Here is a 63,591-nt window from a genome sequence, read left to right on the forward strand (position 1 = left end):
GAAACAAAAAATATCAATGAGAATTTGGTCCTAGCCCAAACTAAGAACCCCTTTTTAAACAAAAGTCATATTTTTTAGGCTTTTAAAAAACCCAACTCTAAAATCAATTTTATGTATAAGTGCCTATGAACCGGTAATAATAAAATAAATCATTTTTTATAAGTTAAGCTTTGTTCAAAAAGTAAAAAACATTCGTAAATACAAAGTTTTAGGACGAGATGTTCTAATGTATTATGGGGATTGACCTGAATTCAAAGTGTATGATTATAACAAGAGTATATATATATAAACACATATAAATTTTGTCAAAAATCGAAAGATTTTTGTACTTTTTAAAAATACATTATCTTTATATAAAAAGGAAACTACTCTTACTTGGATATTGTCCGAACCTAAAGTACCCATATATAAGGGGAATATATTCAATTTTCTTTCAAAACCAAATGATATGCAATAATGACATTTTTTTATAAATGCGGGAAGTTGAACACAAAATAAATAGTTTATGCAAATAATCATACAGTGAATTCGAAGGTCAACCACATAGTACAGATCACTAGAATCCTTACCTAGAACTTTGGATTATGAAGGTTTTTTCACGGTGTTTGAATAAACCCTTCATCACTGGTTTTCCTAATTTCCTAAAAATTAGGTGGCGACTCTTTTTCAAAATAAAGTCCGAAAGAGCACCAATAAGTTCGAAGTAGTTTTCCGAGCGCTAACCTCGCCGGTGAAATGCGAACCATAACAGTCATCATACCTTAACTTAAACAACAAACGCTCGAATATTAGCATAGTTCCGGTAGACGGGCATAGTGGTTACGCCTTGACGGCTAAGTGCAAAATGAAAAGCAACAGGTCATTTTATGACCACAATTGTTGCCAAAACAAAGCGCACGTCAAAGCGTAAAAACAAACACAAAGCCGAAAGCAAACAGGCAGATGCCATTCATCTTAAAACAGAAAAATGAAAGAGCTCAGGGACTTAGACAGAAACATATGAAGGGCGCGCGAGGCCTTACAGAGCTTTCGGAAAACTTCGTCACCGCTACCATCCCTCTGCCTGAAACTGTTTAAGTTCAAACTTCTCGATGTTTATGGTCATACTTCCTAGATTTCGATACACGTTTTCTCATGGTTTTCAACATTATGTGTATCGGTGTGGTTTATTTGTAGTCAATTTTTGCTATGTCAGCAGGGTGAGAGGTCTTTTGATAACTAAAGTACATCCCACCTAGAGGGAAGGCTTCTCATTGCTTTTAATTTCTGATTTTCGTATGTGCTCTTTGCGTGTGATTCTTCTGTGAGTGCAATTTGTTATTCAAAATTTGATTCTGCCTATCCTTGCCATTTGTTGCTTGAGTAGTCAAATATGCTTACTGAATGGCTACATTGTTGACTCAGTCTTCTTATTCTCGACCCTAGATTTTAGTTTCTTTATCGATATATGAGCAATTTTATGCTTAACTTGAGATGGTTTTCTCGCTTGGGTAATGAAAAGCATCTGTCTGTACTATTTCACTGCAAATGTGTTTAGTGGTTTTGTTTTGTGGAATATCAAATTACAAGGACGTGTTGAGAGTTCTGCAGCAATCTAGATGACTTTTCTCAAGTTATTGTCGGTTGATATGACGGAAACATATACTTTCTAAATTTTTCAAGTGGCATCCTTTGTTGGAATTTTCAAGCACATGAAGTCAAATCGCAGCCAGTCATTGACAAAAAGAGGCAATATGGCATTAAATTTTCAGCAGTGGTGGAATTTGCTAACACATCAAAATTACAGTTTGCTCTGTTGCTAGCGCACCATGAGTGACTAATTTAGTAATCCTATATGCGAGTTTATCAAAATGAATCATCATAGTTGCTCGCGCAGAAGTAGCTACAAAAGATAAATATGTACGGGGCACCAAGGGACAAACTAGTGTGCATTCTTAATTGTTGCTAGGTTATCAATAACCTCTTGACTTCTGTTAGAAAACCCTCCAGGAGCAGATGATTTTCTTCCGGTTCCCATACATGTCACCATAAAGGCAAGCCGGTTCATTTGCATTAATCTGATATATTAGTCGTCAGAGCTCACTACAAGAAAAACCCGAATTGCCAACAGATTTTACCAACAACCCAAATTCGTTAGCAAATTAGCAACAAATTACTAACAAATTAGTAACCAAATTGGTTTTTAGAATTTAGCAAGGGATTTCTAATGGATTACCAACCAAAATTTTACTAACTAAATACTTTAGTTGGTAAATATGGTGGGAAAAAATGACGCCTAATTTAGCAACTTCCTACAAACGGTTTACCAACCGAAATATTACCAACAAACATCTTTCATTGGTAATATTACCAACAGAGTATATATCGGTTGGTAAATATGATAGTAAAAAATAGAGTATAGTTTATTAACAGATTACCAACAAATTACCAACCAACCATTTACCAACGACGGAATTTTGTTGCTAATTTTACCAACCAATTAAAAATACGTTGGTAAATTACCAATGGATTGTTATTTGTTGGCAAAGTTGCTAACTAATACTCAATTGGTTAGAAATTCTTACCAACAGATTAAGATTGTGGTTTGTAAATTACTAACATATTAGAATTAGTTGGTAATATACCAACCGATAACAAATCCATTGGCAAAATTTACTAACCGATACATCTTTAGTTGGTCGTATTACATACAAATGCTAAATTTGTTAGTAATTGCTACCAACTGAGATCAAATTCATTAGTAAATTACCAACTGATATTGAAACAGTTCGTAAATTTACCAAATGGGAAGTTAAATTGGTTGGTAAATCACCAATTGGTGGTGAAACGGTTGGTAAATATAAGGATGGTGTTAAATCAATTGATATTTTTCGACGAATTTAACATTAAATAATAAATTTAGTGATGGATTCTACATCAATTGATATTGTTTTATGAATCTAGCATTTAGTCGTAAATTTATCTTTCTTGATATATTTAACGGCAAAGGGTCAAAAATACCCCTGAACTATTCGAAATAGGTCACCTATACCATCCGTTAGTTTTTCATGTCAAAAGGGCCCTTGCCGTCAATGGAAGGGACCTCAAATACCTCTCCACTTAACGGCGGGCCATTTAAGCTGACGTGGCAATGCCGCGTGGAAAAAATTATCCGCGTGGCCACGTCAGCCTCTCTCCCTCTTATTTTATTTTTTTCACCAGCCCCCTCCTCCTCACCCCCCCCCCCCCCCCGCCGAAAAAAAAAAACAAAAACTTCTTTTCAAGATTTGTTTTTTGGGTGGTGGTGCAAAAAATAAAAAACAAAAGTAATTTTTTTTTTTTTGGGTGGTTGGTGGAGTAAGAAACAAAAAAAAAAAATCAAAACTTCTTTTCATTTTTTTTTTTTTGGAAAAACCAAAAATAAAAACTTTTCAAAACTTTTTTTTAAAACCAATTTTTTTTGTTTTTTTTTTGGGGGGGCGGGGGGGGGGGGGGGGGTGAGGGGTGGGAGGAGGGGGGGGGGCTGGTGCAAAAACAAAAATTTCAAAACTTTTGTTAAATTTGTTTTTTGGGCTGGGAGAGGGAGGGGGGGTGGGGGTGAGGGGTGGGAGGAGGAGGGGGGCTGGTCAAAAAATAGAATAAGAGGGAGAGAGGCTGATGTGGCCGTCCACGTGGATAATTTTTTCCACGTGGTACTGCCACGTCAGCTTAAATGGCCAACCGTTAAGTGGAGAGGTATTTGAGGTCTCTTCCATTGACGACAAGGGCTCTTTTGACATGAAAATTAACGGGGGGTATAGGTGACCTATTTCAAATAGTTCAGAGGTATTTTGACCCTTTACTGTATATTTAATTATTTAATATTACGTTCACGGAAAATATTACTAGTTTTGTCAGCTCGAATGGTTACCATGATTCTTTCTTAATTGTTTTTTGACATAAAAAAAAAATACTTACAGTAGAAAGACTAGTAGAATTATTTGTTTTATTGCTCTAATTATGCCAATATTGGCACTAATAGTACGTAAAAATCGAAACTCGTTGTTCAAACAACTATTCAGATCCAGAGTTCCTATAGTTTCTATTAAGGCTTGTTTGGAAGCTCGTTCTCGGACTTGATTAAATGTCCTGTGTTGTTCAAACTGAATCATTTCATTTTTGTGGTTTTCTAATTGTTTCAAAGTCTTACAAACTGAATTAATCAAATTCGTTCTTTTCCAATCTATCTCATAATAACCATTCACTAGCTCAAGACTGCTAAACTTTTGTATCTCCTTTTTGTAAGCGAGAACGAGTTTCTTATAACTTAACATCTTTGGCTAGATGCGTCTCATCCGCAATTGCATAGTTGTAGAGAAGAATAAATTGGTGCCTCCACTTCCATTCCACGAGTACAGAGAGACTGTTTGGAGCATCCCCTTCTTAAGCTGGCAGATTTGGCAAAAGATTCCCCCTTGTAGTTTGTGGCTTCTGTGAATGATCACTTTAATTATTTACCCTGAAGATTTTGCATATGTATTTTTCACAAACTTCCTTCCCCCGTAAAAATAATAGGGGTCGTCGTAAGGCCAAAAGAGGGACATCATAAGAAGAGGATAGAAAAATTACATATTATATCAAGAAGCCTTCATTGTTGGCGGTGATCTGAAAGTCTTTCGCATATCAAGAGATCTTTTTCCTGGGTGACGATCCATAAGTCTTCCCTATATCAAGAAGCCTTCCCCTCAGGTGGTGATCAAGAAGTCTTCCATATATTAATAGAAGTCTTCATCTCTGTCAGTGATCCAAAAGTTTTCCGTATATCAAGAAATCTTCCTCTCCGGTGGTGATTCATTAGTCTTCTATATATCAAGAAGCCTTCCTCTCAAGTGGTGATAAAAAGTCTTCATAAATCAAGAAGCTTTTCTCTCAAGTGGTGAGTCACAAGTGTTCCTTACTCCACGTTCGTGATCAAAGCCTAACTCCACATTCATGGTCAAATTCAAGAAACAATTGTTTAGTCCATCAATTCAAGAATTGAGTTGACGGTCATGAGGAGAAGAATTAGAGGACTACTTCTTTTGATTTAAGGAAGTCTAAATATTGTTATCCGCATAATTTATTGAAATACAAATATTATTGTTTGCTATAACCCCTGCATCTCAATTTATGTGATATAGTTTGACTCGATACAGAGTTTAAGAAAAAAGACTTCTCAAACTTGTGGTCTAACAAGCCATAGATATCAAAAGGGGAAGTTTTAAGTTAAATTATTTCTAAATATAGAAATGTATCATCATTTTTAGGAAAAACTAAATAGAAAAGTGTATCATGCATACTTTTATAGGATTTTGACAAAAAATCTATACATTTTTACTTTTTAAAAGGTGATGAATCAAGAAAACATGAAAGACGACAAGAACAAATTGATCCCACTATTTTACGATAGTGTAAAACATTGTTAAGTAAAGACAAAAAGTACATTATTGCACGAGGGGCAAAAATCAATCAAGGTGGGACTTAAGAATTGAGACTACTAATATCCAATAAGAGAAATTTAAAATCATATAAGAGGAAAAATATCTAATACTTTGTAGCTTTCTATTCAGGATCATTGGAATACCTTGTAGCTTACACGCTAGTTACTACTCGAGACAATAGAACTACTTTAATTCAATTGGAGTAGTATAATAGGTTTCAGAGTTGGAAATTTAGGTGTTAATTATTTCATCATCCCGAACCCAAGATGAAAATTTTAATATTTTATTATATTTAAATATAATATATTGAATATATTTTACCCATATAAATTTATTCAGTACGGTTCAGTATTTTTTTGATTTATTTCTATAAAATTAAGAACCAACGCAATTATTCGGTATGGTTATAAATTTTTATAAAAACCGTCGGTTTTCTTAAAGGAAACCTAAAAAATTGGTTCGGTACGATACGGTTCGGTCGGTTAAGTCGATTTTTTGAAAACCATTGACACCCTTAATGTGGATGCTTCCCTTTCGGTTGATCTTTGTTTGGTGGTTGCACTGTGAATTCAAAAACTTCATAATGATTTTGTTTTGAGTATATGCAAATGCTCTTAAAATGACATTTTTCAACTTGCGTATCAAACATCTCAGATATCCCCAAAAAAAAAAAAAGCCTTTTCTTAAAAAGAAAAGCTCTGTTGGGTTAACCGATCGAACCGATTTTTTAGGTTTCTTTTAACAAAACCGACGGTTTTTATAATAATTTATAACCGTACCGAATAATTGGGTTGGTTTTTAATTTTAAAGAAATATACCAAACAGTACCGAGTAAATTTATATGGGTAAAATATATTCTATATATTATATTTAAATATAGTAAAATATTAAAATTTTCGTCTTGGGTTCGGGATGATAAAATAATTAACACCTAAAGTTTCAACTCTGAAACCTATTATACCACTCCTATTGAATTAAATTAGTTGTATTGTCTCGAGTAGTAATTAGCGTGTAAGCTACAAGGTATTCCAACGATCCTGGATAGAAAGCTACAAAGATATTTTTCCTCTTATATGATTTTAAATTTCTCTTATTGGATACTTAATCTTAGTAGTTCCAGTTTTTGAGTCCCATCTTGATTGATTTTGCCCCCTTGTGCGATATAAATTATACTTTTTGTCTTTACATAACATTGTTTTACACACTACCGTAAAATAGTGGGATCAATCTTTAATCTTGTCGTTTCTCATATTTTCTTGATTCATCACCTTTTAAAAAGTAAAAATGTATAGAATTTTTGTCAAAGTCCTATAAAAGCATGCATTATATCGTGTCTTTAACTTTTACTGTGACTATGATATGATGTTGTTTTGTTAAAAAAATCGAAAATTCACCGAACCGTACCGATACTAAAGAGAAACCTAGATGATGGGACAGTTTCAGAAAGTCTAATTTTGGTTCTACAAAATGAAATAATCGAGAAAAACTGGTACGGTATTTTTTGTTGGTAATTGGGGTTTCTTTTGTAGTGAGAACTGACGAATCCTTTAGGTGATGAATTATGGTGTTCTGCTATTCTCCCACGTAACTCATGTAGATGAACTTAAGTAAACCATGAAATAAATTTCAAATGATAGTCTGCCTTTTCATCACCAATCGTCTATAGAAAACATAATTATAGTGCAGTATTTCTTCTGCCTTTGTGAAACAAAACAAGTGGTCTTAATCTTTATCTTGCAACGAGGGGACATCCCGGAGGAGCATTATCTTCCGTCCTACTCAGAACTGTTAAAGACTTCAACGCAGGACATGCTTAATGTTTTAGCTTGGGAATATTAAATATCTTTTGATATTTAATTCCTTAACTCTTTGCTCACCTTCTGTGGTTTCTATGAGTTAGTCTACTGTATTGATTTCCATGCAAGACAGTTAATTTCAGCATTAGAGATCTAATGACATTGAACAAAGTTTGCCCGGATAGTAGTCCAACTCCGGTACAGGAATTAGGCGAGGGATTGCTGGTATGACTGGTGAGTCTTGTATTATTTTGCCCAAACTGACTAACAGGAGAGATTATAATTCTCTTCTAAGGAATGGAAGAAGAAGAAACATTCTTATTTCTTTAGGTTGGAATTCATGAACTCTGAATGCATCCGAAAGGGCGACATCGAGGCTAACCTCCTCAGCTGCAATTAGATCACGTGTATGTACAAAGGTTTAAGGTGGCTTGTCTAATTTCAATGCCATTTTCAGACTGTTATTAAAATTCACTGGGTATGTTAATTTATATACATGTAAAAATTTGAATACTCTGCTGATGACATAATGAACAGACTGCTGCATCATCTTTACTATTGGCAAGTCGCCGAGACTAATAGTGCTTCGTTGGTCATTTAATAGTGGTGTCGTGGCATCTTAAGAGTCTTTTTGCCGACATATAGAATGTGTATATTGCTCTTTGCTTTGGTATTGCCCACTTCAAATAGGGTGAGGATGGGCATCTGCCAGGAGTTTGTACCTCCCAACCGAATCACAGGAATCAAGGTACGATAGAAGGATATCAACAATAAGGTTATCAGGCCCGACCTCCTACAAGCTGGGCTCCTTCTGGTGCCCCAATGTAACAACCTGGTTGTGGATATGTTCAGCCTGGCTCATACGGTCATACCCGGGCTCAGCAACCTTACCTATGCCTACCTTTTCCTGCTTTTCTCGTTAACACTTTGGTTGCAGGATTGGGACTGGGACTAGCTGGAGGAGGGACCGGCTCCAATGGAAGCAAACAAGAATAGGAAAGTACGTGTTGCACTCTTTTCCTTGGCCGAGTTTTTTTTTTTCTTTCCAAATAGTTTTTACCGCAAGGTTTTTAATGAGGCAATAACCATAAACGTATTACACTTGCAAACACGGACAAGACACCGCGCGAAGACTCCGGATAATTGAAGAGATGAATTAAATGTCGCCCTGGCAAGATGACCAAATCATGGGAAGAATGGCGACGTTTCACTCGTTTCCCGCATGGAATTTGAGGAAGTTGGATTCTTCCACTTCCCAGGCTCATGCTATGGAGGCCTCGGAAAGTGAGGGACTATCTGCATTGGTGAAAAGTTCACCTGGAATTAGCTTGCCTGGCCGAATGCTCGAAGAGACCGGAGGGTTCGTATAGCTAGCTTCCGCTCCTGCCAGCTTGAGTCATATTTTCAACCTCGATCAGAGCGCCACGACACAGACCACGTGGGTACGATAGAGAGGTCACGTCACCCGTACTTTGGGGGTTGAAAAGTCTAACCTTGACTTTTTCAAAGAAAGCTTAGGGTAGAAGGAAGGCATCATCTTAACCTATATAAGGGAAGCTTAGGGTAGAAGGAAGATCATCTTCTTCTTCCTCATGCTCTTGTAGACATTATTTTCCCTCTCTGAATGAGCAATGTACTTGAGATTACTACTTTCTCATTTTTACATTCTTGAATCATTTTCTTGCTTTTTTTTAATTTTATCTTACATTGTGTTTCACACGTACTCACCGTTACTCCGAACCGGACTCATAAATGAGTTTTCGGGATTGGATACGACCTACTTGTCTTTAAGCCCTTAAAATACAAATTTCTAATTGATTATCCGTTTTCACCGAAAAACAAAGGAGGATGAGAGGGGCATTGATGACAGCGGTGATCCTAACATGATGTCTAAGCTTGACAATACTTTAGTTTCACTCTTAAGTTAGTCCTAGTATCCTAGAAATTATACACAACAAAGGAAACTATAAGAATAAATAATACATACAACTGCAATGTATAATCACAATTAATAATACAAACATAAAGTAACGAAATTAAAAGTAAAAAGCAGTTGCAGTTCCAGTCTACATGGACTGGTATAAAGTTCGAAAGAAATTCTCGAGGGGTTCAAATTGTTACCTGCCACAAAGAGGGAAAAGGGAGAAAGAGGTTAGAGTGATCTTGAACTTATCCAACATTAAAAAACAAAATAAATATGACATCTAATAGAGCTCATACGCAGAGGCGGAGTCATGATTCAAAGTTTGTGGGTTCGTAATTCTAATTCATTTAAGTTAATGGGTTATAAATGAACAATTTATACATATTCAATGAATTTTTCAAGACAAAGACAGAGTTTAGACCAAAGTTACTAGGTTCGGCTAAACCCCCGAATACCATGTTAGCTCCGCCCCTGCTCATACGATTCATCAAACATGTATAAAAGAAAAGGCCAAATGCATAGACCGCCCCTTAAACTTGTCCTTATTTTTCATTTAAACACCTTATCTAAGAACACTACAAAAAATGGGTAATTGCAGAGGTTGAAAGTTGCAATTCGCGGAGGTTTTAGCCTCCGCTAGTTGCTAGAAGAAGCTAAAATTTCCGAGAATTACAACTTTCAATTTCTACGAATTAGAACACTCGTGGTTAATTAAAAGTGTACCATTTAAACACTAGTTGATGAAATAGTCAACAACATAAACTGCGTGCAGCTCACACGCGTGATGTGGCAAACAAGCCAATGAAAAGAGAACACGTGGTCCTTAATTACAAATAATCAATTTAAAAAACGGTTTATTTGATAAGGAAAAACAGAAATATATTTTATAATCCGCACCCGTCACCCCATTCTGCTTCTTCCTAAAAAATAGATTTGTAAGTCTCTTTCCATCGAAGTGGAGGCATATCTGAATTGTGAGCTCGAGGTTTGTCACTATTAGTTTCTGGCGTATGTGATGCTGGAGTAGACATTTTTTTTTCTCCATTAAGGCAAAGTTCATACCTTGAATTAATTAACCAATCAGTAAAGAGAAATGAAGATTACGAATAAAATGTAAAAGATGGATATAATTATAGTGGGTATGAAGATGTGCTCGGTTGTGGTGGAGGCCCGGGAGATATTGGCTATGGTGGTCAAAGCGGGGAGGGGGAAGCAGAGGTAGTGGAGCATACGCCAAGGAGAAAGTAATAAATTTACTAGGTCGTGTGATACACGCACTGACCATGTCACCAATTTGTGTTTAAATGGTACACTTCTAATTAACTTCAAGTGTTCAATAGGATATATGCTTAAGATATGGTGGAAAATAAGGATAAATTTAAGGGGCTATCTATGCATTTGGCCTAAAGAAATCGAAAAAAGAGAAGTATCAAACATGGGTGTGTTCAGATGTTTTTCAATTTTCTCATTTCGTTTGGTTAAAAATTTTGAAATATATTTTCTTTAGGAAAACAAGTTTCTTAAAAATGTGGAAAATAACTTCCCTAATAAAAGTCGGTAAAACAAGTCTACAAGTTACATTTCACCAACCACCCCGACCCCCACCCCCCACCCCTTCTTTTTTTTTTTTTTTTTTTTTAAAAAAAAGTTTTTAATTTGTTTTATTTTTTATTTTTTACACCACCCACCGCCACGATACCCCCCCCCCCCCCCCTAAAAAATATAAAGTTCTTTAAAGTTTTTTCTTTTTTTTTTTTGGTCCACCCTACACCCTCTCGAATTTTCTACTTCATATATTTAATTTTACCGTTATAAAAATTTATAAAAATGAAATATTGTTTGCGTGGTTAAATTTGGTGTGGGGTGGGTGGTGGGGGTGGCTTATAGTTGGGGGTGGGGTGGTTGTGGGGGTGGGTGGTATGAAATAGAAAATTTAGGAGGGGTTGGGTGGAGCGGTGGTATGGGGTAGGGTGGGGTTGGGGTGGGTGGTGGTGTGGGGTAGAGGTGGGTGAAGATGAAGTATGTTCAAGGGTGGTGGTTGGGTGGGGGTGAGATTTGTTAGGGGGTGGGTGGTGGTGGTGGGGGTGGGGGGTGGGTGTGGGGATGGGTGTGGTGTGGGGTGAGGTGGGCTTAAGTAGATATTTTCTGAAAAATGTTTTCAGCAAACCAACAGAACATGAGAAAATAAGTAAGAAATTCACTTATTTTCCACTACCCAACCAAACATGAGAAATTAGGTAAATATTCACTTATTTTCTAAGAACATATTTTCCAGGAAAACATTTTCCTCTTATGAGAATTATTACAAACTAGTGAGGGATTGTTAGATATTTTGTAATATTTGTGTCACGCCCCGAACCATGGCCTGGACGTAACACGGCACTCGGTGCCTGACTGCGTGTGACCGAGCGAACCACATGGCTTGCTGAATCATCATGATACATACATGAGCGGAAATATAACGTGAATGCATGATGAGCCTTTATAAAACGTAATAAGTCATAATACTGAATAAAAACACTTGTTTAAACATGAGTGCGGAAATAACATGAATGAGCCAAAAATGGCTATACGACTCCGAATGTCTGACATAACATAACTGACTTGTCTAGTCTATGAAACCTCTATCATGATCTGACTGGAAAACATACTTACTGGGACAAGGCCCCCAGCATACCTTAGATCCATAATTAATCATAAAACAAAAGTTGACTAAACCCCGAATGAGATGGGGCTCACCAATAAGCTGATACGAATGTTGTCCTACTGAGCAGATATGTCGTCCTGTGTATCAGTACCTGCATCGTGAAATGCAGGCCCCCGGGCAATAAAAAGGGGACGTCAGCACATTGAATGTACTGGTATGTAAAACAACTGAAAGAAATAACATGGGACATGGAATAACATGATAAGAACTGAAACTGAAAACCTGGACATGAACATGAGTGCATACATATACATATAAAACATGGTAAAAATATCATAAGTAGGGAGAGCAATAACTTATAACCGATCCATGGTCTGGTGCTTGCGTCCCGCCAGCAGAACACTCAGTCCTTGCCAGGGAACATGAGATTTAATAAAGTATGAAAGGATCCAGTCATTATGAGAGATCGTCCGGGACATGGGTGGAGCGATCCTCATCCTACGGTGGCTACGTAGTTTCAGGCTATCTGAAGCCCTCCTCGGTAATTAATGCAACTCCCAAAACATGAACATGAAAATAGTGGCACTTGCTGCCCATGGTATATCATGAATCGTAACTTGCTTGTACATGGTATTCATGATCATAACTTGCTTGTACATGGTTTTCATGAATCATAACTTACTTGTACATGGTTTTCATAAATCATAACTTGTAAATATAGTTTCATAAGATAACTTGTCATAGTCTTGAAAAACATGTTTTTGATGCATGAGTAATAACAATAGTTCATAATCATATATATATATACTTGACTTGAAAACATGCTTGTAACTTGCTGGATGAAATCATAAAGTTTCATATAAACATAATGAGAACACATGAGGAAGAATTCATGATTCATGGATTTAGCTAGGATTCCTAATATCCGTAATGGAAGATTAGGAATACAATAACGAACATAGATACAAAATTCATGTACATACATACATAATTACGGGCTACCAATATGTTAGGTTTAATGCCCTAGGATTTGAACTTCATATATTTTACGAAACGAATCATGGGGAAGAACGTAGAGATTCCCACATGTGGATGGAAGTTCTACATACCTTGACTTCCTGCTTTTGAGTGTATCACAATGTCCTTCAATCCCTTCAACTTTAATCTATAGCAATACAGGTCATAGGGACTCTATATTAGCGACAATATCCATGTTTTGTTCATTTAAGCATTTTATCAAACACTTGGTGGGCATGAAGCTCCACAACCTTCATTAATGGTGTTTTCTTCACCCAATTCCCATTCTATTACTTCTAGGTGATTCTACAATCTTAATTAGATGTAACTAACATCATCCTTCATCACCCATATGAATACAACAATCCCAAGTCAACAATCCAAAACTCTAGCATTGTTCATATAATCCTCTTTATCAAACCCATTTACTATTCTCCCAAGAACTCATCAATTCACAACTATAAATGTTCAGAGAGTAGAAACATTACCTTTTCGAAGTCCAATCCTCTTGAGTTCGGGTTCTAGGGTTTTCACCTCCAACTATAATGTTCCAATCATAACTCCATAGATTAGAAGGGTTTACTCAAGTTAGAACGGGATTAGGGACTTGGATTCAATCTAGAATCATGATAGAAACTTACCTTGGAAGATCTTGAGATTTGGGACTTGTTCTCTATGAGTTTAGAGAGTATTTTCGTGAATGGGGAGGCTGGGGAAATAACCCCAAGTCCTAAATATAGCTTAAAACGCGTAAACCCGACTTTTGACCCGAAAACGTACTTAACGGACCAAACGACGGTTCAAACGACGAACCGTCGATCAGATCGACGGAGCGTCGATCAGATCGACGGAGCGTCGATCTGCTCCGTCGAATTGGTCAAATTTCCAGTGAACAATGCACAATCGACGGTTCAAAGGACGAACCGTCGATCAGATCGACGAACCGTCGATCAGATCGACGAAACGTCGATCTTCCCGTCGAAGTCACCCATTTTCCAGCGAAGACAGGCTTCAGTAAAATGGGCATAACTCTTTGCAAAGATGTCCGTTTGACCTCCATAATATACCGTTGGAAATCTATTTCAAAGGGCTACAACTTTAATCAAGGATGTTTTCCCAAATTCCAAATTAATAATGGGGTTATAATCGTTGGAAGTATGACCTTCTATAAACTCTCTTGCAAACATGCTCCGTAGAGTGGTTTTCAACTTTGCTTTGCCCAAAGACATTTCTTATGACTTAATTGGTTTTCAAAACATTTCCTATAATCCTCATATTGGTTCCATTATATTATCATCTTATGAGTCAAACTTTCGTCCGAAGTTACGAGGTGTTACAATATCTCCCCCTTGGGATCATTCGTCCTCGAATGATAACCATTCGGGATTCTACAAAAATTTCGCTAGAGTTTCCCCTGTAATAAGGCACTACCAACCTGTCACAAAAACCCATAATATCATTGCCTCACAGGGCTACATCACAATAGCATTATAAATTGGCCACACACGACCAAAAACATGAAAAGAAAGCTTCCATACCTCAAAATCTTGATGCTTCATCATAAATCTCTTCTGCAGGCTGAAACAAGTGCGGGTACCTAGATTTCATATCCTCCTCGGCTTCCCATGTAGCTTCCTCAACTTTCTGACTCCTCCACAGGACTTTCACTGAGGCTACTTCCTTAGTTCTCAACTTGCGAACTTGACGATCAAGAATGGCTACAGGGATCTCCTCATAGGTGAGGCCATCCTTAACTATTATAGCATCAGCAGGAACAACCAACGAAGGGTCTCCCACACACTTCTTCAACATGGATACATGAAACACTGGATGAACAACAGCTAACTCTTGTGGCAACTCAAGTTCATAAGCTACTAGACCAACCTTTCGTAGAATTCTGTAAGGTCCAATATATCTGGGACTGAGTTTGCCTTTCTTGCCAAATCTCATGACACCCTTCATGGGTGAGACTTTAAGGAACACCCAATCATCTACTGAAAATTTTAAGTCCCTTTTGTCTCACATCTGTGTAAGACTTCTGGTGACTTTGAGCCGTTTTCAAACGCTCCTGTATTAACTTAACTTTCTCCATAGCCTGGTAAACCAAATCTGATCTTAACAACTCTGCTTCACCAACTTCGAACCAACCAATTGGTGATCTACACCTTTGCTCAAAAAGGGTTTCAAACAGTGTCATCCCAATACTAGCATGGTAGTTATTTTTGTAAGTAAACTCAATAAGAGGCAGGTGGTCATCGCAATTACCATTGAAATCAAGGACACATGGTTACTGAACTGAATGAATACATGACTACTAAACTACTGAGATACTAAACTGAATGTCTATTGTCCTGACTGAAGACTGGGCTAACTGAATACTGAGCTAATTAAATACTGGATTAGTTGAATACTGAGCTGACTGAATACTGGATTAGCTGAATACTGAGCTGACTGAATACTGGATTAGCTGAATACTGGAATGGCATGAATACGTGAGTACTGGACTGATATCTGAGTACTAAGTTGACATAAATATCTGAGTATTGAACTAACATGAATATCATAACATGAGATCTGAATAGCGTATCTGTCTGACCATTTATCTGAGGATGAAAAGTTGTGCTATGGTTCACCTCTGTACCCAATCCTTTCTGAAAGGATTTTTAGAAGTTCGGTGTGAACTGAGCACCATAATCTAAAATAATGGACTCTAGGGTCCCATGCAATCCAACAATTTCATTAACACATGACTTGGCATAATCTTATGTTCAATCTGTGGTCTTAACTGGCAAGAAGTGCGCTGACTTCGTAAGTCTGTCCACAATCACCCAAATTAAATCATGCCTCCTAGCTAAACGAGGTAGACCTGATACAAAGCCCATATTGATCATTTCCCGTTTCCAGACAGAAATATCATTATCCTGAGCCAAGCCACCAGGCTTCTGGTGTTCGGCTTACACTTGCTGACAATTCTGACACTCAGCTACGAACTCTGCTACATTCTTCTTCGTATCATTCCACCAATAAATATCCTTAAGATCATGGTACATCTTAGTGGAACCTGGGTGGATGGAATACCTAGAGTTGTGAGCTTCTGACATGATTCGCTCTTTAAGCCCATCTACATCTAGAACGCGTAATCTGCCTCGATATCTCAAGGTACCATTATCTCCCCCTTGTTCAAAAGCTAAGGCTTTCTGTTCGTGAATCTCCTCTTTCATCTGCAGTAAGTAGGAATCACCAAACTGCTTCTCTCTAACTTCGATGACTAAGCAGGAATGCCATGTTCTGGGCAATAACTCCACCTACTTAAGAGTCTGAAAGTCAGATTTCTATCTTGGATAAGCAGTGAACTTCTTTCACCTTAGTTATCTTGTCTGCCTAAATCATGAACCATACTTCCCATACTTGATTTTTGATACTTCCTAAAATACTCATAGTACTGTTGTGCGCTAAGTCTATGACTAGCACCTTAAGGGTTAGAGTCTTGTGCAATGGCACTACCCTTTTGACACATAACTGGGCATGATCTTATAGATTTTCTGTGATCGCCTAATCGATAGTAATTGAACTTGATAATATTCGTTCGATGATCATTCTACTCAATTCAGGTTTCCTCTAAGATGAGGCATATTCCTTATGGAGACTGTCTCATTACACCAACTTAACTTAACTGAGGTTCTTCATATCTCATACTAACCATTCAGGTCTTCCATTATCTCGCTGGACTTACTAGCGATTTATGCATCTCCCCCTTAGACCAAGGCTAACATCTTATACTTATAAATTCTTCTCTTCTGATGGGATTGCAATTAACATTCCTTATCTTCTGTAATTTCTTTGTATTCTACAACACTGACGATTTTTTTTTTGACTCACATCTGAGCAATTTCTCATGGGGAAAAACTAAATTTACTTACATGAACGGGTTGCTACTGTATTCATAACTGGCATACTTCATCTTAACGACTTAACTCTGCTCACACTGTAAATATTAGGGCAACCCCTTTTTGACAACTCTTAAAGGCTATTCTTCTGTAGTTTGCTCTTTTACGGCTTAGCTGATTTCTTCTTCCACTAATCACTCAACTCTGAAATTAACTTAAGCCCTTGGTTTCTAACACACATTCGGATGTATCCGGACTGTCACCCACTCAAGGTGTTCATCTGAATAGGAAATCAAATTATATTTATCAAGGTCAGCCGTACTCGTAACTTAGTCAAATCTTATCGTTACTGTTGACATGGCTTTTCCAGACATATTACGAACTTATATCTTATTCTCCTTCTATTTCTAGGAAAAATTTGGCAGAGTTTCCTCTGTATTTCTTACTATCCCAAAAACCTGCACGCAGGAAATACCAACAATGCCTTACAAGGCCAACATGTAAACATATATATCATATCATATCATAGCATAGCCACACATGGCTCCCAATTTCAACAACAGTATAAAAATGATGAACTTACCTCATATGTCCAACTCAAACTGTACTTGTTACACTTTCCTATTTATTTTCCCTTTCAATCTTTAACTGCAGATAGAGTGGGTCCTGATGCCCTCCGGTAGAAAACTGTGTGCCACTACTTCCTTGATATCCTCCATGACTTACCTTTTTCCTGTTGACTTAGCTCCTTTTCTAATTTCTCTGATATTCTCTCCCTGTTGTATTTCATTCTTCTTTCTCAAGAATATCATTATCATTCAACATACCATTCATTCCACTACACCCCTTCTTGGGCAACTTACATTGTATTCCACTTTCAATAGCACTTGAAGTCTCATTCGTTACCAGTAAGTACTGCACAATTGTACCCTCTATGGGTAAACATCCTTACTTGGACCTTGAATTACTTGTTCATCTCTTGCGCATTCGAAACGTACGTAATTCGAGAAGAAGAGAAGTTACTTATCGCTCTAAGCTTCATGGCACGATCTAGAGTAGAAAGAAATGAGACAATCCTGAATGTCTTGGTGGTCAACTGTTTATATGTATGGGGCCCTCACACATATAAAAGAGACCCCGCTAGACACGGTTTCATAGACTCCCTAAAGACACTTGAACCTAGGCTCTGATACCAAGCTTTGTCACGCCCCGAACCATGGACTGGACGTAACACGGCACTCGGTGCCTGACTGCGTGTGACCGAGCGAACCACATGGCTTGCTGAATCATCATGATACATACATGAGCGGAAATATAACGTGAATGCATGATGAGCCTTTATAAAACGTAATAAGTCATAATACTGAATAAAAACACTTGTTTAAACATGAGTGCAGAAATAACATGAATGAGCCAAAAATGGCTATACGACTCCGAATGTCTGACATAACATAACTGACTTGTCTAGTCTATGAAACCTCTATCATGATCTGACTGGAAAACATACTTACTGGGACAAGGCCCCCAGCATACCTTAGATCCATAATTAATCATAAAACAAAAGTTGACTAAACCCCGAATGAGATGGGGCTCACCAATAAGCTGATACGAATGTTGTCCTACTGAGCAGATATGTCGTCCTGTGTATCAGTACCTGCATCGTGAAATGCAGGCCCCCGGGCAATAAAAAGGGGACGTCAGCACATTGAATGTACTGGTATGTAAAACAACTGAAAGAAATAACATGGGACATGGAATAACATGATAAGAACTGAAACTGAAAACCTGGACATGAACATGAGTGCATACATATACATATAAAACATGGTAAAAATATCATAAGTAGGGAGAGCAATAACTTATAACCGATCCATGGTCTGGTGCTTGCGTCCCGCCAGCAGAACACTCAGTCCTTGCCAGGGAACATGAGATTTAATAAAGTATGAAAGGATCCAGTCATTATGAGAGATCGTCCGGGACATGGGTGGAGCGATCCTCATCCTACGGTGGCTACGTAGTTTCAGGCTATCTGAAGCCCTCCTCGGTAATTAATGCAACTCCCAAAACATGAACATGAAAATAGTGGCACTTGCTGCCCATGGTATATCATGAATCGTAACTTGCTTGTACATGGTATTCATGATCATAACTTGCTTGTACATGGTTTTCATGAATCATAACTTACTTGTACATGGTTTTCATAAATCATAACTTGTAAATATAGTTTCATAAGATAACTTGTCATAGTCTTGAAAAACATGTTTTTGATGCATGAGTAATAACAATAGTTCATAATCATATATATATATACTTGACTTGAAAACATGCTTGTAACTTGCTGGATGAAATCATAAAGTTTCATATAAACATAATGAGAACACATGAGGAAGAATTCATGATTCATGGATTTAGCTAGGATTCCTAATATCCGTAATGGAAGATTAGGAATACAATAACGAACATAGATACAAAATTCATGTACATACATACATAATTACGGGCTACCAATATGTTGGGTTTAATGCCCTAGGATTTGAACTTCATATATTTTACGAAACGAATCATGGGGAAGAACGTAGAGATTCCCACATGTGGATGGAAGTTCTACATACCTTGACTTCCTGCTTTTGAGTGTATCACAATGTCCTTCAATCCCTTCAACTTTAATCTATAGCAATACAGGTCATAGGGACTCTATATTAGCGACAATATCCATGTTTTGTTCATTTAAGCATTTTATCAAACACTTGGTGGGCATGAAGCTCCACAACCTTCATTAATGGTGTTTTCTTCACCCAATTCCCATTCTATTACTTCTAGGTGATTCTACAATCTTAATTAGATGTAACTAACATCATCCTTCATCACCCATATGAATACAACAATCCCAAGTCAACAATCCAAAACTCTAGCATTGTTCATATAATCCTCTTTATCAAACCCATTTACTATTCTCCCAAGAACTCATCAATTCACAACTATAAATGTTCAGAGAGTAGAAACATTACCTTTTCGAAGTCCAATCCTCTTGAGTTCGGGTTCTAGGGTTTTCACCTCCAACTATAATGTTCCAATCATAACTCCATAGATTAGAAGGGTTTACTCAAGTTAGAACGGGATTAGGGACTTGGATTCAATCTAGAATCATGATAGAAACTTACCTTGGAAGATCTTGAGATTTGGGACTTGTTCTCTATGAGTTTAGAGAGTATTTTCGTGAATGGGGAGGCTGGGGAAATAACCCCAAGTCCTAAATATAGCTTAAAACGCGTAAACCCGACTTTTGACCCGAAAACGTACTTAACGGACCAAACGACGGTTCAAACGACGAACCGTCGATCAGATCGACGGAGCGTCGATCAGATCGACGGAGCGTCGATCAGATCGACGGAGCGTCGATCTGCTCCGTCGAATTGGTCAAATTTCCAGTGAACAATGCACAATCGACGGTTCAAAGGACGAACCATCGATCAGATCGACGAACCGTCGATCAGATCGACGAAACGTCGATCTTCCCGTCGAAGTCACCCATTTTCCAGCGAAGACAGGCTTCAGTAAAATGGGCATAACTCTTTGCAAAGATGTCCGTTTGACTTCCATAATATACCGTTGGAAAGATATTTCAAAGGGCTACAACTTTAATCAAGGATGTTTTCCCAAATTCCAAATTAATAATGGGGTTATAATCGTTGGAAGTATGACCTTCTATAAACTCTCTTGCAAACATGCTCCGTAGAGTGGTTTTCAACTTTGCTTTGCCCAAAGACATTTCTTATGACTTAATTGGTTTTCAAAACACTTCCTATAATCCTCATATTGGTTCCATTATATTATCATCTTATGAGTCAAACTTTCGTCCGAAGTTACGAGGTGTTACAATTTGGAGGTCTGAAATTAAACAGACACATCTGTTCATGAAAAGGCATAACTATTATGAAAAGTCATCTCTCAACTCTATAAATATAAGGACACTACATAAGTACCATATAGAAAAATCGGCAGGTATAACGCGGGCTTTGTTGTATTCTGAAGGGAATTGCTTGTATTTCCCCAATATGTATACGGCCAATCTCTTTAAGGAAAATCAATTCTTCACGCCTCAAAGTCAATATCTTCTTCGTTTATGTTTACCTATTTTTCTAACATACCGAGCGCACCCTATATCTCCAAGCAATTAATGATGACCTTCGGCCTTTCATGACGCAAAGGTGTCAAGCACGATTTTCACAAATTTAACACCAACAAGGTTACATGAATATGTTAACTAGGTTGAAGAAGACTTAAACTTTAATATATGACAGCTTAACATTAAGCTAGATGTAAAAATAAATATAAGTTGACATGCAAGCCAAGGGTCTCTATTAACTAGATTACTTAGTATGTATAGATTTCAAGTTCAGAACGAGGAGAAAGGAATAGAGATCAATCACTCAAATGCAAACAAATGTGTGCTAGTCACATATTAAAATTCGAAAGTCAAGATTTTTAGGTGTTATCGAGTCATTTAACTCTTATGAACTAGGCATATGTTACACACATTTCTATGTCAAATAAAATGAGATAGCAATCAAAATGGGGCAGTCATACTGTTAAGAGTTTCAAGGAGACATGCCTTTTCCAGATACATAGTGTCTATCAATGCAAAAGAGTTGAATATGTAATGGCATATAAAGAGAATCTCGGCTAAGGATAGCATCGAAACAAACAAGTGATTGATTTTGACATGAACTTCAATTTTGAAATTTCTGAAGGCATATGGACTATGCTAACATGTCAAAAATGCAAAGCTAAGACATGGTTTCATGCTTGAATGAAGGAATTAAATTAAATTGAATATGGGAAAGACATCAAACAAGCGCATGAGTTTCATACAAAGAAATCAAACAAATTTAATGAATCCTAAATGATCAAATCTCTCTCAGATAAGGTTCGACCAACTAGTAACATGAATTCTAATTGACTATTAACAATTAAATGATAAATTTGAAAGCACATCGAGGGATCGGGCAGTAAGGCAAATAGGGAAAAGAAAAAAAATGCTTTATTTTTTACACTAACTCAAAAACTAATTCGAGATGTAGCATGTGGATGATATATAACTTTGAACATGTCATCTAGCTATGAATTTAAACATGCTTAAACAAGTAAATACATACATTATCAATTCGAATTAAGTTAGAAGCTGTACATTCAATTGTCATACAAGAATCATGTTCTCTTGACATAAAATTTAAAAAATTGAAGGGGTTCGAAGGTACCAAAGAAGGACAGGGAGATCCGAATATGTGTAGATTATTGAGACCTCAACGAAGCAAGTTCCAAAAAATGACTTTTCTCACCTGAACTTTCATACACTCATCGATAATTACACCAAGGCGCATGAGGTCAATGGCCGGCTAAACGTTCTGGGTGGCCTAAAGCCAAATCTAGATGAGAGGCCCTAACTTTTCTTAAAAAAAACTTCTTATATTTATGAAGTCTATTTTTCTAAACGGTGCAATAAACATCGGTAACAAATATATTGGTTTTTCTCCCCCCTTTTAGTTAAAATCATACTTTTTTACTTTTAAAGACTACTCTCTTCGTCTCAATTAATGTGATACTTTTCACTTTTCGAGAGTCAATTTGACTAAAGTTTGAAGCTAAATTTGATTAGATTAACTCTACATTTTAAGATTAAAGTTTATATATTTGAAAACTACGTATATACATAAAAAGTATTACATAAGTTACAACTTTTTTCATATCAATTTGATGAAAAATACATCTTAAAATATTGGTCAAAATTCGTGTAATTTGAATTTCGAGAAGAAAAAAGTACCACATACATTTAAGACAGAGGGAGTAATTTTTATTTTATTTTTTTTAAAAAAATTATTCATAAACCTATTATTAGTGAAACTAGGGCCCCCAAATTTTGGGGCCTAAAGCCATTGTTTTGGCTGCCTTGCCCTTCAGCCGGCACTGGGTCAATCCTTTATCGATGTTTCACAGGATATCACAAAATCTTGATAAATGAGGATGGCGCAAAATGACAGTGTTCACCACGCCTTGATATTCTGTATAATTGTTGAATTTATAACTTATCAAAATGTGAAGCAAGTAGTTTAATAACCAACTATCGCCACTACCTTCTTGGGCTCGGTCAGTGATACTTGAGGTTCATTTTTCACTTGTACTCATGTTACATTTGTTGCATTTTTTTGTGCAGATCTTGATTCGAGTACTAATGCGGCCCGCAACCGTGTCCAGTAGTTGTCAGATTTGGAGATTCCAGGGTGAGGTACTTGGTGATCCGCGACACTAGACTCCCTCTATCTTTTCATTATGTCTTTTTCCAATCTCAGACAATGTATTGAATTTTCAAGCTTTAATTTATTTTACTCTTAGACGCTCTATACTCATATCGCCAGATTTTGGGTTGGCTTTGTATTTATATTTTTTCACACTTATAATTATTGGAGACGGGTTTATCATGATTTATAGTTTTCTTTAATATTTATCTCATATCTTTAACTATTGAAAATTGATTGAAACTGAAAATGATTCGCCTGTCGGATTGAAATGTAGATACCATCACGACTTAGGAAAATTTTAAATCGCGATAGAAAACATAAAATTAGTGAGGTATCTTTGGTGCAAAATAAAAGTTACCCTTGAAGAACTCTCTGAGTATAAGACATTATTCACATCCCTTTCCTAACTCCATAAGTTTTCAAGATGTTTGCCGAATAAACTAGTTTATAAGCTAGGAGAAGAATTTTACATGTTTTAAAAATTAAATTATTTGAAGTGTATTACTGATTAATATAACAATACACCATGATTGTACTAGTAGCATATTGGTATAACAATATTACAATATATCAACTGTACATGTTCATTGTTTTTATTTTATACTCGCCTACTAGATTTTGTGTGCAACTCATAATTAAGGTTCCTCGATGTGCTTATTTTTAAAAACTTTTATTAATGTCTACAATAGGCCTGCAATACTCCCGCCCTTTAAATGTTGCATAAAGTGATGTAAATACGCACAAAAGTATCCATCTTCAGGCTTTCTAATCGGTTCCTAACTTTTTAGCTACAACATATACAACCATGTCAACAAATTTTCATATGATTCACTTAGCCTCTCGACATTTTAAGGGCTTTTTCCTTTGATCCGCGCTTGCATGTAGCTCAAGTCCACTCCATAGTCCTTTATTTATGTATGTAGGTGTGTATACTGACTTTGGTTTAGTATACGTGTCTTTTATCAAAATCTCAATTAGCATTGAGGTAGTCTGATGTTTATAAAAGAATTTCAGTTGAGCATGTGTGAATATTATTGAAAGTTCTAACCTTAAAAATGATAGCCTTGTTTAGCCTTGATGATTGAAAACTCTAGAAACATTTTTCATCCATGCAATCAATGAAATACGTGTTTATGTCTGTAACGACCCGTTTGAAGTTTCAGAATCTTTTTCCCAAAATACCCCTTCCTTAGTTTAACTTCAATGTTTTTGAAGAGTTCCAAGTTGTTTAGGCGGACCAAATCTTGACTTTTGAGTAAACGTGTCCGAAACTGAATTCTGACAATTCCATTAAGTCTGAGATGTCATTTGTGACTTATTCAAGTGGTGGGTTCGGGCCCCGAAGTGTTCGTTTGTATTTTGGGTGTTGGGTTGATTAGTTTTGGGTTTTTGAGATTTTGGGGGCTTTTCGTAGAACAACGTGTCTTAGCGGCGTTGGATCGGTGTTTTGAGCATGCGAACAAGTTTGTAACATCGTTTATACGCAATTTGCATATTCGATTTGTGTAGGGGAGGGGGGTTCCGGGGGTGTTTCGGGTGTCAAAATCAAGTTCGGAGAACACCAAAAATATTTGGTGTTCAGTGGCTGGTTTCCTTCTTCGCGACCTCGAAGAATGGACCGCTATCGGGGCCCTTGGTGGGAAAGGTCCTTCGAGATCGCGAGGAGACGCGGGTTCGGGGTTGGTCAACTCGCGGGTTATCGTGGTCGCTTGACAGGTCTTGAGATCGCGATGGACCCAACTGGGCCAGGTCGTTGATGGACATCGCGATCCTGATGACCCAGTCCGCGATCGCGATCCTGATGACCCAGTCCGCGATCGCGATGAAGGATCGGGCTGGAGCAGTAATTAATTTTCAAACTTCAGGATTAAGCCCTATTTTATCATAATTTCTAGAGCTAGGTTTTGGGAGAGATCAAGAGTATCCTTCAAGTCTTCTTGGTGATAAGTTTCTAACCTAAAATCCCTTAGGGCCTGTTTGGAAAGCCACCTGGTAATTGGAGTTGGTGTAATTACTAGGGTAGTAATTACACAGCCTAGTAATTACTCGGTAGTATAATTACAACGACCTGTTTGTTTGTCATAACATAATTACAAGCGTGTTGTTTGGTTGCACACTTGTAATTACATAGTTAGTTTAATTTAAAAATAAAATTTAAAATTAATATTTTTTTCCCTTTATAATAGTTATTTAATAACACATTGTTTCTTGAAAATATATTAATTAATAATCATATATTTGTAACTAATATTGTAAAATATAATTGATATATATATTTCAAATTAATAATATTTAATTTTAATTAATTATAAAACTTAAAAGAAGACTTATTTTTTTGTGAGAACGTCATGGATTGGATGTTTGACAAAAAAATAATATTTATAAATATAATACCATAACATTATTCAAATGTTTGACAAAAAAAATTGATCAATTGTAAGTGAAAATAAACAACATGCAATGTGAAAGCAAATAACATAAAACTAAAAATATGACCTAAATTCAAAATCCAAAAGAAAAAGTTTAACATAATACTCTTATATCAAATTCCAACATTACATAAGTAAGTTCCGACGTAACTTAAGTAAATAATTCAAAAGAAAGAGAAAATATAAGTCTATAACCTCATTCATAACGAAATTCTACTTTAGTAACATCACTCGTTATATGACAAGTTTGTTAATGACTCATTCTATCCAATATTAAGAGGTGTAGTTTCGAAAATTAGAATAATAACACGATTATGCTAAATGAATAAAATAAAAAAATGTCAGTAATAACATAGAACCACAAGAAGTAAAGGTTGGGAATGAGAAGAAAGGAAATGAAAAATAAATAATATAAAAAGAAAAATACATTATAAAAAATAAAAATAACTAAAAAGTAAAAATAAAAAAGAAATTAAAATAATAGAAATAAAAAATCAAAAGAAATAAAAATAATAGAAATAAAAAATAAAAATAAACAAACTAAAAAGTAACCCTGTAATTACATGGTGTAACTACACCCAATTCTCAACCCGCCTTGAGAATTGGAGAGTGTTATACACCCTAGCTCTCAATTACACCCAATTCCCACATAACTGTGTAATTACTTGGTCAAACAAACAGGCCAAATTGTGTAATTACACTCAATTATACCCAATTCCAACTATCTCGGTGGCTTTTCAAACAGGCCCTTATTTTTTGCTGATTCCTTGCATTAATTAGTAATTGAATCATGATTTTTGGTTAGAAAAAGAAGGGGGGGGGGGGGGGGGGGGGGGGGTTAGCCCAAGTCTTAAGAGATCTTTTTCATGAAATTAAAGGTCAAGATAATAACTTTTTGAACTAGATATTTACTAATTAAGCTATGGATAAACTAACTCTTAAATAAAATTTCAGTTTTGCCCTTGTGGGCCCGGGGTCACTTTTTGGGGTGCGTTTAGAAGTATAGTAATATGGGTGTCCAAAGACTAAAATTCTAACGTAGAACACATATTTAATAGATTTCGATCGTTCAGAGCCTCTCCGCAACAGGAAGGCGTTAGCATGATTGTTCGTGACTGTCACGACCCAAATAGCCATGAGTGGCACCCACACTAATTCACCTAGTGGGCGAACCAATCCCCTTAACCAACTGTCCAAAGATTACCAATCCCTAGCCATTTTTAGACATATCAAGAATATAAACAAATAATAATCATCCAAACGTCTAGTCATGCTATAAACGATTAACAAATGCGGAAGTCTAACTATTACAACCCCAAAATTTGAAAGTCATCGTACAAGGACTCTAAAACATCGTTGTCTAAAGAATGAACAACTGTCTGAACTAAACATAAATGTCTGAAATGAAATAGACATCTAAAATGAGAAAGACATTCAGGCGGCCTGGCATGGATAGGAGCTCACCCTCAAATCTATCGGTAACTGGCCTCATGCTAAATATGAGGTCTAGTAGACGTCTCTGGATCACAATCCGCACTCAAAAGAATACAACAAGGTAGTATCAGTACAGACACTATGTACCGGTAGATATCATAAGCCGACTAAGACTAGTATTATGCATAAAATCACGAAATCAATAAAATAGACAAATAGGCACAACAACACATAACCACAAGAAGGTATCAACAAGAATCATCCTACTGAATTAAGATAAGCCCACACAACCAACAATCAATAAAAGTAACTCAAATCATGTAATTACCAACACAACTATATCTCACGAATTATCTCAACTCTGTCACATTTCCGTACACACATGCTAAATGGTAATGTTTGCCCAAATAGCCATGAGCCGATGTAATGCAATAAATAGTAGAAGTATCTCAACCGTGTACACACATGCTAAATGGTATTATTTTTCCCAGATAGTCATGAACCGATGCAATGCAATAAATAATAGAAGTATCTCAATCGTGTAAACAAATGCTAAATAGTATTGTTTTTCTCAGATAGTCATGACCTGCAGGGGACCTATGGAGTCCATGTACCACTCGCTCCGGAGCTGAGCTAGGATCACGAGCCCATATCTAGGCCACATTCTCACCCCCTGTCAAATGTGTCTTTTTCATATTTATATTATCTTTCTCATCACAATGTATTTCCGTTCCACAATCAATTAAGGAATGTGAACAATCAATAAGTCAATATCAAGAAACACAAGTCACCATTTCACAAGTCATATCAAGACTCAAGAATCAATTCATCAATAGCATGAACAAGAGATTACTTTAAGTCAATAAGAAGAGTATTCATTAACTCCTTCTTTACCATATCATAATAGTTAATCACACAGTCAATCAACCAATTATCAAATAAGGGAAGTTTCAACCACACTTTATGTCCGAAGCCCTAATCATGCTTCTCCTATCAATTTTGATGGTTCCAAGTGTATTCGTGTTTTGATAATTTTCAAACTGTTTCAGAACCAGATAGAGACCTGGTCTGTAATCTGCTCTTTGTGGACCTTGCACAGTCAGTAGAGAACATTTATAAAGCCTAGCCACTTGCTGCACACAAGTACAGTTGTGAGTTGACCCATGCTTTAGTTCAAACTGAACGAGTGGTCTTTATCCATCCCATATGCTCCCACTATATATACAACATGATGGCAACATATTGAATAGACTTGAAAAACCTAATCCATATTGTGCAAAATCTGCCGACGCAAGTTTCTCAAGATCTCTCTAGAATAGAGCCATCTACAGGCTGAAGAACATGATCCAGACACAAGATATTGTCTATGTTCTTTAGGTTATTGTAAGTCTTTGTTTACTTATGCTTAAACTGTAGACCTACTATTCCCAAAAAGGAAGATTTTTGTAGGTATTCTAAATTCTCAAGGTTGCTTCCACAAACTCTTGAGTGGTACACTAGGTCAGAGTAAGTCTAGGTGTATTAGTGGTCCTTGGCTAGGGTTAGTCAAGTGGAGGTGCTTGCAATCGGAGTATTGCAAGTGTGGAGGGATATGAGAGTTAGTTCCTAGGTTGCATAAGCATTATTGTAAGGGTAAGGGATTATGGGAGTTAATTCCTAACTTACGATAGAGTTGTAACCTGAAGTTGCTCGTGTAGTCGAATTAAAATCCTATTAGTGTAGGGCTTGGTTTTTAATCTCTCGAGCAAGGAGTTTTTCACGGTAAAAACTGTGCCTTCTTTACTTACTGCATTGAATAAGGGAACTATACATAACCAGGTCTCCCTCATACACTATTTGGTGGACGCACAACCAACAACAATTGGTATAAGATCAGGTTCGTTCTATAAGGTTAACACCTAGAAAGAATCTGTAAAATTGCTTCTCCACCCAATATGGAAGAAGGTCAATCTTTCACCAGGCCACCTAGATTTAACGAAAAATTACAATGGGTGGTGGAAGACTAGAATGCACGACTTCATCATGGCTGAAGACTCAGAGCTGTGGGATATCATCTGTGATGGCCCCTGTATTCTAGTACACACGGGTGAAGATAGTATAAAAACCACCGGCAAAACAAGGAACGAATACAACGATGTTGACCTGAAGGAATTGGAGAAAAATTATAAAGCCAAAAAGATCCTTGTGTGTGGAATAGGACCTGATGAATACAATCGAGTCTCAGCGTGCTCATCTGCTAAAGAGATCTGGAAAGCTTTTCAAACTGCCCATGAAGGAACAACACATGTGAAGAACTCCAAGATCGACATGCTTACCACGGAGTATGAAATGTTCAAAATGAAGGAGGGAGAATCTATTCATTATATGCACACTAGATTCACCTCTATCATCAATGATCTTTATTCTCTAGGAGAGGACATCACAACTACTAAACTGGTGAGGAAGTTGCTTGGTGTTTTTCCAGATTCCCGGGACAGCAAGGTAAATGCTATTTATGAAGCCCAAGACCACACCAAGCTGACGGTCGATGAGCTTATTGGAAACCTTAAAACCTATTAGATGAAGATGACCTTGAAGAAGGATGAAAACAATGAAGTAAAAAGAGAAAAGAGTCTTGCTCTCAAAGCTTCCAGAGAAGACTCAAGTGATGATGAATCTACGCTGGCATATCTCTCACGAAGATTTATTAAACTGATCCGAAGAAGTGGTGGAATCCCTAAGGCAGGAAGCTCTAGCAAAAACTCCAGAGGAAATGACTACCTCTGCCATAGGTGTGGTAGACCTGGTCACTTCGTTAAAGAGTGTTCTCTAAGTAAACAGGACAGTTATGAAAGAACTGCAAGGAGAAACTAGCTTCCTGACAAAAGGTTCTGAAGAAATTAAGCTGCTGATGAAACAGTAAAGCAGGCACTTGCTACATTAAGGGACTTCTCCAGTGAGTCTGAAGATGAGGATGATAGAGGTGATACATCCATGGTGGTCATTAAAAATGAAGCCTCCAAGTGTAAGTCTATCCTTGCCCTCATGTCAAAGTCAGATTCAGACGATAGTGACGAGAGTGATGAAGTGGAAGAGGTAAAGAAAAACCTAAAAGCCTACTCACTAAATAAACTCATGTCACTGTCAGGTGTGTTAATTAATGCCGATCATGCCCTTATTGCTGAAAATGATGCACTCACTAACTCTTGAAATTAGTAATTCTGAACTTGGAAGAGACAATTTGTTAGTGTCGATTGGAGAGGTGAGAGAGCGGGTTGATAAGACCAATTAGATAACTATTATCCTGGAAGGTCAAATAAAAGGGGATACAAGAGCTTCTCTTAAAAGGAAGGGTGAAGCTAGTAAAATTTAGTTGAAGCTTGAAGATGAGATAAAAAGGGCAAAACAAAGTCTCACTACTGAAGTCGAGAGGAGCAACCAATTGAAGAAAGACTTGAACAGAATTAAGCTTGATCTTGACAAAACTCTCAAGTGAACCTGGTCTTCTGACGTAATTACCTCCATATACAAGAGTAAAGAAAGCGGTAGGGAAGGGATTAGTTACAAGAAGGCGCCTTACAACCCTCACAACAAGTATGTCTCCACTAGAATTGGCTTTGCACTCATTGCGGGCAAGCAGGTCACTACAAGGAGTCTTGCAAAGCAAGAATTGAATCATTTCAGGGGAACATAAACTTCATCAAAAGGAAAGCAAGTTTGGGCACAAAAAGAACTGGTTCTCAGAAGAAAGGACCTCAGAAGAAGTGTAGGATAAGGAGAGAGAAGAGGAAGGTGGATGTGACAGAAGAAGGGGTATGCACACATAGGAGGTGAAGGACTGCATATGAACAAAGTACAAAACTGCTGCTCAGCACGATCAAAACTATCTAAAGACCGGTCTCTCTTTGACTCAGGTTAGTAGTTCTTTCAATACCTTCATATGTTCTCAACTATTTAAGTGCCAAGTCGGTCAAGTATCTTCTAATTCAAATTTCAAACCTTAAGTCTTCCAATCGATGCTTCACTTCTAAACCAATCTATCTTGTCTCTCACACTTGTCCTAAAATGTCATCTCGGACAACTTAAATGCATCTCTCTTGTCCTTCCCTCTCTTCACTTACCAAAACCATCAGACCATTGAACTTCTCATTCTCTCTTCTGTCCTATACAAGGCCGTCTGAACCAACTCCTATCTCATCACTCTTACCAAGTACAAATATCTCAAAACCCCCCTTCAAGCCAAATCAAAATGAACTTTCAATCGTTATCCTCTGAGAACTCAATCTCCTCTAACCAAAGTATATCTACATCTCTATCTCGTGTCTTCAAACTAAGAGGACCCTTGAATCTTGAGGAAAGATCGTCAGACTCCTCTTCAAAAGTATCGGACGAAACAAGTGGAGAGGCTGAAATGGGAATAGGTAACATCGACAATTCTAAAGGACAACAGGTTGGAAATCATAACAGGAAAGAAAAGGCTGCAGAGGTCGTTCCCGTCTCTCACCCTGAGAAGAAAACTTGGTGTCCTATCTGTGCTAAAGCACCTAGTGCGTCAAAAGAAAACTCAGGAGAAGATGTTGAATCTAATAGTGATATCATACTTTGCTCAGTGTGTAATCAGATCTCTGGAGGCATGAAGGAAAAAAAAAAAAAAAAAAAAAGAAATCACAAGGAGTGACAGTAGGAGAGGAGGAGATAGGAGGAAAAGAAAGTGATACTCAATCTGCCTCGCAAAAGAAATGGAGGACAAGTGTCTTTGAAAGACATGAAATTGAACTGAGAAATGAACATGTCCAAACGCAGAAGATTCTCTTTGGTATGATGATTGATGTAAACCTGGAAGAGGGGACTGGGATTAAAGAAATGTGGGAGATGGTGAAATTTCAAAAGTGCACTCATCTTCTTACTCCACCGAATCCTTGTGTGTATGAACTTGAAGTAATGGAACTGTATAAAAATCTACTTTATCTTGATGACAGTGGTCTGGCCTTAATAATGAATATGACAGACTTTGTGCTGGCTGAAGCAGTACTAGCCGAAATCTTGGGAGTACCAACCAAAGGGCTGAGGGTTATGAATAGAAGGGCTTCCACCTCCTTAAAAAATGTGATTGTTAAGAAAGGCAGGGCAGTCCGTCCAGGAAAGCTCCTCAAACAGGATCTCGAACCCACTTGTCAACTGGTTTTCGAGTTTGTGGGCAAGGTGCTCATACCAAGAATTGGAAAAGATGGAAGTTTCACTTTAGAACATATGGTACTCATGGATGCTTTTTCAACTCTTGAACTGATCAATCTACCAGCAATCATGATCAATCATATGATCAATGCAGTGAGCACTAGTGAAAATGATCCTGGTCTTTCTTATGGCTTTTTCCTGACAAAGGTCCTTGGGCATTTTAATGTGAGGACTGGCACAACCACCTTGGAACAGAAGAGAATGTGATCTCCGTGGATACTCTAGAAGATTGTGAGTGTGCGCCTAAAGGAGCTGGCTCTACTATCTATATTCTCACCAAAGCCCTAAAGGTAGCACATGCAGAAATTAAGCACATGAAAGGAGAGAATGCCCTTCTGAGGGATCAGTTGACGATCAAAGTGGAAGATCTCAGGAACCAAATGCTGCAAGATCAGGGCACTTATATTGAGAAAATTGGCAATTTTCTTCAAGCCTTGGATCACCCCCAGTAATCAGCTCCAAGCATTTTCCTATAGTTTCTGCACCCTTCCCTTGTCCTCCCTTGGCTGATGTCTTAACCCTCATGTCCTCTACCTTTCTTGTCTGACTGGCACATTAATAGTTTACTTTTACATATGCTTGTACTATTTGAACTACTTCTTATTCTTAGGCTTTTACATTTTTTTAGGCACTACTGCTGGCTTGCTTGTGTTGATTGATGTGCCGGGGTTTTTGGCACATTCGACGCTTTTTGGCTATAAGTTTTACTTGTTTTTGAGGAAGTCTTTATCAATTTGATGTGTTTTTATTGTGTTTCAGGTATTTGGCGTTATAGGAGTCCAAAGACGGAAGTTTCAGCAAAATGGAGCAAAACATGAAGAAGGACGTCCCGTACTTGAAAGGACGGGACGTACCTGTTCCCCGCACTTGGGAGGAAAGCCACTGAAGTTTCTGGAAAAACAAGTGGAAGTACGGCTTAGAAAGCACGTCCCATACATAGAAGGGCGGGCCGTACTTGGTGCCTGATGTTCGGCGAAAAATGCATATATTTAGCCATTGTTTGCCTCACATCTTGGTACTTTTAATCGTCTTTTGAGTATTAATTATAGTGAATTGGGCATAATATTATATTTTTGCATTTAAATAAAATTGGCCAAATTATTGGGTAATGATTGGGAAGAGAACATTATATTATATTATATGTAAAAGAAGAGAAATAAGAATTTGAAGTACTTACCTGGCAGCCAACAGAGGAAGAAGCGAAAGAAACTGCAAAAGAGCTTTGGTGCAACGCGTTGGTTAACATGGCTAATCTTATTGCGTCAATTGGTGCGAAGAACTTAAAGTTATTTTTGGCCTCAAAATTATTTCCCAATTCATTTTGGATTCAGTTATTGTATTTGGGCTTTTTTCTACACTTATAAATATTTCATAAGCCACAATTCTTAGACATCTTTGGCATAAAACACAAGTTTGGAGGCTAGGGTTCCTACATATATTTTCTTTCTTTTATTCAAACCTTGTTTATGGTAATTCCTTGGTGACAATTGAGATTGAAACTCTTGTTGTGCTTATTTATTGATCGACATTATTTTTAATCAAGTAAGTTATTGTTATTTTAATTATTCTTGTTCTTTAACGTTTCTCAAGGGATTAGCTAACCCTAGGACTCGCCCATTTACTTGTTTTAAAACTCGGAAGAGGAAGAATGGGGTTGGGATAGAATAATTAACATGAATTTGGGGCGTTAACCCTCATCTAATGGAAATTGGCCTAGGAATAGGCGATATCACTTGTAGCCATATTCGGGTGTTCTTAATGCGCCTAATTGCTTGAGGGATCTTCAATTGGGTAGTCTAGTTAATCTTCGGGAGAAGTTAATTTAGAGTCATTATCCGAGGCTAAATAAAATAAACTTGCTATTATTTATAATTCGTGAAATAGATTGGATCGTTACTTGAGAAATAGATTCCTTAATTCCTTACTTGTGGCCATTGATCAATTTACTTGCTTTCTAGATTAGAATTTATATTTCCGTATTTTATCAAAAACCACCATTGATGCGTTCGGTCTAGCTATTGTTAGTGATAATTCATAATCTGCTTAAATTGCCTACATATTGTTCTCTGTGGGATTCGACCCCAACCTTGTTGGGTTACTATATTTGACAACATCTGCGTTATACCATTAATAGGTGTAATTTGAGCGTATCAGTGCCCTTCCCTTGGCTTAAAGCAACAGAAAGTCATTAAAGCATTGAGGAAAAGGACGTTGTGAGAGTACGTCCCGTACTTCAAAGAACGGGATGGAAATTTGCCCGTACTTCTTCCAAAGTCTTAAGCTAGTCAAAGGCCACATTTTACAAGGACGGGATGTACTTCAATGTACGTCTCGTACTCTTTCCGCAAGGGTGACGTGATTTGTTCCATGTTGAAGAAGGATTTGACTCTTATAAATAGCCAATAGGGTTTTGAATGTTTTTTTTATCACTTTCATACTTTTGAAATTCTGAAATTTGAGACTTGAAGGAGAAAATTTTGTTCTTAGTTACTCTTCAAGGATTTCAAGACAATTACACTCAATTAATTTCCAATTTTATTCGTAAGATTTATCACAATTTCAATTATGCAATCTTCAATCTTTTATTGTTTTTTTGTTGCCATGAGTAGCTAAACACCTTTACTAAGGTTGTGAACCCAAGGATGGGTGTGTTGTGATTGGGGATCGTGAAAGATATACGCATAATGGATTGTTAGGATTTATTTGTTCTTCGTTTTCATCATATAGTTAGTGGTTGCATTAGCTAACGCCATAAACTTTAGTTTATTTGGGAAAATAGCTAGGGTTAGGTAAGAACAAATAGCAAGAACTCAAGGCTTTAAACCTTGTTTAATAAATTCATTTAGGAATAAGGGAATTTACTTGGCATAATTAACCGTTCATGCATACTTTCTTATATTTGGAAAAAGCATAGAAAGATATAATCTTTTCTTATTGAAAAATAGTTTAGATTCACATAGAGGTTAAGTGCATCCATACAAACGATCCATTAGAAGTATATCAAGATCGATACCCATGATCATACACTTTATCTGACGGGAACACAACCTTGGTTCTTTTTACCCATATATTTACAACTTTAAATTTCAAGTCACTTTACATTAGTCCACAAACCAAAACAACTATAAAACCCTTTTTTCTGGAATACACCAGGATCGCAAGATTAGTATAATACTTGTTTAGTAAACTTTTCACACCATATTATCTCTGGGATTCGACCCCAACCTCGTTGGGTTACTATATTTGACAACGTCCGCGTTATACCATAATAGGTGTAATTTGAGCGTATCAAATTTTGGCGCCGTTGCTGGGGAATACGATTTTGAAATTACTAAATAGTGTTTACTCTTCTTAAAGTCTTTGTCATATTCCAACACACCTTGTTTGCTACCTTGTAAACCAGGTGATCAAGGCCAACAACGAATGTCCAGTGGAGAATGTTTTTGCTGATGAACCAGAAGCAGATGTAGACTTTGCATCTACAATCTACAATCATTCATCTGACGGTGACTACTACTACTTCAAGTTTGATAATTCCCTCTATCATATGCTCAAACAAGAAGGATACTTTCGGAATGTTGTCGATGATGACCCTCATCAACACATAACAAATTTTCTGGATGTGTGCTCTCAACATATCCAGCGGGGTGTGACTCAAGAAGCGGTTCGGCTGAAACTCTTCAAATATTCATTAGCTAGAGAAGCGAGAAAATGGTTCACAAAGTTGCCCCGAAACTCTATTGCTACATGGGAAGAGATGGTCAGAGTGTTTCACAAGAAGTGGTATCCTCCGAGTAAAAGAGCTGAAATTCGTGATCAGATTTACGAGTTCAAACAACATAATGGGGAATAACTTTTTGAAGCTTGGGAGAGGTACAAAGAATATTTGGATAGGAGTCCAAACCATGGTTTTCCAGATCAGATTTTGAAGGAGAAGTTCTATAGAGGGTTGGATCCTATGACCCAAGCGATAGCCAATAATGCTGCCAGCGGGTGTTTCATGAATAAGTCCTATGCTAGTATTACTGATATACTTGATCGATTGATTACACACAGCCAATCATGGCATTCAAGTAATTCTGATGGGCTATCACTTGGAATATCGCTGATTCAAAATATTGTGAAAGATATCCAGGAAACGCAGCAGACGTTGGCACAATTGGCCACTAGTCTCTCTTTACTGACAAAGAGGCTTGATGAGAGAGAAGCGAAGAAGGTGAACGTTTGTAAAGATATCTCAGGCATGCCGCCTGGAATGTACCAAGTCCCAGAGGGTCCGTATTAACAGGGCCCCCCTCCGCCAATTGAGAATGTTCAGTATGCAGATTATATAGCGAAAGGGAATATTCCTGGGCCATTTCAGAGATACTGGAAACCCCAACAAGGGCAGGGGTCATACAATTAAGGGAACTACAACAACAACCAGGGGAACTACAATAACAACTATGGTGGACCGAACCAAGGGAGATTTAACAACAACAACGGTAATTTTGGGAACAGAAGTTCCAACCCTTACATTCCACCAAAAGGGTTGTCTAATGATTAAGGTAGTTCAAGGTTAGAGTCAATGCTTGAGAAAGTGTTGGCAAGTCAGACAAATATTGAAAAAACATTATCTGGGCTATCAGAGATGGTGGTTTCTCATTCAGCAGCTTTCAGAATCTTGAACAGCAGGTGCGTGATCTTTCTAGAGAACAGCATCCTGCTAGAAAAGGAGGGATTCCTAGTGATACTATTCCAAACCCGAAGAATGGTGGGGGCGTGGAACGTACTTTTGCTATTAGCACGAGGAGTGGTAAAATACTTCAACGTGCTGACAAGAAGGTGGTTGATCTAGATCCGATTATTGAGGAAGACGAGGTGCATTCTGATGTGCCTATTATTGATGAGGAAGTTCCTGGTGAAGAAAAAGTTGTTGATATTCCAGAAGTTGCTGCTAATACAGGGAAACACATGATAAAAGAGGCTCTTCGCCCTTTGACTCAGATGTACAAATCAAAGCCTCCCTTTCCTCAGAGGTTGGCAAAGAAGAATGTTGATGCTAAGTGTCAGAAGTTCTATGATCAGTTGAAACAATTAACAGTGGATTTTCCATTCTTAGATGCTGTCAAAGAGATGCCCGGATTTGCTAAGTTTGTGAAAGACTTGCTTACGAAAAAAAGGTCTGTTCAACATGAGACAGTGAATTTAACTCATCATGTGAGTTCAATTATTGCTTCCACCACATTTTAGAAGAAGGGAGATCCAGGAGCGTTTACCATTCCGTGCAATATTGGGCTTCATGCATTCGCTCGTGCTCTGTGTGATAATAGGGCGAGGATCAACTTGATGCCCCTTGCTATTTTCAAACAATCCGTATTGGGGACTCCTCGACCGACTTCTATGTGATTACAGATGGCGGACAGATCTATCAAGAAGCCAGTTGGGGTTATAGATGATGTGTCGGTGCAAATGGGTAAGTTCATGCTGCCTGCAGATTTCGTGATTCTGGATTGTACAGTGGATAGAGATAATTCCCATCATCTTGGGAAGACCGTTCCTTGCTACGGGTAGAGCGCTTATGGACTCTGAAAAGAATGAAATTAAGTTCCGAGTGAATGATGAAGAAGTGACTTTCCAAGAAAGCAAGGGGATGAAGTTGCCAAGTGCTTATGAGAGTATCTCGATTATTGATTGGTTTGATGAGATTGATGATGCTGTCGAACACAAAATGGAAGAAGAAAGTATAGGAGAAGCTCTTGCTGCGATTCTAATGAACTTTGATGCATGTGATATGGAGGGCTACGTGGAAACTGTAAACGCGCTTGCGGGTCTAGGTTCCTACACTTACCACCCAAGAAAGCTTGATCTTGATCTTGCAAATAGAACTACTCCACTAGCTAAGCCTTCTATTGTTGAGCCTTCAAAGCTTGAGCTTAAGTAGCTCCCAGCACACTTGAGGTATGAGTTCTTTGGTCCGAACAAGACATTGCCAATGATCATTTCAGCATTATTGATTAAGGAACAAATTGAGCGTTTAGTGGAGATTTTACGCGAGTACAGACGTGCTATTGGTTGGACCATAGCAGACATTTGGGGTATTCCTTCTGGTATTTGTGAGCATAAAATTCAGCTAGAAGAGGACAATAAGCAGAGTGTTGAGCATCAGCGGACATTGAACCAGAATATGCAAGAGGTCGTGAAAAAGGAGATCGTAAAGTGCTTAGATGCTGGGGTAGTGTATCCGATTGCAGACAGCAAGTGGGTAAGTCATGTTCAATGTGTACCTAAGAAAGAAGGTATCACTGTGGTGCCTAATGCAAAGAATGAGCTGATTCCCACTCGTACAGTTACTGGATGATGTGTTTGCATGGACTATAGGAAGCTGAATACTGCCACTTATAAAGACCATTTTCCCATGCCTTTCATTGATCAAATGCTGGATAGGCTGGCTGGGAGGTCTTACTATTGCTTCATAGATGGTTACTCGGGCTATAATCAAATCAACATTGCCTTAGAAGATCAAGAGAAGACGACTTTTACTTGTCCCTATGGGACGTTTGCGTTCAGCCGAATGCCCTTTGGGCTGTGCAATGCACTAGCCACTTTTCAGAGGTGCATGATGTCGATCTTTTCTGACATGGTAGAGGATTTCTTGAAAGTGTTTATGGGTGAGTTCTCAGTTGTTGGTGATTCGTTTGAGGATTGTCTTGACCATCTAAGTTAAGTGCTGAAAAGATGTGAGGAGACAAATCTCGTGCTAAATTGGGAGAAGTGCCACTTTATGGTGAAGGAAGGGATCGTCCTCGGTCACAAAATCTCTGAAAAGGGAATTGAGGTCGATCAAGCGAATATAGATATGATTGCAAAACTTCCTCCACCTATCTCAGTCAAAGGTGTCCGAAGTTTCATAGGACATGCTGGGTTCTACAAGCGCTTCATCAAAGATTTCTCCAAGATTGCTAACCCGATGTGCAAGCATCTTGAAAAAGAGGCTAAGTTTGTGTTTGATGATAAGTGCTGAAAGGTGTTTGATGAATTAAAGGAGCGCCTCACTACTGCTCATGTTATTGTTACTCCTGATTGGTCCTTGCCCTTTGAGTTGATGTGTGATGCTAGTGGCTTCGCGATAGGTGCTGTGTTTGGCCAGAGGCACAATAAAATTATGAACCCGATCTACTATGCTAGTAGGGCACTTAATGTGGCACAGATGAACTACACGATGACTGAGCAAGAGCTGCTTGCGATAGTATATGCTTTTGATAAGTTTCAGTCCTATTTTTTTGGGTCCAAGGTTGTGGTGTACACTGACCATGATGCATTGAGGTATTTAATGGCAAAGAAGGAGGCTAAGATGTGACTGATTCGTTAGGTCCTTTTGTTACAAGAGTTTGATTTCAAGGTAAAATATTGAAAGGGATCCAAAAATCAGGTCGCAGATCATCTCTCTAGGCTTGAGGAAATTGGGGTGCCAACAGAAGAACTTGATATTGAAGATACGTTTCCAGATGATCAAGTTTTGGAGGTTTCTATGCAAGTGGCACCATGGTATGCGGATTTTGCCAATTACTTGGTGACTGGTGTCATTCCGGACGAGATCAAATCTTATCAGAAAAAGAAGTTTTTGCAGGATGTTCATCTGTACTATTGGGATGAACCATACCTATTCAGAACTTGCGCTGATAACATTATTCGGCATTGTGTCCCAGAAAGTGAGGTGTTGGAGATTATGAAGGCTTGCCACGACTCCCAGTTGGGGGACATCATAGTGGTACGAGAATTGCTGCAAAGGTTCTCAAATGTGGTTATTATTGGCCTACTCTCTTTCCTGATGCTAATTTGATGGTACGGTCTTGCGATCAGTGCCAACGGCAGGGGAATATTTGTAGGAGGCACGAGATTCCTATGAACTTCGTAATGGAAGTTGAAATGTTCGATGTTTGGAGAATCGATTTTATGGGTCCCTTTGTAAGCTCTTGTGATATGAAATATATCTTGATGACTGTTGATTATGTATCTAAATAAATGGGTAGAAGCAATGGCTTTACCTAATAACGAAGCCAAGAGTGTCATGGGGTTCTTGAAAAAGAACATATTTACTCGTTTTGGTACTCCAAGGGCGATAATCAGTGATGGTGGTTCTCACTTTTGTAATAGAGCCTTTGCGGGATTGATGGAGAAGTATAGAGTCAAACATAGGGTGGCAACCCCTTATCATCCTTAGACAAGTGGGCAAGTGGAAGTCTCTAATAGGGAGATAAAGAGTATTTTAGCGAAAACGATGAATGCAAATAGAACTGATTGGGCCCGCAAGCTTGATGATACTCTATGAGCTTACCAGACTGCCTTCAAGACTCTGATTGGGACTTTGCCTTTCAAGCTAGTTTTTGGCAAAGCATGCCACCTGCCAATTGAACTTGAACATAAGACCATGTGGGCCTTGAAGAAATTGAACATGAATTGGGAAGAAACGACCAAACTCAGGTTGTTTCAACTCAATGAGATAGATAAGTTCCGCTATCAGGCCTATGAAAGTGCAGCGTTATACAAAGAGAGGATGAAGCAGTATTATGACAAGAAAATTCTGAAGCGGGAATTCTACAAGGGTGACCCCGTCCTGCTATTTAATTCTAGATTGAAGCTGCTACCGGGCAAATTGAAATCACGATGGTCAGATCCCTTTGAAGTGGTAAGTGTATCACCCTATGGAGCTATTGAATTGAAGTTCGAAGATGGAACTCGGAAATTTAAGGTGAAGGGGCAGAGGGTGAAGCACTACCATGGTATGATTTCGGGAGATAAGATTGTTGACCGATATCGGTTGAAGCACCTGGGAACGAATGATGACTTGGCAAGTCTCGACCAAAAGTAAATTGGTAACACCATCGTGCTGCGACGTTAAATCAAGCGCTACATGGGAGGCAACCCATGTTTTACAACTTTCTTAGAATAGTGTAACGTTTTTTTTAGACTTGTGTTAGGCTTGCAGGAATTTCGACGGTCGAAGTACAGGCTGAGAAGAGCGTTCCGTACTTTATTGTACGGGGCGCACTTCATGCCTGTACTTGTAGAGCGAAGATTGCAAACTCACTGGAAATTTGTAGGAAGTACGTGAGGACAGAACGGGCCGTACTTCATTGTACGTCTCGTACCTTCTCCGCGTACTTTATCAGGTACGTCAAATACACTCACTGGAACAAGGAAGAAAGGTATGTGCTATATGTACGTCCCGTACTTCGTTGTACGGGACGTACCTTTTCCGGATATAACAAACTTTAAAAAAAAATGGGAAGTTCAAAACTAAAGAAACGAAACGTTTTTTCCTTCCCACTTCTAAATTCCTTCCACCTTCCCCATTCCTCACCCACGATTCCACCCTATTACCAGCCCATCAATACCCGCCATTACTGCAACCTATTACTCACAATCCACCATATAATCTCACCATAGTCCTTCCAATTACTAAAACACCCAATTCCATCTTTTGTACCCGAAAAAGTAGTGGAGGAAAGGAACTTGTAGGGATCTTTTGAATTGCGTATATTATTCTCGTTGTGATCTTCCTCACAGGTATGTTGATTTAGTTCTTTCATTGTACATTCGCTTTGTGGATTGTAAGGTAGTACGTATAAGTAAAATCTGATTATGGGAGCATTTGTGGATGTAATTCAGGGCGGGGAGTGATATGCTGTCATGTATAGAACTCGTGGGGACAAATATTTCATATCCCCACTGGGTTGGAGGGCATTCCAACGATTGGTTTCATTTTTGAAGCCTAAAGTTGTTATGTCACGACCCGACTCGGGGCCGCGACGAGCACCCGGTGTTAACCCACCCAAGCACCCTCTTAGCTTACTCTTATACTTACATCTAGGTGAGCCACATAATTATACATGCATTTCCATTCATTCGTCAACTAGTCCCATCTGGACAACAACCCATTTATAGCATCGTAGGCATTTATGCCACATCAATGTACATGGGCCCACGTGGCCGACAAAATGATATACAAAACATAGGCCAACAAGGACAAACACATCTACCCACACACACACATATCTACGAGCCTCTAAGAGTATAACATATCACATTAGCGAGACAGGACCCCGCTATGCCCATAATTATATACACAAAAGAATGAGTACCCAAAAGATATGGCTCCGAAGGAAATGGAGCTCTCTATGTAATCTCCAAATAGGCAGCTATGGATCAAGTCTGTCTCCCTGTGCACCTGCGGGCATGACGCAGCGTCCACAAACAAAAGGACGTCAGTATGAAGAATGTACTGAGTATGTAAAGCGTGATTAACATCAATATAGAAGCATCATAGACAATATATGAAGTGGCACAGGAGGGAAGACAATAATATCATCATCATGGCACTTACCTGCCTTTCATAGGAACTTTCCATTTCTCATGCGTATTTCATAATAGTGCTCGTACCCTACTTGGGCTCATATTCGCATACATGTCCTTATTCGTATTCGTATACATAGTCTTTTCACATTCATATTCATATTATATACATAGCCATACACTTATATACATACATAGCGTGCCCGACCATAAGGTTCGGTGTTTCATAAGTACTTAGCCAACCAAGGCTCAATGTTATTTCTACCTGGCCCTACCAAGGCTTCAGGGTTATCCATACGATCTGCAGAGGTGTGCGCGTGTTACGTAATCGTATACATACTTTATACATAATCATATACATATATCCTACCTGGCATTATAAGCTCGGGGTATTATTATAGCCCTTCATAGGCACATATAAGTATAATAGCCCGTAGGCACCTTTAGCATCATTATTATTATTATTATTATCATCATCACTATCTTCGTCATTATTGCTACATCCATATCTTAGGCTTACTCGTCATATGAGGGGCGTAGTACAATCGTAGTACATGTTAAGGATCGTGAGCTTATGAGCTCGGAGTGTCAATCACTTGAATACAACATACTCAAATAGAGGAATTAGAAGTTTGGCCAAGAATCATGCCTTATGAAAGAAGGGTTAGCCTTACATACCTTTTCGTCAGACTATTCTACACTTGCACGTTTCCTTCCAATGCTAGCATCTATACCTTCATTAATATCATAACAATGGCCATTAGTCATTCACATCATCCACATTATCTAGATTTTTCAATTTGCTTCTAATTCTCCCGTATTTATGGTCATGACCTCCAACTTCGTCCATTCGTCTAAAGTGTCGAGTTCATGATCTTAGTACCATTTATAATACATTCATATCGTAACACAACAACATTCATAATTCAATTCAAACTATTCCTCAAAATGTCACTATTCACCATTCATGACCTAGTTGACCACATTTCCTACAATCCATGTATTTTAATTCTCCAATACCTTAAACATCATGTAAAAATCATGAATCTTACCTTAGAAGTTGTAGGAACAAGCTTTGGTTGATAATACTCCTCTTTGAGCAAAACCCTAGTTTTTCTCCATTTGGATTTCTTGACTTGGATGATCCTTGATGATTCCCTTATCCTTGATTCACTTGTCTTAATGTTATTGATGGCTTATAATCCTTGAAAACTCATATAATAAATGTAGAGAGAAGTTTTAGAGAGAAGTGGTGTAATGTTGTAATGAAATAAAACAAGTGTTGGTCCCTTTATTTAATGACTTGTGAAATTTGTGCTGAGATGAACAGTGGTCGTCCATCGTGGTTTACTGCCCGTATTCCACTATACGGCTCGTCCTCCATGGGCGTATTTAACCATTTCCAGAACCAGAAGCTGGGCTGCCTTCATGGTGGTTTACGACCATGGTTTACGGGTCGTAAATCACTTTACGGTCCGTCCACCTGGTCGTGTTTTACCATTTCTTGACTGGGCATAAAGTTGAAACCTTGCATGGCAGTTTACGACTGCCAGTTTATGGACCGTATTGCAATTTACGGTCCGTATTTTGCGATTTACGACCACTGGGCAGTTGCAATTATGCAACTTCCCATATTTCTTAGACTTCTCATTTTAATCACCCCCGTCCATGCACATGCATTGCTCACCTTGTATCTCATCTTAACTTAGCCAACTTCCTCGTCTCACATCGGATACTTTCGAAATCTCGCCTAAGGTCATCAAACGTCGTTTCTTGCTCATAGACATCGTGCACTCACATTCATCACTAGTTCATCCACTTGCGTACCAACGGAAATTTTTTCCGAGGTGTAACATTCTCCCCCCTTAAGAACATTCGTCCTCGAATGTTAAAGTGTTCGGGGATTCTAGAAAAATTTCGCCGGAGTTTCCCCTACATTATGGCACTGCCATCCTGCCACAACAGCCTATAATATCGATGCCACACAGGGCCACTACATAATAACATAAAAAATTGGCCACACAGGACCCAAAAGCATAAAAGGAAAACGTGCATACCTTATGATCTCGACGTCTCATTTTGTACTTCTTCCAAGGGCTGAAATAGATGTGGGTATTTGGATTGCATACTCTCTTCTGCTTCCCACGTCATTTCCTCTCGATTGTTGTTCCTCCATAAGACCTTAACTGAGGCCACTTCCTTGTTTCTAAGTCTCCGTACTTGCCTATCTAGTATGGCAATGGGTATCTCTTCATAAGTCAATTTCTCTGTTACTTGCACATCATTCACTGGGAAGATCCTAGTAGGATCTCCAACACATTTCCGAAGCATCGAAACATGAAATACTGGATGAACTGACTCTAAGTCTGGAGGTAGATTTAACTTATAGGTCACTTTTCCTATCTTGCGTACAATTTCGTATGGCCAAATATACCGGGGACTGAGCTCCCCCTTTTTGCCAAATCTCATCATGCCCTTCATCGGCAACACTTTCAAGAATACCCAATCTTTCACTTCGAACTCTAAGTCTCTTCGACGATTATCCGCATAGGACTTCTGACGACTTTGAGCCGCTAGCAACCGATCTTGTATGAGCTTAACTTTCTCTATTGCTTGCTGGACCAAGTCTGGCCCTATCAACTTAGTTTCTCCGGTTTCAAACCACCCAATTGGGGATCTACACTTTCGCCCATATAGAGCTTCATACGGTGCCATTTGAATGCTGGAATGGTAACTATTATTGTAAGAAAATTCAATGAGTGGCAAATGATCATCCCAATTTCCTCCAAAATCTATCATACATGCTCGCAACATATCTTCAAGAGTCTGAATGATACGTTTGGCCTGCCCATCGGTCTGTGGGTGAAACGTCGTGCTAAGGCGCACTTGGGTCCCTAGACCCTCTTGGAATGATCTCCAAAACTTGGCTGTAAACTGGGTCCCTCTATCGGAGATAATAGATACTGGAACGCCATGGTGTTTCACTATCTCTTTAAGATAAAGCTTCGCATAATATTCTGCCATATAGGTCATTCTGACCGGTAAGAAATGCGCTGACTTTGTGAGTCTATCCACGATCAGCCATATAGAATCATACTTACGTCGAGAACGGGGTAACCCTGTAATGAAATCCATATTAATCACTTCCCACTTCCAAGTTGGGATTTCTATAGCTTGCAATAAGCCACCCGGCTTTTGGTGCTCGATCTTCACTTGTTGGCAATTAGGACATTGAGCTACAAATTCCGCTACGTCTTTCTTCATCCCATTCCACCAATATATAGACTTAAGATCATGATACATTTTCGTCGCTCCGGGGTGAACGGAGTAACGGGAACAATGAGCTTCCCTCAATATTTGGTGACGTAGACCTACCACATCGGGAACACATAACCTGCCTCGACATCGGAGAACTCCGTCTTCCGAAATATCAAATGATGACTCCTCCTTCTAAGGGAGTGTATCTCTGTACTGCATTAGCATGTGATCCTCATATTGTCGCTCTTTTACTTCCGCTACTAGCGATGAAACGGCTGAATTCTGAATAGTAGCTTCGCTGCTACCTGAGTCCACTACTCGGACTCCTAGGCTCGCTAACTGTTGAAGCTCACGGGCCATCTCTTTCTTTCCTGGTCGTACATCACTTAGACTTCCCATGGATCTGCGGCTAAAAGCGTCAGCCACAACGTTAGCCTTTCCGGGGTGATACAAGATATCAACATCGTAATCCTTTAGCAACTCCAACCATCGTCGTTGTCGCAAATTCAACTCTCTCTGCTTGAAGATATACTGAAGGCTCTTATGATCTGTATAAACATCCACATGGACACCATATAAATAATGTCGCCATATCTTTAATGCATGGACCACTGCGGCTAATTCTAAATCGTGGGTTGGATAGTTCTGTTCATGTTTCCGTAATTGTCTAGAAGCATACGCAATCACCTTACTATTTTGCATCAATACACAACCTAGCCCGACGCCTGAAGCATCACAATAAATAACATATCCTTCCAATCCCTCTGGAAGTGTCAAGACTGGGGCTGAAGTCAATCGGTCTTTCAACTCTTGGAAACTACGCTCGCAAGCATCTGTCCATTGAAACTTAGCTGACTTCTGAGTCAACTTGGTGAGTGGCGCAGAAATAGAAGAAAAACCCTCAACAAATCTTCTGTAATAGCCTGCTAAGCCCAAAAAGATACGAACCTCCGTAGGAGTCGTGGGCCTTGGCCAAGTCTTCACGGCCTCGATCTTTTGGCTATCCACTCGAATACCATCAGCTGCAACAATATGGCCCAGAAATGATACCGAGTTCAACCAAAACTCACACTTGGAGAATTTTTCAAACAACTCTCGAGCTCGAAGAACTCCAAGGACAATTCGCAAATGATCCGAATGCTCGTCCTCGGATCTAGAATACACTAAGATGTCATCGATGAATACAATTACAAATAGATCCAGAAAAGGTCTGAATACATTGTTCATTAGGTCCATAAACACTGTCGGGGCATTAGTTAACCCAATCGACATTACTCGGAACTCGAAATGGCCATATCTTGTTCTGAAAGCTGTCTTAGGGATATCTTTCTCCCTAACTCTTACTTGGTGATACCCGGACCTCAAATCAATCTTTGAAAACCATTTGGCACCTTGCACTTGATCAAATAAATCATCAATCCTCAGGAGGGGATACTTGTTCTTAATCGTCACTTTATTCAATTGCCGATAATCAATGCACATTCTCAAGGAGCCATCCTTCTTTCGGACGAACAATACGGGTGCTCCCCACGGGGATGAACTAGGCCTAATGAATCCTTTATCAAGCAAGTCCCTCAATTGCTCCTTCAACTCTTTCAATTCCGCGGGTGCCATTCTATATGGGGGAATAGATATGGGTTTAGTGTCTGGCAACACATCAATCGCAAAATCGATCTCTCGCTCGGGAGGAAGGCCTGGAAGCTCTTCCGGGAACACATCCGGAAATTCGTTCACTACCGGAACTGACTGAAGAGTCGGCGACTCAGCTTCTACATCTTGAACTCGCACTAGGTGATAAATACACCCTTTCGTGATTATCTTCCTTGCCTTTAGATAGGAAATAAACCTACCTTTTGGTGATGCCGCATTCCCTTTCCATTCTAAGACTGGTTCTCCCGGAAACTAGAAACGAACCATCTTCATTCGGCAATCAACATTGGCATAACAAGAAGCCAACCAATCCATGCCCATAATAACGTCAAAATCTACCATTTCTAGCTCATGCAAATCAATCATGGTACGACGATCACAAATCACAATCACACAATTCCTATATACTCGGCTAGCTATGACCGAGTCACCCACGGGTGTAGACACCTCAAAAGGTTTGATAGACTCCGGCTCAATTATAAATCGACCCACAATATATGGAGTAACATATGATAATGTGGAGCCTGGATCAATCAAAGCATATACATCATGAGAGAATACCGATAATATACCTGTGACCACATCAGGAGAAGACTCAAGATCTTGGCGTCCAGCCAAAGCATAAATACGGTGCTGAGAACCGCTAGTACTGGGAGCTCTGCCTCTACCTCTACCATGGACGACTGGCGCATGTGAACCTGGCCCCATAGGGCGTACAGATGCCGAAGATCCGGCTACCGACCCTGATGCTGGGTCCTACCTCTACCATGCACTGAGGGGCAATCACGCATAATATGGCCCGGTCGACCACATGAATAGCAAACATCTGAACCCAATCGGCATTGACCCCAATGCGACTTCCCACACTGGGAACATCGTGGTATAGGTGGCCTTGACTGGCCTGAATCACCTCTAAACTGGGACCTCGGATAACTCTGACTCGGCCCTGAACGAACAGATCTATCAAGGCCCTGGTCTGGAAACCATGGAGATGCACTGGTCATAGAATAGCCCGAATATGTAGGGAACTATTGCCTGTGTCCGCCTCTGGACTCACTTATTGGGCCCGAAGATCTGGCCCTCTTGCTATGTCCCCTATCCTGTTCACGTTCACTTCTCCGTTGTTGTAGGCTTTCCTCTAAGTTCTGAGCATGTGCCTGAATGCGTTCAATATCCATACCATCCTGAAGGGACGCAGTCAAACATTTGTCCATCAGATGGGGCCCTAGACCCTTTACAAATTGGTGTACCCGGTCGCCCATATCTGCTACCATGGCCGAAGCATACCTGGCCAAGGAGTTAAAACGGAGGCTATACTCTAGGGCACTCATACTGCCTTGCCTCAAATTTAAGAATTTATCGGCCCTATCTCGCCGAACTTCTGGGGGCATATAATGACGGAGAAAAGCATCAACAAACTCTTGCCATACCGAGGGAGGTGCATTAGCCCCCCGTGAAGCCATCCACACTGTATACCACTGGATCGAGACGTCTCTTAATCTATATGACGCCAGCTCTACCGACTCGGTGTCTGAAGCATGTATCAACCGGAGCATCCTTAGCATACCATCAATAAAGTCCTGTGGATCCTCCTCCGGTTTTGACCCAAAGAATTCCAGAGGGTTCAAAGTAATGAAATCACGGGCTCTTGCACTAACAGCCCTATCACCATACCCTGAACTGTGCCTCTGAGCCTGGGCCGCAACCAATTGAGTCAATAAAGTAATGGCCTCTTTTACATCTTGGCCCGAAGCATTTGGTTGAGGAGCTGGAGCTGGGGCTGAGGCTCCCACGTGCTCCTCGGTAATAGGCACTGTCTGGGAGGACTGAGATTGAGCCACACTCTGGGACTCATCTTCCTCTACTACCGGTGGCGGTGCTCTTTCAGCCCGCTTTTCTGCCACCGTCTTGCCCTTTTTAGGCATCTCTGAAATACACAACACACGATTTAGGAACAAGAATTTCTTACATCATAGCTCTATCGCACTATTCTTATGAAGAAAGAAGGTCATATATTCCTAAAATGTCCGCAACTTCTTGTTTATAAGTGTGGCGTGCAACACACCCATAACCAAGACTCTACTAGACACGACTCGTAGACACATCCTAGGACTGCAATGATCAGATACCACTTTTGTCACGACCCGACTCGGGGCCGCGACGAGCACCCGGTGTTAACCCACCCAAGCACCCTCTTAGCTTACTCTTATACTTACATCTAGGTGAGCCACATAATTATACATGCATTTCCATTCATTCGTCAACTAGTCCCATCTGGACAACAACCCATTTATATCATCGTAGGCATTTATACCACATCAATGTACATGGGCCCACGTGGCCGACAAAATGATATACAAAACATAGTCCAACAAGGCCAAACACATCTACCCACACACACACATATCTACGAGCCTCTAAGAGTATAACATATCACATTAGCGGGACAGGACCCCGCTATGCCCATAATTATATACACAAAAGAATGAGTACCCAAAAGATATGGCTCCGAAGAAAATGGAGCTTTCTATGTAATCTCCAAATAGGCAGCTATGGATCAAGTCTGTCTCCCTGTGCACCTGCGGGCATGACGCAGCGTCCACAAACAAAAGGACGTCAGTACGAAGAATGTACTGAGTATGTAAAGCGTGATTAACATCAATATAGAAGCATCATAGACAATATATGAAGTGGCACAGGAGGGAAGACAATAATATCATCATCATGGCACTTACCTGCCTTTCATAGGAACTTTCCATTTCTCATGCGTATTTCATAATAGTGCTCGTACCCTACTTGGGCTCATATTCGCATACATGTCCTTATTCGTATTCGTATACATAGTCTTTTCACATTCATATTCATATTATATACATAGCCATACACTTATATACATACATAGCGTGCCCGACAATAAGGTTCGGTGTTTCATACGTACTTAGCCAACCAAGGCTCAATGTTATTTCTACCTGGCCCTACCAAGGCTTCAGGGTTATCCGTACCAGCTGCAGAGGTGTGCACGCGTTACGTAATTGTATACATACTTTATACATAATCATATACATATATCCTACCCGGCGTTATAAGCTCGGGGTATCATTATAGCCCTTCATAGGCACATATAAGTATAATAGCCCGTAGGCACCTTTGGCATCATTATTATTATTATCGTCATCACTATCTTCGTCATTATTGCTACATCCATATCTTAGGCTTACTCGTTATATGAGGGGCGTAGTACAATCGTAGTACATGTTAAGGATCGTGAGCTTATGAGCTCGAAGTGTCAATCACTTGAATACAACATACTCATATAGAGGAATTAGAAGTTTGGACAAGAATCATGCCTTATGAAAGAAGGGTTAGCCTTACATACCTTTTCGTCGGACTATTCTACACTTGCACGTTTCCTTCCAATGCTAGCATCTATACCTTCATTAATATCATAACAATGGCCATTAGTCATTCACATCATCCACATTATCTAGATTTTTCAATTTGCTTCTAATTCTCCCGTATTTATGGTCATGACCTCCAACTTCGTCCATTCGTCTAAAGTGTCGAGTTCATGATCTTAGTACCATTTATAATACATTCATATCGTAACACAACAACATTCATAATTCAATTCAAATTATTCCTCAAAATGTCACTATTCACCATTCATGACCTAGTTGACCACATTTCCTACAATCCATGTAATTTAATTCTCCAATACCTTAAACATCATGTAAAAATCATGAATCTTACCTTAGAAGTTGTAGGAACAAGCTTTGGTTGATAATACTCCTCTTTGAGCAAAACCCTAGTTTTTCTCCATTTGGATTTCTTGACTTGGATGATCCTTGATGATTCCCTTATCCTTGATTCACTTGTCTTAATGTTATTGATGGCTTATAATCCTTGAAAACGCATATAATAAATGTAGAGAGAAGTTTTAGAGAGAAGTGGTGTAATGTTGTAATGAAATAAAACAAGTGTTGGTCCCTTTATTTAATGACTTGTGAAATTTGTGCTGAGATGAACAGTGGTCGTCCATCGTGGTGTACGGCCCATATTCCACTATACGGCTCGTCCTCCATGGGCGTATTTAACTATTTCCAGAACCAGAAGCTGGGCTGCCTTCATGGTGGTTTACGACCATGGTTTACGGGCCGTAAATCACTTTACGGTCCGTCCACCTGGTCGTGTTTTACCATTTCTTGACTGGGCAAAAAGTTGAAACCTTGCATGGCAGTTTACGACTGCCAGTTTACGGACCGTATTGCAATTTACGGTCCGTATTTTGCGATTTACGACCACTGGGCAGTTGCAATTCTGCAACTTCCCATATTTCTTAGACTTCTCATTTTAATCACCCCCGTCCATGCACATGCATTGCTCACCTTGTATCTCATCTTAACTTAGCCAACTTCCTCGTCTCACATCGGATACTTTCGAAATCTCGCCTAAGGTCATCAAATGTCGTTTCTTTCTCATAGACATCGTGCACTCACATTCATCACTAGTTCATCCACTTGCGTACCAACAGAAAAATTTTCCGAGGTGTAACATGTTATGCCCGCCAACTGCTCGGTAAATTGTCTCAAATAGAATTATTATGCAACGGGTGAAGTCTGAGTAACCCGCACCCCTGAACCCCTTAATTGAAGCATGAAAGAAGTAATTTACGTGTTGGTGATGTTATGTAGGCCGTCGTTAAGATTTCGCAGAGTCTAATGGCATGACTTGAGAGTATGTGATGAATGTACAGGTCGTACTTTATTGAACGTCGTGTACATCGATCACGTACCTCAGTAGAAGATTACAGAATCGGCCCAGTTGTATACCTAAAAGTACGTGAGCAAAGTACGTCCCGCACTTTATTGTACGTCACGTACCTTGATCACGTACATCAGTGAAAGGCAACAGAAACTTCTAAGCTGTAAACTCCTAAGTATGTACATAAAGTACGTCCCGTTCATCAGTGTACGTCGCGTACCTTGTGTCCGTACTTCAAAAGACGCCCTGTACTTTGATTGTGCGGCCTACACTTCTAAAACACTTCATTTGCAAGCAAAGACTTTCCACTTCTTTGATGGGTCCGGTAGCAACTTTCTAACACTGTAAATGTTTTCCAAAACAAGTATGCCACCATAACACAAAGGTAGAACTTCTAAACAAGGCAAGAGGGGCAGGGTTACTATAAGGCTTAAGGATGTTCCATCGGATCAAGATTTGTCTGATGAGGAAAACAAACCGTTGAAACAATTGATGATCTCAACTTGAGGCCAAGCTAACCCGGTACAGGTTCCTTCCCAGTCTGAAGAGGAGGATTCCTCTAGCTTAGATACAGTAGGGTCCGAGCCGGAATGAGCCCGAGCATCAAAAATAGCTTCGAATCCAGTGGTAACCCCTGTCACCCCCCAGGAAGTGGCAGATTATCGAAGACAGGAGGAAAGCCTGATCAGGGCTAAAGTGGAGGATGCCCTTCAATTCTCGGTAAAAGGTTCGCGAGAGCGGTTTGACAAGGGCATTGAAAGTATAAAGAAAGGGGATGCTCCTAGGAGAAATATTTATGAATAAAGGCGAATAGGATTCTGGGATTTGGAGGATCACCCACAAATCAGGGCACTGTTGACCCACTACAAGCTAGAGCTTTTCAACAGCGAACCAGACGACTATTTCCCAATGATCGTGCAGGAATTCTATGCCAATTATGGTGCGCAATTGAGCACAGTTGTGAAGCCAGGAATACTGAAGCAGGATGTCCCGTTGGCGGACGAGGCTAAGGTTCGAAAAGTGAAAGTTGATAGATCACCTGCCGCCATAAACATGTATTATTTTGGGGCTGACTTTGCTCCACCCCTTCACTCGGTTGAGTACGATGATAAGATTCAGAGGAGGATGACACAGTCGGTAACGGAGTGGTTAGCCTCCGTTATAGCCAAGGACAGCCTACGGTGGTTGAGTAAAAAGTCAAAGATATTCAAGAACACTCTGTCGCTAGAGGCAAAGTGTTGGTGGGGTGTAGTGCGATTTCGAATAATTCCTGCAGCAAGCGACAACTCACTTCCCCTCGACCGAGTTGCGGCAGTAGCCGCTCTCATGACCCGCTACCTACTTGACATTGGGCTGATGATTGCATGTGAGATTCGAGATAGAGCATAGCATGACGCCACCTCGTTGGCATATCCTTGCCTTATCACTGCTCTATGTCGGTAGGCTAAGGTGGTACCACTATCTTTTATAGATCATTGTGTCACCGCTAGTCGCATGTATGATATCCACAAAACGAAAGAGGAGGAGAACAAAGAGAAGAAAGTTGAATCATTACTTAAGGGTCCAGCCGCAGCAGCGCCTGAGGAGCAAGTTGAGGATGACCAGGCAGATTTTGGGGCTATGGGCACTGATACTACTGAGGTGCCCTGTCACGACCCAAGCCGATGAGTCGTGATGAGTGCCTAACTTCTAGCGATCGAACACCCCTATACTCATATCTGAATCATACTAAACATCAAGGGCCCATAATGGCATAAACTGATCTCATAAAAGGGAAACATCAAAACTTTGTACAATTTGCATATATACACAGACATGCTGAAGAATAGTGCAAGCCAGCTAGGCTGCTACATATACTGTACACAAAAGAATAGAAGCTGACAAGACTACATTATCTGACTAATACATACAACTGTCTATAGACCTCTAATGGAATGAAAGCTGTAGAAAGGACGGGACAAGGCCCCGTCATACCCATATGCATACACATCTCAGAAGGGTGGCATACCAAAACTGACTGCAGCTCTGGATCAAATGGAGCGCACTGATCACTGCTAGATCTAGAGGTCCTACTGAGTTGGACCACCTATCTGTCTACCTGTACCTACGAGCATGAACGCAATCCCCCGAGCAACGGGGAGTCGGTACGGATAATGTACTGAGTATGTAAGGTATAAGAACAACATATATAAATAAGAATTATGAGTAAAATCTAAACTCATAAGCTGAAATAATTGTCTGCATGTACTTGTATGAACTAGTATCTGTATGTATCTGCATGAATCTATATAACTGATGATGCCACTGTAGGCACATAATATGCATGCTTATGCCTAGCAATGAAGGTCATACATCAAGATATATATGCGTGTATAATGCCTGTAAAGCCTCTATGGCATCTCATCATATCATATCGGCTCCTCTGCTGCCATAATCAATATTATCAATATCATCATCAATGTGCACCAGCTGATCAGGTGGTAATGCATATATAACGCCTATCTCTCTTCTCACACCCCCCCCCCCACACACACAGATATATATATATATATATATATATATAACACCTTCTGGTTACGGGTCAATGTACATGGATATATAATGAATGTAATGCCTGAATAAACTGTATACATAAAACTGGATGTCTAAAACTGGACCCGTGAACAGAAGGAATCATCATAAACGGGGTACATGAACATCAAAGACTGAAGTACTCCTAATGCTTCTAAGAGTAGAGTAATACGGAAGCTCGCTTACTCGCTCGTTAGCTCATATCATAGGATCATACCAAAGGAAAGAAATGATATCCTTAACATACCTTGAAGTATACCCAATCGTCCAACTTCTACCTCTCGAACTTCCAAGTCTACAATTAAGATAACATAGGGGTTAATTAGGCTATTTTCCTCTTTTAATAACCATCTTTAAATGCATAAAGAGCTTAACAAATTATAGACAATAATTCCCTTGTAAGCTTACAACTCTTCAACTTCCCATTCAATCCAACATTAACCACAACAACAATAAGAATGCTTATATATAAATATATACTCAAATTTATCCCCAATCATCTCTTAAAATAGCCTCAAGTCACTACCTTACCCTTCATCAACTTACCACTTCCACAATTACCTTCTCTTTACTTAAATCACTAAAACTCTTGGTAGTAAACTCAAATACAAGGGTAGAAATCATTTACATACCGTGAGGGGTCTAAGATTCCAAAGATCAACTTCAACTCCAACCCCCTAAGCTTCACAACTTGAAGAAACCCTAGGAACAACCTTTTTCTTGACAAGCACGGGTTCACGGGCTCGGACCTTACCAAATCTCCACTAATAATGATGGAAAATATTGGGAGAGAAAATATTATGGTTTTTCTGATTTGGAATGGAGGAAAATAATAAATAAGGTCGTGAACCACATATTTATACTTGGAAGCCAAAAAGCTACAACGGTCCGGTTCGACGAGCGGGTCGACGAACTGTCGATGTGTTGACGGTCCGTCGACCTGTGCCTGTAGATGCAAGGCTGTGGAACCCTGTCGACGCCGCACATCGACGGTCCGTCGACCATGTCGATGACCCATCGACGATAACTAGTGTCTGCAGATTTTCTCTGATCTAGTTCAGATCGCGCCGAATCGATTCGTTCAATTTCTAACTATGTAAATTGCCAGGAATACCTACTGGTACCCTTGTACATGGGGTAAGACATTTTCTATCTTCAAAACTCGAGCTCGAGTCTCTATTCCAAAGGCATACCCGACTAGGAAACCATAGGTTCTACTACTACAAAAAACAGGGGGTGTAACGTGCCCACCACTGAGGCATTTCCCACAGCGGCGACCCAGCCTCCGGCCGCCACTGAGACCACTACGTCTGCAGGTCCTCAAGCTAGCATTGCACCCGTGAATCCGTCTGGGAACAAGCAGTCCACACTATTCCTCCAGCCACCCAGCAGTCGTCCCGAGACCCATTTGCATTCAATAAAGAAAATTTTATACAAGTGGTGATTCAGGCTGCGCAGGCTGACGAGTAGTCAAAACTTTTAGCTCAACAAATGGAGAGGTATGTGAAGAGGTAGATCGACATTGCCCTAGCACCTATGACAGTCACTTCCAACCAGGCCCAGGAGTTATATCAGCCGAGACTTGATAGATTTGAAGCAAGGTTGGTTGCTTTGGAGCGGGCTGGTCCAGGTGGTGATTTGATGGGTATGAGAGCTTTGCTAGACCGGCTAAAGGTCGATGTTCTGTCCTTACGGACTCGTGAGCAGAGTGTTGTAGAGGAGCCCCCTGAGCCGAGCAAGGTGGACCTCTCATCATTGATAAGCGTGGTAAGTTTGATGCCTGAGGGGTATACCGCATCTCGAGATGATAAAGGGAAATAGGTAGCAAGAGATGAATTTGCTCGGGTGCCAGAGTTAGAGATGCTGGCCCTAACAGTGGAGGAAGAGCATATTCAGATTGCCACGGTGAGATCTATGTTTGACAATCGCCCTCCAACACCGATGAGCAGTATTACTGGTTCATTATCTAGTAGCACCACGAGGGATGAGTCAGCATTAGCCCCAGTCCAGGCATCGGGGGAACCAGTGCCTCCGACTGATCCTAGCACCTAGTGCTGCCAGGTATTCGTTGGCCTTAAAGTATTTATAGTTGATGCATTGGGGACATTGCATGATTTTCAGTTGGGGGTGGGGATATCTGGTGTTGTTGTAGCTTTTCCCGATGGGTTTATTTTGTTGAAACTGGCATGTTTAGAATGTTTCTTAGGTGGAATAGAGTGGTTGTGACTTATTTGGTGTTACTCTGTAACTGATGGCGTGTTTTTATGGTTTGTTGGAAATTTTGGACCCCTCAAAAATTTAGAAAATGCTTACTTAGAACAGTTATTGGTTGACATGATTGATTGTTTATATGACATTATGATTATTGGGATAGTGTGTATGATAAATGACGACTTAGGAGGTCACACGTGTAAAAATAATTGTCCTTATGCCAATGTGTGTGTGAGTTGTTAGTTTGGTTCTGTTTATGCATGCATAATCTAAAACTTGCCTAGTTGGTCTTGTTTGAAATCTGAAAGTTAGTTTGGTTGTGAGATGATCCTAGGCTTTCTTTGTGTAAATAGTCACTTTGCCTAAATAAGCCTGACCAAAATTTGAATGATCCCTAGTTTCCATTTTTGAGCCTTTTGACCTTTTTTCTTGGCTAGCCGATTATGAAACCTTACCCTTTGCGAAATCAATCCATCTTCACACCCGTTACCTCCTTGATGCTACTAGATATATGAGGCAAAATGCCTAAGTTGGGGGTGAATTAAATGTGGAGTAGATGTTAAAAATATGAGTTGGGGGTGGTGGAGTTTGCTAGTGGAAATTCGATGTGGTAGTTGCATATATAAGAAAAAAAATGAAAAAAAAAGAAGAGAAAAATCAAAAAATTGTAACACAAAAAGATTTGCAATTTGGTTAGGAATAAAACCACATCGAGGTCAAAAACTTGAACGAAAATAAAGGAGTTGGAAAGAAAAGAGGTGAATTAAGGTGAATCAGGGAGGGAGAGTCACTAATATCCAAAAAGTATCCTACCCGTCCCTAAGCCTACATTACAAGCCAAAACAAGTCCTAATGTGATCACAACCGAACGAGCCTAGGATGAAAACATAGAAAATAAGGGCAAGCCTATGGTATTTGAATGTGTAGATATGAATTTCTTTGTGAGTGTGAGTGTTTTTCTCTTCTCTTTTGTCTTCGTCCCATTCTTGTTGTATATATGTGTTTTGGGACATTCTTTGGTCTATGTGAGGGCATAAGGATGAGACTTGAGCAAAATAAAGTGACTGCCTAAAGTAGTGTTTTTGTGCATCAGAATATGTCGATAATGTAATGTCATGCATTGAAGCTTCATTGTTAGTCATAGCGTTCTTGAGTTGTGCAGATGGTTTGAAAATCGAAAAATGGGGTGGTTCTTGGAAGAAAAACATGTGTGCCGGTAGTTGAGAGTCAAAACCAATGTAGGCATTATTACTCTGTGATATCTAGGTGTTAGATTGAGTCTTTATGTTGTACGACTTGTTTGAGGACAAGCAAAGACTTTAAGTTGGGGGTGTTGATGTGTCGGGGTTTTTGGCACATTCGACCCTTTTTGGCTATAAGTTTTACTTGTTTTTTAGCAAGTCTTGGTCAATTTGATGTGTTTTTATTGTGTTTCAAGTATTTGGCGTTATAGGAGTCCAAAGACGGAAGTTTCAGCAAAATGGAGCAAAACATGAAGAAGGACGTCCCGTACTTGAAAGGACGGGACATACCTATTCCCCGCACTTGGGAGGAAAGCCATTGAAGTTTCTAGAAAAATAAGGGGAAGTACGGCTTCGAAAGCACGTCCCGTACATAGAAGGACGGGCCGTACTTGGTGCCCGTCCCTTGGCTTGAAGCAACAGAAAGTCATTAAAGCATCGAGGAAAAGGACGTCGTGAGAGTACATCCCGTACTTCAAAGAACGGGATGGACATTTGCCCGTACTTCTTCCGAAGTCTGAATCTAGTCAAAGGTCGCATTTTACAAGGATGGGACGTACTTCAATGTACGTCTCGTACTCTTTCCGCAAGGGTGACGTGATTTGTTCCATGTTGAAGAAGGATTTGACTCTTATAAATAGCCAATAGGGTTTTGAATGTTTTTTTTTATCACTTTCATACTTTTGAAAGTCTGAAATTTGAGACTTGTGTGGAGCAAATTTTGTTCTTAGTTACTCTTCAAGGATTTCAAGACAATTACACTTAGTTAATTTCCAGTTTTATCCGTAAGATTTATCACAATTTCAATTATGCAATCTTCAATCTTTTATTGTTTTCTTGTTGCCATGATTAGCTAAACACCTTCACTAAGGTTGTGAACCCAAGGATGGGTGTGTTGTGATTGGGGATCGTGAAATATATACGCATAATGGATTGTTAGGGTTTATTTGTTCTTCGTTTTCATCATATAGTCAGTGGTTGAAAACATTAGCTAACGCCAGAAACTTTAGTTTATTTGGGAAAATAGCTAGGGTTAGGTAAGAACAAATAACAAGAACTCAAGGCTTTAAACCTTGTTTAATAAATTCACTTAGGAATAAGGATATTTACTTGGCATAATTAACCGTTCTTCATGCATACTTTCTTATCTTTGGAAAAAACATAGAGGTTAAGTGCATCCATATAAATGATCCATTAGAAGTATATCAAAATCGATACCCATAATCATACACTTTATCTGATGGGAACACAACCTTGGTTCTTTTTACCCATATATTTACAACTTTAAATTTTCAGTCACTTTACATTAGTCCACGAACCAAAACAACTATAAAACCCTTTTTTCTGGAATACACCAGGACCGCAAGATTAGTATAATACTTGTTTAGTAAACTTTTCACATCATATTCTCTATGGGAATTGACCCCAATCTCGTTGGGTTACTATATTTGATAACGTCCGTGTTGTACCATTAATAAGTGTAATTTCAGCGTATCATTGATTCTGCTTGTACCTCTTGCTAGCTACATTGTGGTTGCTTCTGATGATGCCAAAAGGGGGAAGAATATGATGAATGTTGTGCATATGTAGTGAAAGTGTGGCGATGGAATCATTGTGTTGTGAGAAAGGATGTAGTGCATGTGCTTAAAAACATGCTGTAGAAATGTGTTGCGTCCTACTGCTGAACTAAAGGGGAAGATATGCTATAGAAATATGTTGGGTTGTTGCTAACATATTGTAGGTGCTCTAAAATAATGGTCTGCTACATAGGGGGAACAAGTAGGAAGCTGGTTCTCAAGGCGAACATCTGTCTATAAGTTTGTCATCATCAAAAAAGGGGAAATTGATAGTTCCAAGTGCATTTGTGTTTTGATGATTGTCAAACTGTTTCAGAACCAGATAGAGACCTGGTCTATAATCTGCTCTCTGTGAACCTTGCACAGTCAGAAGAGAACAGCTGTAAAGCCGAGCCACTTGCTGCACATAAGTACAGCTGTGATTTAGCCCATGCTTTAGGTCAAAATGAATGAGTGGTCTCTATCCATCCTACATTCTCCCACTATATATACAACATGATGGCAACATATTGATTAGACTTGAAAAACCTAATCCATGTTGTGTAAAATCTACCGATGCAAGTTTTTCAAGATCTCTCAAGAACAAAGCCATCTACAAGCTGAAGAACCTGATCCAGACATAAGATATTGTCTATGTTCTTTAACTTGTTGTAAGTCTTTGTTTACTTGTGCTTAAAATGTAAAATTAATCTTCCAATAAAGGAAGCTGTTTGTAGGTATTCTAAATTCTCAAGGCTACTTCCACAAGCTCTTGAGTGGTACACTAGGCTAGAGTAAGTCTAGGTGTATTAGTGGTCCTTGGTTAGAGTTAGTAAAGTAAAGGTGCTCGCAATTGGAGTATTACAAGTGTGGAGGGACTATGAGAGTTAGTTCCTAGGTTGCATAAGCGTTATTATAAGGATAAGAGATTATGGGAGTTAATTCCTAACTTATGACAGAGTTGTAACCTGAAGTTGCTCGTGTAGTGGAATTGAAATCCTACTGGTGTAGGTCATGATTTTTAATCCCTTGAGCAAAGAGTTTTCCACGGTAAAAACTATGTCTTCTTTACTTACTGCATTGAATAAGGGAATTCGTACACAACCAGGTCTCTCATATACTATTTGATGGACGCACAACCAACAACAAATTTCATTACACATACAATCAACTAATCAAAGTCTAACTCAAGTAGACCGTAACCTACCTCATAGAAGAACTGGGGCAATGCAATCACTCCATGATAGGTTTCCCCTTTCACAAAGCTTCCGAACGTTCAAAATCTAGAAATATAGTGCTACATGAGTATTTAAATTATCTACTCAAACAGTACAACAATTGAGGAAAAGAACCCAAATACTTCTACCCTTTTTAAACAGATGAACTACCACTAAGCATGAATTCATACTAGTATCGATCCCAATAATCATATTCTATCCATTCGTGGGTTTTTTAATCATTTCAACCCTTTTACAAGCAATTTTTATGCTAAAGTTACCATTTTTATGAAACCCTAAGTCTCAATACATCATTCCCATCATGCAATAATCTAATTCTCATCCTAGGAAGTGATAGTCTACGCTTCTAGATGATTACACAACAATAAAAATCAGTAACCCATTCATTTATTTGAGGGTTTGGAGTTTCTAGGGTTCTATCCTTTCATTCCCCATTAGAGACCCTTTAATTAATCATGGAACCTAACACTATGATGGAATGAACAAGATGAAGGGTTGAGACTTACCTCTCAAGAGTGTTTTATCCCTAGCCTTAGAATTTGACCACAGGAGTTCTTGGAAACAGTTTTGGAATTGTGTGGGGAATAGGTCCAGAAAAAAGAACAGTTTTGGAATTGTGTGGGGAATTTGACCACAGGAGTTCTTGGAAACAGTTTTCGAATTGTGTGGGGAACAGTTTTGGAATTCTTGGAACACGAATTCTGCCTCGCGTCGATCGCTGCAACGGTCACGCTATAGCGGGAAGATTCTCGCTATAGCGAACCTCATTAATCCCCGGCTCCCCGCTGCGGCGAGCCTATCACCGCTATGATGGACCCACTACAGCGGTCCCCTACCCGCTACAGAAATCCATTTTGACCAGTAGCTCGGTTTTTCCACCAGTTTTCCACCCAAAAATCCAAACACCAATCTGAGGTCCAACATACACAAACAAAACATGTAAATATACATAAAAACGCGCTACGGACCCCGCAGCCTCGGAATTCCCAACGGAAGTCTAGTTGGTCGTTACATCAGATACCAATTAAACACCCGTTCATCCTCGAACGGACAATAAAGAAACACAAGGGAAAAAATACCTGACTCAGTGAAAAACTGGGTATAATTCTTTCGCATATCGAATCCTGTCTCCCAAGTAGCTTCCTCAACGGGACAATTCTTCCACTGAACCTTCACTGAAGCTATTTCCTTCGACCTCAACTTGCAAACCTCTCTATCTAAAATAGCAATAGGCTTTTCCTCATAGGACATGTTCTCATCCAATAAGACAGAATCCAACGAATGATAAACGAACCATCACCATGATATCTTTTCAACATAGAGACGTGAAACACAGGATGCACATCTGACAGACTTAGGGGAAAAGCCAACTCATAGGCTACATCCCCCCAGATGATTGAGAATCTCAAATGGACTAATGAATCTGGGACTGATCTTACCTTTCTTCTCAAAACCTCATCACACCCTTCATGGGTAAGACCTTCAACAAGACTTGTTCCCCAACTATGAACTCAAGATCTCGGGTCTTTTGATCCGCATACTCTTTCTGTCTACTCTGAGCCGCCAAGAGCTTTTCCTGAATCACTTTGACTTTATCTAATGACTCCCTCAAAAGATCTGTACCCCATGGCCTTATCTTGAAAGATCAAACCACCCGATAGAAGACCTACATCTCCTCTCATAAAGAGCCTCAAACGGGGCCAAGTCAATGTTCGAGTGGTAGCTATTATTAGAAGCAAACTCAGCCAATGGTAAGAACTAATCCCAATGGCCACTGAAGTCAATAACACAGGCTCGGAGCATATCCTCTAGGACCTGAATAGTCCGCTCATACTGGCCATCTGTCTAAGGGTCAATAAAGGAAAAAAGATAGCTGCTGTAGTTCAGGGAATGACTAGGTCTGGAAGATGTTAAGCTCCAGAGGAGCATGTGCGCTAAAAAATCCTTAGAAAAGGCCAATCACTGAAGGCAAAGCTGAAAACTTTTGGAGGCAAATGCCGGTCAAGGATTATTCAATTGTTAGGTACCTGCATAAAACTCCTATCAGGATATCAGTAATGTCATTATTACTCAGTTCATCTCAACATCGCTTAGCCTTAATGAAAGTTTTGGATAAAGTTCAAGTGCCTACCAGCACTACAAGTGAAACATTGGCCGAGATTGTGGGGTATGTTGTATGAGCGCATAGGCTATCACTTTCTGATGATGAATTACCAAGAGAGGGTAATACCCATAACAAGGCCTTGCACATAACAATTAAATGTCGCGACAAAATTATCCTTCAAGTACTGATTGATTGAGGGGCTGGGTTGAATGTATGCCCCGTGACAGCTTTGAAACAACTTGGATATGACGTTGGCAAAATCCGCCAGCGTCGAGCAAATGTAAAAGCTTATGATGGCGAGACCAGTGACCTAATTAGAGAAATAGATCTACATATACAAATGGGTCCCACAGAGTTCATGGTGGAGTTCGTCATCATAGATGTCAAAAAAAGCTACAACCTATTATTGGGATGACCATGGTTGCATGCAACTGGATTCGTTGCATCTTCGTTGCACTAGTCTTTCAAATTCATATAGGATGATCAAGAAGTCATGATTCATGGTAAATGAAGTATTCACAACTATCTAGACAATTATGTACCGGTCATAGAGACCAATTAAAACAAACTTCACTCCCCCCTCT

The 63,591-nt window shown here is 39.2% G+C and overlaps 1 non-coding gene across 1 annotated transcript; it reads right to left on the minus strand.

Moving 5' to 3' along the window:
* Positions 1-35,888: 35,888 nt before the first annotated feature.
* Positions 35,889-35,994, minus strand: LOC132643070 (small nucleolar RNA R71). The gene has a single exon (XR_009583521.1). It is a non-coding gene; the product is annotated as a small nucleolar RNA R71 (small nucleolar RNA).
* Between the last annotated feature and the right edge of the window lie 27,597 nt (positions 35,995-63,591).

This window comes from Lycium barbarum, chromosome 5, assembly GCF_019175385.1.
Source record: "Lycium barbarum isolate Lr01 chromosome 5, ASM1917538v2, whole genome shotgun sequence".
Lineage (NCBI taxonomy): Eukaryota > Viridiplantae > Streptophyta > Magnoliopsida > Solanales > Solanaceae > Lycium > Lycium barbarum.